This window comes from Aulonocara sp. 'chitande type north' Nkhata Bay, linkage group LG23 (assembly GCF_057382095.1).
Source record: "Aulonocara sp. 'chitande type north' Nkhata Bay isolate Kocher_YH1m ecotype deep benthic linkage group LG23, A_spYH_male_GT1.1, whole genome shotgun sequence".
Classification (NCBI taxonomy): Eukaryota; Metazoa; Chordata; class Actinopteri; order Cichliformes; family Cichlidae; genus Aulonocara; species Aulonocara sp. 'chitande type north' Nkhata Bay.
The window spans coordinates 21,994,128-22,064,920 of NC_141365.1; the positions used below are offsets into that span (position 1 = coordinate 21,994,128).

Here is a 70,793-nt window from a genome sequence, read left to right on the forward strand (position 1 = left end):
TTATTTTAAGGTCTACATTTATAAGGGATATTGGACGATAGCTTGAGGGATATACAGGGTCTTTGCCTGGTTTTAGCAGGAGATTAATGTTTGCAGAATTCATATTTGATGGAAGTCTGCCCTTTTCTTTAATTTCCAACAACGTTCTGTAGAAAACTGGTGCTAGAATCGACCAGAATTCTTTGTAGAATTCTGCAGGAAAGCCATCTGGACCTGGAGCCTTATTATTGTGCATACTTATCAGGGCTTCCTGGAGTTCACCTGGTGTCAGTGGTGAATCCAGTGCCATTGCTTGAGTGTCCAATAATTTTTGAAGAGTTATGTTGTCCAAAAACTGATCAATTTCTTTTTTAGATGGGTTTATTTGTGGTGAATACAGCGTTTTATAGAAATCCCTGAAAATGTTGTTTATTTGTATCGGATCATATATTGTGTTCCCAGATGAATCTTGAACAGCACATATAGTTGTTTTTTCTTTATTTATTTTTAGCTGGTTTGCTAGAAACTGACCGGATTTATTACCATGTTCATAATTTTGTAGGCGTAGTCTTTGTACTAAGAATTTTGTTTTTTTATCAATTATCTCATTTAATTCTAGTTTTGTTTTGCGTATTTTGTTCAATGTTTCCTGATCTTGGTGGGACGCGTAGGCTTCTTCTAGTGATTTGATGTTTTTTTCTAATTCCTGAATATTTTTGTTTTCTTTTTTCTTTTTATGTGATGAGAAAGAAATTATTTTACCTCTCATCACAGCTTTCCCTGCTTCCCATAGAACAGAAGCTGATGTTTCGGGAGTGTCATTATAGTTCAAATATGAAGTCCACTCTTTTTTAAAATATTTAATAAAGTCTTCATCTTTAAGTAGTGATATATTAAATCTCCAGTTTTTTCTTGGCGTAGTATTATTCTTGTGCATTAGTGTTAAAGATACAGGACCATGATCGCTGACAGCTATAGGATGAATCTCAGTGTCTGAAATGTCGTTCAGCAGTGAGCTGCTGACCAAAAAATAATCCAGACGAGAGTAGGAGTGATGGACATGTGAGAAAAAAGTATATTCCTTACTGGTGGGGTGAAGGGAGCGCCATGCATCGCAAAGACCAAAGTCGCTCATATACTGTTTGATTATATTTGTGGACTGCCAATTACGCTGAGTTCCCGCTGTATTGAGCCTATCCATGTCTTCATTTAGTCCAAGGTTGAGGTCACCTCCAAGAACAAGTGTGCCATCTAAGTGTTCAGAGAGTGCACTGAAAAAACCGTGAAAGAATGAGGGATCATCAACATTTGGACCATATACACTTGCAATACATAGCTTTTTATCACGTATAGATAGTTTAATGATTAAGAATCTGCCCTCTGGATCTATAACTGTATCGAGTACTGTGAAATTAATATTTTTATGTATTAAAATTGCTACTCCCCTTTGTCTAGAATTATAACAAGCTGAGAACACATTAGGAAACTCAGGTGTTTTAAGTTGTACTTGCATCTTATGCCATCAGCTTGTCCTAGGTCACAGTTTCCTTCCACATATAGCTTTGCAAAAACTGCATAAAAAGCACTTGCAGCAACAAAAACATAATATTCCAGAAACACGCTTTGCCGATCCGATCAGCTGTTTGTAACACTTCCTACGTCCATCAGCGCGAACTATCGCATGTCCGGCATGACCTGCCCGGAACCGGAAGTGACGTCATTTTGCGGAAATGTAGTTTTTTACCATCATGGCCTTATGAGCCTATACTTGTGTTTTTAAAAGTTATGTTTGACTTTATGACTTTCTGTGTCGTTTCTGGGATGCTGAGGACTCATATTGCACTGCTGGAAATAGTTTATTTTGATGCATATGCTGTTATTTTGCAAATTTGCACTATAATATATTTTTTCATTTTTCCTGCAGTATATGAAAATTGGTGTATCTCAAAAATAAAACTATGAAGACACTTAAAATAAATTTCCTTTGGTGGGAAACTAGTTTGTGCAACTTTTTTGTATTTACAGTTTTGAGGGATAAGCCTCTTAAATTTCTCTAACTAGAAATTTATGTTAAAAAATCAAAAACGATTTTCTATTTTTTTGTAGTTTATTGCACTTTTTTGCAATTTATGTAATTACTATGCACTTAATGCAGACATATTATTAAAATTTGGGCTATAATGTTTGTATTGATGTATAGCAACTTGAAATGCTCCAAAAAATGGCTCCACAGCACGTAAAAATATACTATAAGCTCTGGCGGACTTGGTTCTATGGTAGGTCTTAAAGGGTTAATCTACAGTTGATTAAAAACATTGAAATCCCACTTAGAGATTAGCTTGCTCCCTGCAGACTCTTTAAAATGAGTGCTATCATCTTCCATCTATCATCAGTGTAAAGACAGTGATCTGTGGACACAGTGGATTCAAAACTTTATTTAAAACTGTAACTCTTGTTCAGTGATACTTTAACGTGCAGACTAGAGGAGGATCCAGGGACTGAACACCAACCACAGCAGCCTCATGTTCCACAATCGTCTTTGACTCATGCGTCTGCTGACATGTTTGAAAATGTTGTCCAGATGTGTTGAATTGGCTGAAAACAATGAACTGAATCTTACACTCAAAATGACACATTGTCAGCGAATGTATCTGCACACATTTCCTTCTTAAAATTTGATTAAGGAAACAGCTCAAATTAAACTACAGTGTTTTCTTTAATATGCAGTGACACCAGTGTAAATTCAAAGTGTCAGATTACAATATAAACAGATCATTTTGGAGGTTAAGTTGATTAACAGGAAAGTTGTGTTTTTTTAGTTTTATCTATTTATTTTAAACAATAAAACTCTGATCAGACATTTCCAGATAATCAAAAACAGATCAGTTCAGTTTTTGGACAAGTCCTGTGTCAGCTCCTTTCTGGGTCTTTCTTTCCTTTTTACAGTTTCACTTCATTTTCTTGAACTTGGGATCACATTACTGCCTCAGTCTGAAGCTCTGTAACACAGTAAGGAATCTTTCATTTTTTACCTGCAGAAACAGCAAAAAATTTGCTTCATAGTTCAAACTAACAGAGAAAAATCTGGAATTGGGAAGGTGTGAACAAAGGAAGCTGACCAACAATCCATCTGACATCTTGTGTGTGAGTGTGAACAGAAAGTCAGAATATGAACTCATACTATGGTCAAGATATTAGAGGTATTAAGTAATTTATTTTGAAACAGTTACTAAAATGTTATATTCTGTAACTTTCTCCTGTATGTTTCTAGTGCTGTCTTGAAGTATGTTTTTCAGTACTTCCTCATTTCACAGTTACTTCACCTACTTACAAATTCAGTTAATGTGTTCAATATTTATGTTTGAATGCTTAAATGTTCTTAAATGCCAAGTTCTTCCCCACTTTTAACTCTGCTGATCCTCTATGAATTATGGATCAGCTGAAATGTTTGAAAATGTTCAGATGTGTTGACCTGACTGAATATTAATGAGCTGAAGCTTCCAGTCAGAGTGAATCAGTGTGTCAGTGAATGCATCATGTGTGCTTCATGGCTCCATCTAGTGGACTGATAGTAGAAGTAGAGCCGCTGATGGCAGCTTCCTCTGCCTCACACTGCTGTCTGACTGCATTCAGCTGACACTGAGAGGAAGCAGAAAAGAAGCAGCTGATATTTGGACAGCACACATGATGGAAAGGAGGATTTCAGTTGATGTGCACATGCATGATTTGTGTTTCCTCGGAAGGTGAAGGTAGAAAGTGTGTGTGAGCTGACAGATAAAATTATTTCATGACGAGAGCCAGGCGTCAGGACTGCCAAAATGAAATAAATAAATATATCATTAAATAATTAATTAAATGTGTCAATAATTAATTAAATGTGTCAATAATTAATTAAAATGTGAAATACATAAATAATTAATTAAATGTGTCAATAATTAATTAATTACATGTGTCAATAATTAATTAAAATGTGAAATACATAAATAATTAATTAAATGTGTCAATAATTAATTAATTACATGTGTCATAACTATTTATTTAATTAATTAATTCCAATTTTAATTAATTATTGCCACATTTAATTAATTATTTAATGGTGTATTTAATTAATTCATTATGGCAGTCCTGGCGTTCCATAGTAAATGGCTCTAAAAGCTGACATTAGCTAATAATGTCTAATGATCTACCCTATACTATATTAGCTAAACTATTAGCTAAACTGACAAACTTGCTGCTGAAGCTTCAAGGCCTCTGTGTAAGAGCACGGAAGCATCAGGACATTCAAACCTGTTTTTATTGTACTCCTAAATTAAAACTAGGTTTAATTCAAAAACACGGTGTCACACTGCAGTATAAACAGATCCTTTTGGAGTGTACATTCAATAACAGGGCAGTGAGAATGATTTCTGCAAAACCTTTAACAAACATTTCTAGAATTAAATCCCATACTGGCCAGTCTCTGATTTCCCTGATTGTGAAGCTGCTCTCAAACGCATCTTTGGGTGTTTACAAAACTTTCCGTTTTCTTTTTTTTTCTTTGAAGGTTGTGGCGCAGATGATCGGTTCCGTTTAAAGCTGCGTGTGAAGGTAATGTTTTCATTGCTAACATGACCTGTGTGCAGCTTACAAACAACAGACGTTAACGGACTCACAGCTAGAACTGGGAGCTCGGGACGAAGGAGGCTTACAGTAATTGTTTATCCGCAATTTAGTAGTTTACGTTTGTTTGCGCAGAGTCCCGGTGTTCCAGATCTACTGGCGTTTAGATCAACTGGCGTTGGTCGAACAGATGTGTGGCAGTCTTGCGTTTCAGTAGCTACTACCGACAAACCAGCAAAAAAACGCCAAATGTGTCATCTGTGACACTTGTGAGGTTGTCTCAAACACACTCCGTCAGTCTTGATGCTGTTGAACAACAAAATGTATAAAAATGTGGCGAGTTTATCTGGTGATATCCTCATGCGCGACGCGATCGCGAAAACAGCAAACAAGTAACACCACGCCGATGTTGTTCACAGGACAGCAAGAGTAAACGATCGGGAGACTGTTGTCGTCGTTATCGTTCCCCTCGCACGGTTTATTTCTCCGAATTCAGCGTTTTTGCTTCACAACTAAAGCGAGCAGTTTACTTTGTGCACTAACATGGAGTCGAGTCAACCAGCGCCACCTCTGGCCAAGTGCCACAGCCTACAGCCAGATCAACCTGTGACACACATCTGCACCACGTTTGAATTCGTGTCATGCACATTTGTACCTTTCAATTGTGTCTGTTTGTGCGTCATGCAAATAAACCTTTGAAAAGAATGAAATGATATCATATATTCCTTATTGGCCTACATTTGTACAAAATTCCAAATTATATACACAAAGTCATAGACATCACCACTCCAATTGGTCATCATGATTTTGATATTCTCTTTTTCCATAACAATGAAATACACCTTGGACAAATATGACACATCAATATTTCATTAGTGTTGTCACATCAAATCCTGTAAGCATCGTCTGTCTGTGTCTTTTCCCTGGAAATTAATATTTCCAGCCAATTTAGGCAATCCATCAACATGGCTGGAGTTATATACAGTCTGTATAAGTGTGGTTCATCTAATGAACATTTGTAAGGAGACGGCAGTTACTTTGAATTCACAGCAGTTACACAGTGATTAGTAATAAACAGAGCCAGTGAGAGTGAGTGGATTTAAGAAAGTCAGTGACTCAGGTGTGTCGCTTGGTTTGTCATCTGTTTGTGAGACTGGAGGAGACGTAGAAATCCTTTGTTTTAAATCTTAGTTAGGAAGATTCCTGTTTGAAAACAAGCACTTTCTGTGAGGAATGCAAGAAGTACATCTGCAGAAAGCACATTTTGTCCAGCATGTGGACAAAATTGAAAATGTTGAGCATTGAAAAACTGAGAACGTTGGGCAAGTTCAAAAGAAATGTGTTTGTAAGAACGAAAAACCAAATTGTTCCTAAAATAGTTATGGAAAGTCACTGTTGTATGTCTGTGTTCTACATGTTTATCTAATGGAAAATAAAGTTGCTGTTGTTTTATTGCAGTTTTTGGATAATTCTGAGTGGATTTACACAGTACGGGTCAAAATGACCCGCAACAAAATCAATGTCAATTGTTTGTTCTTCAACATAATACAAGGGTTAATTTCCAAAACTTGCTTATGATCTTCAATTTGTAGCAGATCCACTATCACACAGCAGCTGGAGCAGTCTCCAATGGAGGTCAGTCCACTACTACCATAGCCTACTACTAGATTAACTTGTGACACATCTGCACCTGCTGCTATGATCACATTGAGTAGAGGCTAAGTGGCTGCACTAACCCCTGGTACATCCAAATCTGCCCACAAACATGTTGACAGATGCAATGCCAGCAATGTGGATTGTCAACACTAAAAACAATCAGTAAGCAAAGACAACAGGGATCACTTTTTTCTGTTTATTTAGCACCCACAACATTTGTCCACAACACTGTGTGGTACCACTTTCCACAGAAGGTGCATTCAATCTGCAAGATTGAATGAGATTGTCAGGGTCATTGTCTGACTGTTTATTACTAATCACCTGCAGTACATTCACAGTAACTGCCATCTCCTTACAAATGTTTATTAGATTAACCACACTTATACAGACTGTATATAACAACCAACTCTGAAATGTTCGTTTGCAGAGGGAAGACACAGACAGACTATGCTAACGACATGTGATGTTACAACACTAATGAAATATTGATGTGTCATATTTGTCCAAGGTGTATTTCATTGTTATGGAAAAAGAGAATATCAAAATCATGATGACCAATTGGAGTGGTGATGTCTATGACTTTGTGTATATAATTTGGGATTTTGAACAAATGTAGGCCAATAAGGAATATATGATATCATTTCATTCTTTTCAAAGGTTTATTTGCATGACGCACAAACAGAGACAATTGAAAGGTACAAATGTGCATGACACTGATTCAAACGTGGTGCAGATGTGTGTCACAGGTTGATCTGGCTGTAGGCTGTGGCACTTGGCCAGAGGTGGCGCTGGTTGACCCGACTCCATGTTAGTGCACAAAGTAAACTGCTCGCTTTAGTTGTGAAGCAAAAACGCTGAATTCGGAGAAATAAACCGTGCGCGGGGAACGATAACGACGACAAGGTTCTCCCGATCGTTTACTCTTGCTGTCCTGTGAACAACATCGGCGTGGTGTTACTTGTTTGCTGTTTTTGCGATCGCGTCGCGCATGAGGATATCACCAGGTAAACTCGCCACATTTTTAAACATTTTGTTGTTCAACAGCATCAAGACTGACGGAGTGTGTTTGAGACAACCTCACAAGTGTCACAGATGACACATTTGGCGTTTTTTTGCTGGTTTGTCGGTAGTAGCTACTGAAACGCAAGACTGCCACACATCTGTTCGACCAACGCCAGTTGATCTAAACGCCAGTAGATCTGGAACACCGGAAGAGCAGCATCTGTATCGTCTTTTAATTTTCATTTGCACTTTAGAGGCAGGTTACATTTGCAATTGTAAATCAAAGTTTTCAATGTTGTGTTGTGTAAATGAACTAACAGCTGTATTCTTTTATTTGTACCTGTAATGGTGATTCATTGGCATTAAGTATATACACAGAAGAAAGTACTTCGAAGAAACGGGGGTTGCACGCATGTCTCGGCACGAGCAGGAAATAGAGAGAGGATTGTGGTAGCTAAGGTCTAGCTTAGCTACCACGATGTGCAGCAATTCTTTGGTTCTTCTGGTCTTCTTTCCCTTTTGAATTTTCAGTTTCTGCAATTTTGTGTTCAGGGCTCTGTGGGAGGGGGTTGTGGTAGTACTGGTAATACTTGTTTTGTTTACACTGATAAAAGTAAATGTACTGTATTTGTATGACAGGATGTATGAAAACTACCATCAGCTTGTGCAAAACTGTACTATAGCTGGTACATATGGTTAAGAACAAAAATTATTCTTAATCGTTTTTTAGTAAAATATGTTATTTGGTTAATTTTTAGGGTTATTTTCAAGGACCAGTTAACTCCGAGATTTCAACTTTTGTTTTCTCTAAACTCTAGTCTGTGTTTTACCCAAGTGTCAAACTTATTATTTTAGTTTCCACACATAAGAGGATATAATCAGATGTGGATGTGAATTCAGCAGCATGGATCAGTGTGAGGACAGAGAGGAGGGAGTCCCTCCCTCTAAAACCACTCTGTGTGGGGAACATGAGAGCCAGACCACAGCTCAGAGGTGAGATGACCATCTCTAACTGTCCATGACTCTTCTCCATGTCACAGCTCAGCACTCACATCACTGCTCCATCATTATTCACAGGAACCAACCTGGAGCTGAACCCAGCTGTGTGTCCTTAAAGAGTGACTGGTCAAAAGCGAATATTTTAGATTTTCAAAAAGCAGCATCAAATAATGCAGAGTAAGTGCTTCTCATTGTTTAGATTGGACTGAAAAACATCCCAGGGGACAAATTGTAATTCAGTTAAATTAAACTATAATTAATCAATTGAAGAAACTGTTAACTTTTTTTTTCTCTTTTTCTGTCGGGCTCCATTGCAGACCAGATTTTTCTGGAGCTGAACCCAGCTGTGTGTCCTTAAAAAGTGACTCGTCAATGTATATCCCTGTAGGTTTTAAGGAAGGACACCATTCGGCTGCAGAAAGGTAATATGTATCTAAATGTTGGAACTGACTTTATTTATTTAAACAGTTTGACTGAATAGTCGCTGACATGTTTAATGTCAGGTCAGATCTGTTTCACACACATTTCTATATTCATGTTTAAAGTGGTGTGCGATGGAGTTTGTTTTAAAAACACAGCAGTTAAAGTGTAAGGAACCAATGCTGTAGCAGAAGATGGTGGTCAAACTACAATATTCAGTTTAATATTTCAAAGTTCAACAATACTATGTACAATATAAACAAGTCATAATGAGGAGTTATAAAGTCTGATGGACACATACAGGAATGATTTCCTGTAGCATTCACTGGTGGAATGAGCTTTTTCCTGAATGTGCTTTCCAACATGAAATGGAAAGGATGTGAAAGATTGTCAATCACTCCCATTTGTGTCATCCTTTGTGAAATGCCTGCCAGAGAGTCAAGCTCCACACCCACGTTAGTGACCTTATGGATTAGTTTATTGTCTTTTGCTATCCACTAACCCCCGTCTACAGCCCCAGCACACAGCAGAATAGAGACTGGCACTGACCACAACAGACTCATAAGAAATCCTGAGCATCACCTAGCAAATGTCAAAGGACCTCAGTAATCTCAGAAAATAGAATGAAGAGTGTTTCTGTGTTTTTTTTTTTTTTTTAATGAAGTCCAGTTTATTGTCAGTCTGAACATGGCACTTGCCATCTTCCAATGACTGCACACAGACCCAATAGAAATAGTTCTCATTGGTTCTTCTGTTCCTCCTCATGTCCACACCCCAGTATTTAGTCTTTGCATTGAGTTGCAGATGGTTCTGCTCAGATCACACAAGTAAGTTACCCAGCTTCAAAAACAGTTTTAATGCTGACGTCTTTCAAACAAAATACAAAAGCAACACAGTGCTGGCAACAGGAATGCAAAAAATCTGAGTCACAGGGAAACCAGAAACCAAAGGAACACACAGCATGATGGGGGGGGGGGGGGGCACAACAAACGAGGGTTTAAAGGTTTAAATACATAAGAGAAGATGAGGCCATATTGGAGACACTTGGGAAGAAACATACAACTAAATCTGAAAGAAGACAGATTGCCAAAATAAAACAGGAAGTAACAGTATACAGAACACAGAAATGCAGACTTTACACAGGGAATGAAAAGTAAACTAAAACAAACAATACAAATAAGCTAGGATAATAAATTGAACCCAGATAACTTTAACCACTTTAAAGATCGCCTGAGGAAATAAAACCAATAACAACAACAACAACAACAACAACAACAACAACAACAACAACAAGGAAACATTTCAAAAATGTACAAAACTTAAAAATACCACAAACTCACCAAGATAAATTCAGATTTATCTTGATTGGAAAATGTTTGACAGTAATAGCTAAAACAAATGTAAAAGGGAATTAGATCACGAGGAGACAAAGTTGTATGTTGAAAACATACATTAGACAGAAATATGCCTCTTCAAGACATTTATAACATGTTTAGAACATATTTAGAAGAAATGGTACAATAATTGACTACAAACATAGACATTTTCTGAGAACTGGAAGGTGAGCTGTGAAACCAGTTATACATACAGATAGAGAAGGGCTTTTATTTTAGCTGAAACTAATGGAAAGCTGTCAGGACAAAACTAAGCTTAGCTAACATTTTCAAACAGCTGCAGGCTGAGCTGCTGATTATCAATGGCATTATCAGGACTAGTAAAAATTTACGACTAAAGGGAATCATCTGATTCACTGCTCACATTCAGACCTCACTTCATGAGCGTTTAGCTTGTGGTTGACTCTGTATGAACAGACCTGATGTAAACTAATTCTTCATGATTCCTCCACAGAGTGGACCAGGAAAGCTCAGAGGTTGCCAGAGATCAGTCTGACTGGCAGAATCATGCACATCTGGACTCCATATTTAGGGTCTGTACAGGGTGTGAGGGTTACTCAGACCATGGCTCAGATTGGTGGGTGAATGGGATGTGGGGATGTGCCTGTGAAGGTTCTCAGTCATCCAGGTCATAGTAGTCTGAGGAGCTTGGAAAGAAAAGTGTCTGGATTTCTTTAAGTTGCTTGAAGATGTTTCACTTCTCATCCGAGAAGCTTTTTCAGTTCTAGGGCCAAATGGTGGAGAGTCCCAGATTGAAGCCCTCGAAAGAGTGAACTCTTTCCAGTGTTCACATTTTGGACAGAGTAGACAGATGATTTGAAAGCGGAGTGGAAGAAGTCATCTTTGTCCACTGTGAAAAACCATCTTTGAACAGTGGCGGTTGCATACGACACCAACTGTCTGCCATCTATAATTCAGTTTTGAGATCTCTTCCCATACACCTTAATGCCCACTCACATCCTGGGCCATCTGACCTCAGGAATCATTTGGTAGGGTGGGGCTGGTTTCACAATGAGCTCACCCAAAACTTTGGCTGATTGTGACTACACCCATTTTCACACCTTGACTCATGTGATTAGGTAGAGGATAATTAGGGAGTCCATTGTCCCTCTTGAGGGGATTCTCCCACAGGGCTTAAATCTGGGACTCTTCACCATTTGACCCTAGAACTGAAGGAGCTTCTTGGATGAGAGGTGAAATGTCTTCAAGCAACTTAAAGAAGTACAGACACTTTTTGTCTTTGGTGGCCAGATTGGAGGGCACTATGATAAAATCCAGTGAAGACTTTTGGCACTGGTTTTAAAAACACAGCACACTTTATATGCCTTGTTCTTATACACGCAAGGTGTCTCTGTTCACTTTAGCAAAATCCAGCACCAGTGTTGGGAAGGTTACTTTTAAAATGTATTCCACTACAGATTACAGAATACATGTCTCAAAATGTATTTTGTAACGTATTCCGTTACATTACTCAATGAGAGTAACGTATTCTGAATACTTTGGATTACTTCATATAGTATCATGCTTTTCACAACTACATGAATGTACTATTGCTGTGTGATTTATTACTTTTACTGAAGGTTATTTGCCATATCAATTCCAACTAGACTATATAATAGCTTACTTACAACTGGGCTCGTTAGGCCATCTTTTTGACTGCAGTCGTTATTATTGTATTTATATGCTTCCATCTCCTGTTTCTGGTTGGTGACAACTCGTACTTTTTGACTCTCCTTTTTCTCCCTCCCTCGGGCTCACAGACACGTAAGCGGTATGGCAGTCCATTCTCCCTATAGCACGGACTACACTGCCCATGAGGCTCCATTCTTTAGGGCTATGCCTGTAACACTCACAAAATAAAGAATGTATAGCCTAACATATGAAACAGGAAAAGACCGTTGTGTAATCCATTTATTTCGACAAAGTAACTGTATTCTGAATACCACCTTTTTAAATGGTAACTGTAACGGAATACAGTTACTCATATTTTGCATTTTAAATACAGTGGCTTGCAAAAGTATTCGGCCCCCTTGAACTTTTCCATATTTTGTCACATTACAGCCACAAATATGAATCAATTTTATTGGAATTCCACGTGAAAGACCAATACAAAGTGGTGCACACGTGAGAAGTGGAACGAAAATCATACATGATTCCAAACATTTTTTACAAATAAATAACTGCAAAGTGGGGTGTGTGTAATTATTCAGCCCCCTTTTGTCTGAGTGCAGTCAGTTGCCCATAGACATTGCCTGATGAGTGCTAATGACTAAATAGAGTTCACCCGTGTGTAATCTAATGTCAGTACAAATACAGCTGCTCTGTGACGGCCTCAGAGGTTGTCTAAGAGAATATTGGGAGCAACAACACCATGAAGTCCAAAGAACACACCAGACAGGTCAGGGATAAAGATATTGAGAAATTTAAAGCAGGCTTAGGCTACAAAAAGGTTTCCCAATCCTTGAACATTCCACGGAGCACTGTTCAAGTGATCATTCAAAAATGGAAGGAGTATGGCACAACTGTAAACCTACCAAGACAAGGCTGTCAAAGGAGAGCGCTGATCAGAAATGCAGCCAAGAGGCCCATGGTGACTCTGGACGAGCTGCAGAGATCTACAGCTCAGGTGGGGGAATCTGTCCATAGGACAACTATTAGTCGTGCACTGCACAAAGTTGCCTTTATGGAAGAGTGGCAAGAAGAAAGCCATTGTTAACAGAAAACCATAAGAAGTCCCGTTTGCAGTTTGCCACAAGCCATGTGGGGGACACAGCAAACATGTGGAAGAAGGTCAGATGAGACCAAAATGGAACTTTTTGGCCAAAATGCAAAACACTATGTGTGGTGGAAAACTAACACTGCACATCACTCTGAACACACCATCCCCACTGTCAAATATGGTAGTGGCAGCATCATGCTCTGGGGGTGCTTCTCTTCAGCAGGGACAGGGAAGCTGGTCAGAGTTGATGGGAAGGTGGATGGAGCCAAATACAGGACAATCTTGGAATAAAACCTCTTGGAGTCTGCAAAAGACTTGAGATTGGGGCGGAGGTTCAGGACAACGACCCTAAACATAAAGCCAGGGCAACAATGGAAAGGTTTAAAACAAAACACATCCATGTGTTAGAATGGCCCAATCAAAGTCCAGATCTAAATCCAATCGAGAATCTGTGGCAAGATCTGAAAACTGCTGTTCACAAACACTGTCCATCTAATCTGACTGAGCTGGAGCTGTTTTGCAAAGAAGAATGGGCAAGGATTTCAGTCTCTAGATGTGCAAAGCTGGTAGAGACAGACCCTAAAAGACTGGCAGCTGTAATTGCAGCAAAAGGTGGTTCTACAAAGTATTGACTCAGGGGGCTGAATAATTACGCACACCCCACTTTGCAGTTATTTATTGTATTGATTTTCGTTCCACTTCTCACGTGTGCCAACCACTTTGTATTGGTCTTTCACGTGGAATTCCAATAAAATTGATTCATGTTTGTGGCTGTAATGTGACAAAATGTGGAAAAGTTCAAGGGGGCCGAATACTTTTGCAAGCCACTGTATGTGACACTGGTACATGTATTCTGTTACTCCCCGACACTGTACAGCACTGGCATTAGTGCAGGAAAGTTATTCCACCTCAGTTCACAAAAGAAATTTAATGAATTTATTTAGAGCCCAACATGTCTGAGCTAGAGAAATGTGAAATTCAGCAGTTACTCAGAATATTCTGAGATGTAGTTGTGTTGCTTTAATTGCTTGACTTCACGTCTGGTTATGGATTTGTCCACAACCATACTTAAGATTGTAGGACACTGTGGCAGTGAAGGACCTGACGACAGCAGCATCGCAGCTTTAAACATCTTTCATTGTCTAGTTTTCCAGAGTGCAGCTTTCCAGCTGCTCTGCTTCTGTAGCACACACAACCCCCTTCTCAGGTCCCGACAACATCTTAAACAGGGGAGACATGATTATATGATGGGGTTAGGTGTGTGAGACAGCCTCCAATGACACTATACCCTGAACCCACCCACCCTGCAGCTAGCCACAAACCAGAAACCGCCACAGGCACCAATAAAGCTTATGGAAAAGTTATTACTGTCACGGCTGACACAACACAACCAGTGTCCTGTACACGCACCACAGAGTCCAATTTGCTCACTGTGATGTTTTTCACTGCCCGTCTGTGGTCAGCAGTCCCAACTGAAGCCACAGGAGTGAGTTGAGGAGTTGTGTGATGATGACGGTGGGGGCACCATCTTTTCCGGGATGAAGTGTCGGGTGGTGTAGCAGTGACCAGCGACGGGGAAACTGCCCGTTGGTGCTGGGAATACCAAGTGGCAAGAGTCTTTAGGAAGGCCACAGAATCCTCTTTGCCTGGGCCATCCATGCCAAACAGTTCAAACTTGAAGGTCGCTCTTAAATCCTTAATAATACAAACCAGCTCCCTGACATCCAGGAAGTTCTGAGGAAAAACAGTGGAAGACAGGAAGGCATCCAAGAAGACGACTTGAATGGGTTTCTTTGGAGTGTCCGAGGCGTGGATGACTGCCCGGCAGTAATCCCATAGCTGTGTGAGCAATTTTCTCCTCTGTGAAAGAGCCTGAGTCTGCTGGGTCCAGACTCAGGTTGGTTTGTATTGTCATGGCTGCCGGGTGGTGTTTGTGGAAAAGGATCCAAAATGCAGTCTAAGGCTGTGATGCAAGTGACTGTTTATTTACAGAGTGACATAAACAGAAAATGATGAGCAAAAACCTAGACTGGGGGAAACTAATGACAAACCCAAAATACATGACACACACTGAGTACAGACCGACACCCACTATATATACACACACAAGGTAATTAGGAAATGACACACAGGAGGGAAGCATAGCTGATCCTAATTCACATGATGACAGGGAAACGCAAGCTGAACACAGTGATGTCACATATGGATCTACAAAATAAAACAGGAAGTTCCCAGGCAGTTTAACAGAATACAAAATCAGAATGAAACTAGAACATGAGAAAATAATAATAATCATAATAATAATCACAAAACGCTGGGTCCCTGACCCAGGACCATGACAATTAGTATTTCACTGGTGTGACTTCTGAAAGTCACAGCATTTTTCAACAGCAAAGGAAAGGAAATGGAAACATTTGAGGGTATTTTAATTTGTTGATTTTTAAAAATATTACTTAAGAGATTTCCTACTACTAGGATGTAAAATCAAATTACGAGAAAGAGTAGTGATCATGAAGGGAAATTCTGATTGCATTTTATATGTTGTATAGTTCAAATTATATTATAGTTTTAGTTAGCAACCTGTTGTCTTAGAATGGAGTAGTATATGATGAAACCAACACCCCATTATTTAGGCAGTAATTTAAGTTTGAGAGACACCAAAATATGATATTTGTATTGGAAACATTCTGGCTGAAGTCCAGTGTATCCAACATTGATCTGATGTTTCACTTCATGATTTCACACTGATTGAATCATTCATATTCTATTCTATTCCAGCTGCTGGAGGAAAACATTGTTAATTTTGTAAAGAATGAGCTGAAGAAGATTCTGAACATTCTGGGTCCAGATTACCCAGAATGCTTAGAAAGTCATGGGGAGGATGAAGAGTTGTTGAAGGCTGAGAATGAAAAGCAGATGAACAGCAGCAGAGAAGCATTTGTGAAGCTCACTCTGCACTTCTTGAGGATGATGAAGCAAGCGCAGCTGGCTGATCATCTGGAGAGCAGTAAGAGGGTTACTCTAAATATTTAAAATGGTAGTAGAATAACATTACTTTTGCGATCTCATATTATATATCTACTTCTGAAAGCAGAACTTGTTGATGTTTTTATTTTAAGGCTATATCCTGTCTGTGTTCTTTAAGAAATTCCCAGCATATGCCGGAATAAACTTAAATGTGCTTTAAAGAAGAAGGTCCAGTGTGTGTTTGAGGGGATCGCTAAAGCAGGAAACCCAACCCTGCTGAATCAGATCTACACAGAGCTCTACATCACAGAGGGAGAGACTGCAGAAGTCAATGAACATGAGGTCAGACAGATTGAAACAGCATTCAGGAAACCAGACAGACCAGAAACATCAATAACACAAGAAGACATCTTTAATGCCTCACCTGGAAGAGATGAACCAATAAGAACAGTGCTGACAAAGGGAGTGGCTGGCATTGGGAAAACAGTCTTAACACAGAAGTTCACTCTGGACTGGGCTGAAGGCAAAGCCAACCAGGACATCCAGTTCATATTTCCATTCACTTTCAGAGAGCTGAATGTGCTGAAAGAGAAAAAGTTCAGCTTGGTGGAACTTGTTCATCACTTCTTTATTGAAACCAAACAAGCAGGAATCTCCAGCTTTGAAGACTTCCAGGTTGTGTTCATCTTTGATGGTCTGGATGAGTGTCGACTTCCTCTGGACTTCCGCAAAACTAGAATCCTAACTGATCCTAAAAAGTCCACCTCAGTGGATGTGCTGTTGATTAACCTCATCAAGGGGAAACTGCTTCCTTCTTCTCGCCTCTGGATAACCACACGACCTGCAGCAGCCAGTCAGATCCCTGCTGAGTGTATTGACATGGTGACAGAGGTCAGAGGGTTCACTGACCCACAGAAGGAGGAGTACTTCAGGAAGAGATTCAGTGATAAGAAACTAGCTAGCAAAATAATCTCCCACATCGAGACATCACGAAGCCTCCACATCATGTGCCACATCCCAGTCTTCTGCTGGATCACGGCTACAGTTCTGGAGGATGTTCTAAAAACCATAGAGGGAGGAGAGCTGCCCAAGACCCTGACTGAGATGTACATCCACTTCCTGGTGGTTCAGGCCAAAGTGAAGAAGGTCAAGTATGACGAAGGAGTTGAGACAGATCCACACTGGAGTCCAGAGAGCAGGAAGATGATTGAGTCTCTGGGAAAACTAGCTATTGATCAGCTGCAGAAAGACAACCTGATCTTCTATGAATCAGACCTGACAGAGTGTGGCATCGATATCAGAGCAGCCTCAGTGTACTCAGGAGTGTTCACACAGATCTTTAAAGAGGAGAGAGGACTGTACCAGGACAAGGTGTTCTGCTTTGTCCATCTGAGTGTTCAGGAGTTTCTGGCTGCTCTTCATGTCCATCTGACCTTCATCAACTCTGGAGTCAATCTGCTGGAAGAACAACAAAAAAACACCCAGACAGAGAATCACTTCTATCAGTGCGCTGTGAACAAGGCCTTGCAAAGCACTTCAGGACACCTGGATTTATTTCTGCGTTTCCTCCTGGGTCTTTCAGTGCAGACAAATCAGAATCTCCTACAAGGTCTCCTGAAACAGACAAGAATTAGTCCCCAGACAAATCAGGAAACAATTAATTACATCAAGAAGAAGCTCAGTGAGAGTCTGTCTGCAGAGCAAAAGATTAACCTGTTCCACTGTTTACATGAACTGAATGATCGTTCTCTAGTGGAGGAGATCCAAAGGTCCCTGAATTCAGGAAGTCTCTCTACGAATGAATTGTCTCCTGCTCAAGGGTCAGCTCTGGTTTTTATCCTACTGTCATCTGATGACCTGGATGTATTTGACCTGAAGAAATACTCTGCTTCAGAGCAGGCTCTTCTGAGGCTGCTGCCCGTTGTCAAAGCTTCTGAAAAAGCTCTGTAAGTTTTAAACTCTTTTGCTTTAAATACACTGCTATATATTCACTAGCAAAGAAAAAACAATATCTCAAGATTCTTTTGATGTCTCACCAGACTTAGTGGCTGCAACCTCTCAGAGAGAAGCTGTGAAGCTCTTTGCTCAATACTCAGCTCCCAGTCCTCTAGTCTGAGAGATCTGGACCTGAGTAACAATGACTTGAAGGATTCAGGAGTGGAAGTGCTGTGCCGAGGACTGGAATCTCCACATTGTGAACTGGAAACACTCCGGTCAGGGTTCTAAAATGTTTTAATTATGGTGATTTAAAATCTGGTTTGCATTGAGTCAGGCTATGAGGGAATGTGTCTACTGGAATTTATCAAAGTATTTATTATTATTACGTCTGTAAAGTAGAACCTTCAGTGTTTTTATTATTATTATTATTATTATTATTATTATTATTATTATTATTATTATTATTATTAATAATAATAATATTATTATTATTATTATTATTATTAATAATAATAATAATAATAATAATAATAATAATAATAATAATAACAATTTATTTTCATTTGTTTTATTATTTTATTTTCACTACTTTGCTTTGGCTTAAAATATTTCAAGGATTAGATGTTTTGTGGGTAAATTTGCTCCAATTTTTTTTATAAATAATCTTGTAAATTAACTTAGTGTCTTTATCTGGTCAACATTCTAGTCTTTGCATAAATTTATTTATGACCAAATGCCTGCAAACTAATAACAGTCCCACTAGCCTTAGTTCTACTTTATGTAGGTTTTGCTAACTGTAGACTTTAGTTTTTAAGTGCTAAATCCTACTTCATTACAAAATAATGTTAGTCAACTGCATCACACTTCTCTATGAGTATGTCATGTTTCTGCAGCCTGTCAGGATGTATGATCACAGAAGAAGGTTGCTCTTTGCTGACAAAAGCTCTGAGCTCCCCTTCCTCACGTCTTAAAGAGCTGAACCTGAGCTACAATCATCCTGGAGATGCAGGAGTGACTCTGCTTGAGAAATTGAGTCAGGAAACTCTCAGGTATGGAGAGACTTGTTTGTAGCCAAAGATTATGTCTAATAGAGGAGATTTTTTTTCTTTGCTAAATCTCTCTCTCTCTCTCTCTCTCTCTCTCTCTCTCTCTCTCTCTCTCTCTATATATATATATATATATATATATATATCCTTTAATTATACTTTAAGTGTTTAAGTAATTGGTTAGTCTGTATTGTTCTTCACAATCCGTATTGCTCTCTTTCCTTTGTTTTGCTTAACTCCTGTTTCTCTGATTGGTGTTTCCTTTCTTTCTCCACAGTCAGTCTTGTTCTCATGACTGCTTCTCCCAGTGCCATACCTTTGAGTCTTAGTGTTTGTGTTCATAGTTATCATACTTCCTGTTTTATTTTGACTGTTTATTTTTGTTTCACCTGCTCTGTTGTTCCAGCTGTGTTCTCCCCTGTTTTCCATCCGCTATCCTCTGTGTACTTATGTCCTCTGTCTTCCTCTGCTTGGTGTCACGTTGGCCCCATTGCTCTGTATTTCCATGTCCTTCTTGTTTCCCTCTTTTGATTTTATCTCCTAAACTCAGAAAAAGAGCACTATTGAACACTAACTTTATTTTGGCAGATATCAGAAAGCAAAAGTTCATTACACGCAGTGAGAAAAAAGTAAATGTGGAAAATATTATAGGCGGGAGTTTTCTTCTAACATGTGATACTAATAAATGGGACATGTGGATTATTTCTACTGACTGAAGCACCTCCCTAAAAGTAATGAGTCGGGGAACTAAAGGGTCATACAAATTTATCTTTACATGAAATGCTCTTCAATACACAAATGGATTAAAGTGTATATCTGAAAATCTTGGCTCTTCCTTTATCAGTGTCTAACAGTATGAGAGCGATGTAATGTCCATGTGTGCATGCTGAAAGAGACTGTGCTGGTCTGACCCCCCTCCTCCTTTCAGGGTCATTCTGGAGCCTGCTGGAGTCCGATGGTTGACACCAGGTCTGAGGAAGTGTAAGTGTGTTTTTAATGTGATTCATGAAAGCAAAGCAGCACACATTCAACCATCTTCAAACTGTCACATCACTCATTCACATCTGTCACCATCAAATTGTCAATCAATGAACAGATGATGGATCAATAATTCCAGCTGGACTTTGTTTGTTCTCTCCATCAGATTCCTGTCAACTCACAATCGACACAAACACAGTAAACAGAAAACTCAAACTGTCTGATAACAACAGGAGGGTGACACGTGTGGAGGAGGATCAGTCATATCCTGATCATCCAGACAGATTTGATGGTGATTGTCAGCTTCTATGTAAAGATGGTCTCATCAGTTGCTGTTATTGGGAGGTTGAGTGGAAAGGAGAGGTTTATATATCGGTGAGTTACAGAAGAATTTCAAAAAACGGAGACAGCCATGCCTTTGTCTTTGGAAGGAATGATCAGTCCTGGTCTCTGTTCTGCTCTGATGTTAAGGGTTACTCTGTCTTACACAGTAACACAGAAATATATCTGCAATCCTCCTCCTCTGTCTCTAACAGAGTAGCAGTGCATGTGGATCATCCTGCTGGCACTCTGTCCTTCTACCGAGTTTCCTCTGACACTCTGATTCACCTCCACACCTTCAACACCACATTCACTGAACCTCTTTATCCTGGATTTACAGTCTGGTTTCCTGGTTCCTCAGTGTGTCTGTGCCGAGTTGAGTGTACAGAGTGTCCTCCTGTTAGAGAAACACTTTGACTGTTAAACAGATAGTTCAGTCTGTACATGTCTGTCTCTTTCAATCAGAAACACAGTTTCAGATAATCAGTCAGTTATAAATATTCTAAATGATTCCTTGTAAACATCTTCCTCTTCAGCCCTTTAAAGGTGGAAGCTACAATTATTTCAGGATCCACATGGTTTTTTTTCTGTTTTTTTACACTCAAAGCTTCACATTGAATATTGGTATATTGTTATTGGTAGGTTTACGACACCAACTGTCTGCCATCTATAATCCAGTTTTGAGCCCACTCAAATCCTGGGCCATCTGACCTCAGGAAATGTGTTTTGAGTTATGTTCAAAAAAGATCTGGAATTAAAACAGGACTACAATAGTTAATTCACAGTAAATTCAGGACTACTTTAGGCCACCATTTCCCACCAATTTACTCAGAACCAGAATCTTTTTTTTTCAAATTGTAAAACATCAAATCAGACTAAATGTTTATTTTTTTGATTGAAAAATATAAAAAAACATATTTGTTAAATTTAAGAGTAAAGAGAGAAATTGTATGTATTTCGTAATTGCAAATGGCACCAAATTGTATTCAAAATTGAGCCACACTCACGGAGGTCCACAATTCTTTTCCTGGTGTTTTGGTTCATGTGGCTCTGTGTTTTGGGGGTGCCTTATATGGATCCACAGGTGTGCCACCAATTTAATCACATGGCCTCTACTAACCTATCAGAAGCTTCTTAAACTCTTATTAACTCTTATTAATTAACAATAAACTTAGTGTATATGTACTCCTAAAGTTGATGAAAGTGATAAAAAATAGACAGCTCTCTCTTTTTATTCTGACATTTAACTAATTCAAAAGATGCTTCAATATTTATTTATCTAAAACAAAACAAGTTAACTCTAAATTGATGTTTAACAGTAAATAAAAAGTTCTTGTTTTTCCCTAAAGTGTATGTAAATATCTGGTTTCAACTGTGAACATACTGCTGTGTATTGAAATTCCTCTTGTTTTGCATAGAAATATAGAAATATTGAAAAACATACAAAGCATAATATATAAAATAACATCTACCTGAGTTTTTTCTTTGAAAGGAGCTCCTTATGGCCATTGTTGTGTTCATCAGTACATAACTGAAACCGATTTAGAGGGCTTTATTTAGCCATAGAGGGTAACAACTGAAAATATGAAATAAACACACATTTAAGCTAAGACCAGTGTTGGGTGTAATGTGTTACTAAGTAACGCGTTACTGTAATTAAATTACTTTTCCACTGAAAAAGCAGAGTAACTAATTACTGTTCATTTTTAGGTATTTTAATTACAGTTACTTACAATGTACTTGCGTTACATTGTAAAATAATTAAACTCGCTGAATATCATTATTTAATTTCAATAATTTGTCTTCTAAACGTAGAAGTAAACTCTGCCGCTTTAACATCGCTGTAGTGCAGCTGCACGTCATTTTGCACCAGTTTGCTGCATAGTCGTATTCTAAAGCGGAAGATGTCGGACTTGGCTGAAGCAAGTGGCTGTTTTATGAAATGGAAATATTCCCGTCTCTTCACTTTTCTGAAACAAGCAGACAAGAATATTACAGTAATATGTAAGCTATGTGCTGGGGAGAAAAAACTATCGGCCGCTGTTAATAGCATGAGTAATCTACTGAAGCGCCTGACACGAGAGCATAGACGAACACTTCTGAGTGATCCTTGTTCATCATCCATGGATAACAACGCGGTTGATTTTACTTAAGCACGAAAGGCGTCTGAAGGTGAGCTTAAAAAAATGATTGCAGGCTAAATTGTGGAAGAGATGCTACCGCTGCGTACTGTAGAGTCTCTGTCTTTATAAAAAGTTATTTATTATTTAAAGAGTTTAATGTCTATTGTTTGCCCACTCATTGTATATAGCTATTTTAAGAAGTATTTAGTTAAATTACTTATTTAGTAATTAAGTTACTTTTCTGACACAGTAATTAGATAAGTATTTTAAATACAATATTGACTAAGTAATTAGTAATTAGTAATTAGTAATTAATTACTTTTTTAAAGTAACTTACCCAACACTGGCTAAGACTCTCTAAAAAAAACAGCATTGTTGTTCGGCTTTTCATTTCGCCATTTGTTGGTTCACTCGAAGAGCAAGTAGCGGGGGTCTAAGTGTTAATATGGGTCAAGTAACCAGTTTGATATCAATCTTTTGTGATACACCATCATATTTACATTGTAAAAGTACAAATGATTTGCTTTGGTACTTGGTCAAACTTAAGCTCTCCTCTGTCTGCCTGGCTGCACTTCTCCTACAGCAAACTCGCAGGCAGCAGCTTCTCCCCCCTCCCTCACATGCGTAAGTGCTGTGCTCAGTCACCTAGTGCCTGAGCTCGGATCATACCAAAATTAGGGGGAATTTACGACTGTGCGCTATGTGCTTCGAATATTGTGTGTATAGGTTTTGTTTTATACAGTTGTCAGTCAGGCATCTAACTATGAAACAAATTACACTCCAAAAGGCTTCTGAAAAAATGACCCGGGCTTAAGCCCAGCAAGCCACCCTCCCGCTCCACCGATGGCTTCATTAAATATACTTCTTTATTTTCTGTGATATATAATTGATTTGATGGGTAATTGTGATGTTAAATATTTAGATACGGTTAACTTTGGAGTTATGTTGGGAAAATATCACATACCTGTAATGAACTCCTTGTGTTTATGTAACATTTGGTCTTTATTTAGTTCAAGCCACTGAAAACTGTGGAAACAGTAAATAAAAGTCTGAATGACATTCATGTTTTAAATCTTTGCTTTTCATTTCTGCCATTGTTAAAGAAGCTATACTCTTCTGTTCCCATCTCATTTCAAAGCATTACTTGTGTTCATAAGATAAACTACATGATGTCAGTGTAGCCAGATGGGCTACTCTCCATCCCTGGCTCACTCACTCGCTCTCTTTCTCCCTCTTCCTCTCTCTTCCTCTCTCTCTCACTGCTAGTCAGGTTGTGTTGAGTGGAAACACACCTATAGTTTAATTGCATTCTTGGCGTTCTCGACAAAATACACACTTAAAGTAGAAATTTTAATTGAAATTAAATGTTAGTAGTACACTTATCATGAACAACCAAAACCAGTGACAAGTGAACTCAATTGCAGAATCCAAACACGAACCACAGAGAATGGAAATATTTATTTTCACACTTAGAGGATTTATGTTGAAGCAGGGAAATGCAGGGGGCTTCAGTAATTACACAGAAAAAGGAGAGGAGCAGTCTAAGAGGGGAGAGATCACAAAATAATTGACTTGTGACCTAGGATGTCCTGTTGCAATGTGCACTCATGGACATCATTAATTTTGAACACAGTGTTCATTATGGACAAATTTTGATTTGCACAGAAGTCCAGTAATAGAATCAAATGTCCCAGTAGTTACCAGATGGAACCTACCTGAGCACAATGACAATCAGAACTCATTCTACAAGCTGAAGATGCAGGGAAGAAACATCTGCCTGCTACCTCCTACCAACAAAACTCAAACATTAGAATAAACTAGCTCACTGGCCATTATGGTGTCTTAATTTGATATTTTTGCTCTCTCTTGGCTGACTAAACCATGTAAGTGGCCTACAAGGGCCACGATAGCAAAGATGTACTAGCGATGTAGCAAGGACAGGCACTTGAATTAGGAGGCCTACAAAAACCAGAATTCAGTTGACAGCAATCTGTAATCTATTGACATCTCGTGGTGAGAGTTCACAGACTGTACAATAAAAAAATTTGATGAGCAACAAAAGCTCCTTTAAAGCCCAAATGGGCAAAAGATGGCCTGATGCCCAGAAATGGCTCAGGGACTATTTCAATCCAACTAAATACAATTCCAAATAACACGGAAAATTATATCATAGCACCTGTTAGAGCTTCCACATTTGCTATATTCACAGTTCAGTAATATGGAACCTGTTTGAGTAGCAAAAGCTTCACTGAATAAAGCTGCTACTTAAATTCTGGCTTTAATAAAATTTTAACACTTTTAAAGTATTTGTATTTTACTTCAGAATCAGCAATACCCACTTCAGCTACAGTAGCAGTTAAGTTACAGAAAGCTTGATCTGGATTAAATATGAATCACATGTATTTCCAGAAATCTTTCCCTGACTGCACACAATAAGGCAGTCAAAAGGCTGTTTTGTGTCAGTGCTGAAATTGCAGCTCTATTGTCCACTAGAGACAGGCTCCATAAGTGAGTCAGTCCTTTGGGATTACTTCACTAAAATGTGCAGAATTACAGCAGAAGAAAACACGTTTATAACTTGATACAAAAGCAGTCTTGGTCTTTAACGCTAACTTCTCCCTCCGTAATAGCTGTAAGGTGGGTGAATCTTTTTGCAACTCACCTGCTTGGATTTTATTAAAGGTTAAAGTTGGGGCTGTGGTCGATTCAATTAACAGGTGTGCTGACAGTACTCAGGATCATGAACTAAATATTTTTAGGGATTTTGACTGTTGAAGATGTAACATTAGTCTGTTGGAATGCATAGCAAGCATTTTGTCCACCATTGTCTGCCAGTTTCTAAGTCACACACACGAAGGTAAACTCCTCTGAATCTTGAGATGTAGCTGTGCTCTCCGGTTGCTCTGGAACCATGAGACTTTCTGCATCTATCTGAATCTGATCAACATTTCTACGCCAGACTGAGTTGGCTCCAACATTTATGATGTATGTCAGCGGTCTGGTCCATGACAGAATCATGCCAGACTGCCATTTCTGACTTGGGTCTCTGTAGTCTCTGGCAAGTGTTAAATATTAACACTTCACCGAGTTCTTTTGATTCCTCATAGCCATCAGATGGAAGACAACACACTGCTCAGTAGACCATTTCACACTTTTATTACTTCCGGAAGGGAGATGCGTCCTGTATGACACGCTGCAGCGAATCTCGAATTGGCGGTGTCCACTTAACAGTTTTGTTACAGGGTGTCCCACTCTAGTCTAAACAACAGTGCTACACAAGCATTCAGTAGCCACGTTGCATAGCGTACTCATAGGTTATTGTCTATTAGCTGCAAAACATCTTTACTCAGCTCCAGGGAGGCTGCGACCTTGCCCTACTCCCTTCTAGTAAATTTCCACTGGCAGATGGTTCCTTGTTATTAACTTCTGCATACAAGCGTGCATGAGAGTCTCCTGCAAACTTACTTATAAGACAATGACACGCTGTAAGAGCCTTTATTGTTCAGGGCCGTGTCTTCTTTAGTGTTCTGAACTATGCGTTTATATGACATTTGTTAATAATATAAAGCAAACCATTGAGGCACTTCAACTAATTTCATTTTCACATTTCACACAAGAACTTTTTGTCCAACATTGAAGAATCTGGTTTTTTTTCTTGTTGTTTCCACCATGGAAGACTGTTTACCTTGGACATCCTTGCGAATGTCTGGTTTCAGCAAATCTAGACGCGATCTCAGATTCTGTCCCATGAAGAGCAGTGCAGGTGTGTGTCCAGTTGTTGCATCGGTGGTATTCCTGTAAGCCAGTAAGAAATTGCAGATTTTCTGTTGTAGCGGCTTACCCTTTGTCCGACTGGCTTTCATTGACTGCTTGAAGGACTGGATGAACCATTCAGCGTGTCCATTTGTTGCAGGATGATGGAGGGCTGAAGTGATATATCGTACTCCGTTACTCCTAAGGAAACACTGGAACTCCTCTCCAGTAAACTGACAACCATTTTCACTTATGAGCTGTTGTGGCAGACCTGTGCGTGCAAACACTGACCGAAGTCTATTGATCGTGCTGGCAGCTGTTGCTTGCTTTACGGGGATGATTTCTGGCCACTATGAGTGAGCATCAACCACAACCAGGAACATTTGGTCCATAAATGGGCCAGCATATTCTATATCAGGGGTCAGCAACCTTTAACACCCAAAGAGCCATTTGGACCCGGTTTCCACACAAATGAAAAAGTGGGGCCACAAATACTTTTTGACATTTAAAATGAAGATAACACTGTAGATACTATTTTTTACCTTTATGATTTGTGTAAACAACTAAAGTGTGTTGCTTATGAAATCCATGAAGTGCTACAGAGAAAATTACATTTTATTCATGTAATTAACACATTCTCAACTCTTAAAGAAACAAACCAAAAGGAAAGACACCCAGTTGAAGGTCTCTTAACCCTGTACTGCATGACTTTTTATTTTTTGGGGAAATATTAATATTTCACCCTATTTTGGGGGAGATTTAAGGTCCGTAATAATATATCAATCATAAAATATGACACCTCCCCAAAATGATATTGGTTTGTTGCTTAAAGGCAACATGGTGCGATAAGGGTAATCAAACACCAAGTTATTCTATAATAAGTTTTATTAGTACAACAAAAATGAACAAATAAACAATCTAAACATTTCACAGAACAATAAAACACCAAATACATCCAACATTTGACCCTAACCCCATGCATACACACACACACACACACACACACACACACAATTACTTTACTTGATTCAGGGATCCACTCCTTAACTTCACTGTCACTCCCTAAAAGCTCACTGTCCTCTGTCTTTATCTTACCTCCAAATGGAGAATTTTTTTTTTTTTTTTTTTTTTTTGAAGGGCCAGTGTGAGACATGAAAATGTGGTTTGTTGCCTCAGGGCAACGCTATGCAGTAGAGGGTTAAATGAATTTAAAAGCTGAACTTAAATGATCCATTTAGCAGATCCATAAAATGTACATTTGTCCAACAACACCTGACATTTTCTCGGTGCCTTTAAGCGTCCCTCACGAAGAAGAAGAAGAATTGATGTTACTCACGTCCTCTCTGCAGCTCACTAGCTAGGCAGGAGAGTTAGCATCCACATGGAGGGTTAGTTGGTTTTTTCGTATCTTTTTTCGCATCTTTTGGCCACTTTCACAAGGATTTCCCCCTCTCTGTCGCCCACTGCACATCCGGGATCCGTTTTAACCTCGCCGCCAGTCTGTTATGTTCTCTCTTATAACTTAACTGGCAAGGTTAAAAAATTGAACAGCTTTGTTCAAGGTTAAAAAATTGAACAGCTTTGTTCAATGAAACCATCACAGGAGATGATAAAAGTTCATATTTTTAATCATTTCATGTTAAAACAACAGAACAGTTTATCAATCCTAGTTTTTGATATTTAACCCCAGGTGAATAAAAATAATGAAATATTAACATTTGTACAGTTTATGCTTTAATGTCTGTGCCTTTAAAAACTGAGAAAAGTAAAGGAGAGTTTGTGTGTGGGGTGATGGAGCACCTCTTCAACCTGAGCCTGAGGTTGGGAAGAGTCCCACAGCTCTGGAAAACCTCCTGTGTTGTACCAGTGCCAAAGACTTCACGCCCCAAGGACCTCAACAGCTACAGGCCGGTGGCTCTGACATCCCACCTGATGAAGACCCTGGAGCGGTTGGTCCTGGCTCAGCTTCGGCGCCTAACAAGCTCATCACTGGACCCACTTCAGTTTGCCTACCAGCCTGGCATTGGAGCGGATGATGCCGTCATTCACCTCCTACATCGTTCCCTCGCTCACCTGGAGACCGCTGGAAGCACTGTGAGAATCATGTTCTTTGATTTCTCCAGTGCCTTCAACACTATTCTTCCCTCGGTTCTGAAGGACAAGCTGGAGAACTCTGGAGTGGACCATCACCTCACTACCTGGATTTTGGACTACCTCACCGACCGACCACAGTATGTGAGGACTCAGGGCTGTGTGTCGGACAGGGTCGTCTGCAGTACGGGGGCCCCACAGGGAACGGTTCTGGCTCCGTTCCTCTTCACCATCTACACTGCAGACTTCTCCCACAATTCCACCCAGTGCTTCCTGCAGAAGTTCTCTGATGACTCTGCAATAGTCGGCCTCATCACTGATGGGGACGACAAGGAGTACAGAGGACTGACTCAAGACTTTGTGGACTGGTGCCAGCAGAACTACCTCCAGATCAACGCCAGTAAAACCAAGGAGCTGGTGGTAGACTTCCGCAGGCACAAGCATTCTCCACTGCAACCACTGAACATCCAAGGTATGGACATTGAGGCTGTGGACAGCTACAGGTACCTTGGTGTTCATCTGAACAACAGACTGGACTGGACTCATAACTCAGACGCCCTCTACAGGAAAGGGCAGAGCAGGCTGTACCTGCTGCGGAGACTCAGGTCGTTTGGGGTGGAGGGCCCACTCCTGAAGACCTTCTATGACTCTGTGGTGGCTTCTGCTATCTTTTATGGTGTGGTCTGCTGGGGCGGCAGCATCTCTGCTGGGGACAGGAAGAGACTGAACAGGGTGATCCGAAGGGCCAGCTCTGTTCTAGGATGCCCTCTGGACCCAGTGGAGGTGGTGAGTGACAGGAGAATGGCGGCTAAGCTGTCATCCCTGTTGGACAACGTCTCCCACCCCATGCAGGAGACTGTGACAGCACTGAGCAGCTCCTTCAGTGGGAGACTGCGGCACCCACGGTGTGGGACGGAGAGATTTCGCAGGTCTTTCCTCCCCACTGCTGTCAGACTCCACAACAAAGACTTTAACTGAACAAACACACACATCCACACATGTGCAATAACACTAAGTGCAATAATCTTTTCTGGCATCGTTGTATTTTTACTCAGTTGTATATAGCATTCGTATTCTATTTTTATCTTATTGTATATTTTTATTCTATTTTATTCTACTGTATATAGTATATTATTTTATTCTATTCTGTACAGCTGTGTACTGTATTTATTCTTATTGTATTCTAATTTTTGCGTCATAACTTTTGCACTGTCCACTTCCTGCTGTGACAAAACAAATTTCCCACGTGTGGGACTAATAAAGGTTATCTTATCTTATCTTATCTTATCTTATCTTATCTTACTTCCTCAAAGAAATCTTTTTCTTCAACTTGAAAACAGTTCAATAAAAATCAACTGAAAGGTGAGCTCACTAGTTTGTTTTGAAGCTTCTGACCATATCTCATGGTTTTTTATCAACAGGTGCAGTTTGTTCAGTTCTGTTTTTAGGACTTCTTCTCTGTGCTGTTAAAATGTTGAGAATAATGTAATTAATATAGTTTCTGGATCGAAAAAGTTCAGACTGACTGATTGACAGGACAGATGATCAGAGGTGCAGAGTTTTTACCATTATCATTGACACCGGGACAGAAGAATGGGTAGAGTTTCTCAGTGAAGGAGCAGCCAGTAAAGGAGTAGATAAGAGCTGCATCATCTACATCATGAAAGGAGACCAGACCCTCTTCATAATCCACAAACACTCCCACCTTCTCAGGACAAAACTGAGGAGAGAGACGGACCTGGGAGTCCTCAAAAGCTACACATACATTTCCATTTACTACTGCTACAGTCCAGTAACCATCCTCAGGACTGAGTGTGATTTCTTCCTTTCTGTTGACTGACTCTCTGACCATTCCTAAAATCCAGTCTCTCTTTTCTTTAACCCAAACCTCAAAGTAAAATCTGCCTGAAGAGAGACTCTGCTTTCCTAAAACACAAACACCTTTAGAAAATCTCTCTGGGTTGTCTGGAAGATTCTTCTTCTCATCACCACAGTGTACTTGTCTTTCATCATCAGACAGGATGAGTTTCCGATGTGCTGTATCAGGATCAAGAGTCATATCCACTGCATACTGCTGGACCCTCTTCAGCTCAGCCTCAAACAGCTTCTTCATTTCTTTACTGAGAGTCTCCTTCAGCTGATCCACAGCTCTCACCACAGTGCCCTCATATGATGGTGGATGGATAATGACCTCTGTCCAGTCCTTGGTGGCTGGAGCAGCTTTCAGGAATGAGAATCTTTGGAGAAGGCGGAGGTGATCTTTAGAGCGTGAGAGCTGCTCCACCTCAGAGCTTCTCTTCATCAGCTCAGAGATTTCCTGTTCCAGATCTTTGATGAAACCTTCAGCCTGTTTCTCTGTTGTTTCCTGTTTATCTTCAATCTCCTTTATGAGCTCGTTGAGGCTTTTCCTGAGAGACTTCGTTAGAGCAGTGAAGACCTGAACACCTTCTGCTTTCTCTCTGTCTGCAGCATCTTTACTCATCTTCACTGACTCTTTGATCTCCTGAATCTTTAGTTGTCTCTTCGTGATCATCTGTTGAATTTCAGTCTCAGTCTTCCCCCAGTTTTGCCTTCTTTCCTTCATATTCTTCTCTCAAAGGAACAAACTCATGAGTCCTGTGGTCTATAACAGAGCAGAGCATGCAGATACATGTCTGATCAGTCTTACAGAACAGCTCCAGAGGTTTATCATGCTTCATACACATCCTGCCTTCCAGGTTCTCCTCAGGATCAATCAGCTGATGTCTTTTCAGACGTGAAGCTGTCAGATGAGGCTCCAGGTGAGTCTGACAGTAGGAGGCCAGACACACCAGGCAGGACTTCAGGGCCTTCAGTTTGGTTTCAGTGCAGATGTCACAGGGAACTTCTCCTGGTTTGGCAGCTTGTTGCTCTGAGCTGCTGCTGCTGACTTTCTGCTGAGCTTCATGTCTGAACTGAGAAACCATCTCAGAGATGAAAGTGTTGATGTACAGCTCAGGTCTGGTCTCAAACACCTTTTTACATGTGGGGCACTGACAGGTTTCACTAATATCCCAGTGTTGACTGATGCAGTTTTTGCAGAAGTTGTGTCCACATGGTGTGGAGATTGGATCAGTTAAGATATCCAGACAGATGGAGCACTGAAACTGATCATGAGATAGAAGACAGCTGGCAGCAGACATGTCTGCACTCTGAAAGAGAAAAGAAACTGATTTTATTTAAAATTCAGTTTTCATTCTATTTAATGTGGATCCATTCTGCTTTTCCTTCTTTCCTGCCACATATGTCCTGTTCCAGGCTGCCTGTGGAGAATCAGTTTCAAGATTTTTTTTCTGTTCTCCTAGTTCTGTTTGATGACAATCCCAGCCATGCGTGTCAGGCTGGATCATGAATATAGGGAACAGGGAACAGAGGTGATGAGAATTACCTCTGTTCCCTCTGTGTTGGATATAGGGAGAGAAATGCAGAATAACAGTTGAGGATATCGTAAAGAGGATGGAAATGGCTGTAGTGAAAACATACTTAAGGTAGAGGATTGGAGACAAAGAAAGTCAGCATGAAATGAATAAAGTGAATCGAAGATTTGCACTGAAACATGAATGTGATCAACTAGACTCACCACTGCTTGTAGAGACTCTGCTGTGTTGTTGAAGACAACCTGATGGACTCTGTTAAATCCCACCTCTCTCTGCAGGTGTGTCAGGCACCCTTGTAGTAAGCTTTTCAGACCTTGAGATTAGGGATGAAAGTCTTGATGCATGCTCAGTCATCCAGGTAAGTAAATCCCAAAAGGTGGATTCTGTTCATCTGGACGTAGGGTTTTCAGTGGGAGAAACGTTTCATGACTCATCCAAGTCATGAAACGTTTCTCCCACTGAAAACCCTACGTCCAGATGAACAGAATCCACCTTTTGGGAGTTAGGGATGAAAGGTTTTAACTCTAAACTTTTTTTCTCTGTCCAACAAATGTAGTCTGATCAGTCCTGCTGTTAAATAAACTCTTATTTCATCCTTTTGTAAAACCAAACAAACACACCAGCTTCAGCAGCATAAAATTTACATATACTGACAAAGAAAGAAAGATCCACATTTGGCTTGGACTTTTAAATTGTGTGATCACGATTATCTGTACTCACCAGTATTGGACAAAATCTCTGCTGTGCTGTTGAGAATGGCTGTATGAACTCAGTTTCATGTTCCTTTAAAGGGAAACAGATAGTATAACAGATTGTATCAGTATTTAACTGAAAGTCTGCTGTGACACAAACATTTACTTTCATCCAGTAAATGTTGGAATGTCACCTATTCAGATTTTTGTCCCATCTCATTCTCGTCAGACTGGATTCCAGGATTCCTCAAACACAGGAGGACTGGACTTTATGGACTTAATGTTAAAAATCAGCAAAAAGAAAATCAGAACCTCAACCCATTTTTACCCTTTCCTCTTTTGGTTGATGAATGCTTCAGTGACCAAAGAACAAAAAATGTTTGTCACTTTTCGCAGCTCAAGATTGAGAGTTACTCTTATTTAAAATGAGAGGACTATTTTTTTTAATGATCATCTCTACTCACCAGTGTTGGACAGAAGCTCTACTCTGTTGTTGAAGAAGGCTGGATAATCCAGTTCAAGTATCTTTGAAAGAGAGAGAAATATTTCATAGTTCTCACTTTAGGTTTCACTTCTTCCTAAAACGCTTGTCCTTCGGGTTTTGCTCCACACCTACAAGACTGTAAAATGATCTACAGTGTCCACCAAATCCATCGACCTGAGCTGAAATATGACTCACAAACTGCTGAATTGATTTGTTGCATCTATTGTAACTACATAGCTGGTGGAGAGTTCAATTATACAGTGTTATTTAGGATTATTGAAAAAAGTTGGACCTGTTCAAGCTTATCTTTTCAAGTTTTTGTGGACCTCGGGTGACTCCCAAAAACCTCTCTGAATGATGCTAAAACTGATCACATTGACTTCAATTCTGTGCTTCAGTGTAGTTTTAAAGTACTTGTAATTTACTTCAGAATCAGCATATCGGGACCTTTCACATTCTCTAATACAATCTAGGATGTGCTACTGCTTGACAGCTTGCTCTACCTTTTTCAAAAAGAGTGTGACCAAAATGTATAAATTTGACCCAAATCAATCACAAAGAGTGTGTTGCAATCAAAAACCACCTTGTGATTTTTTTTTTTGTTGCTAGCAGATAGGAGAAGTTTGTATCGAAGACATTAACTTGTCTGTAAACAGTCACCATTTACTCTCTGAGCTGTAGTGAAACACTAGTGAAAAAGTGTGACAGGGCTGTTCAATATAACGATATATATTGGATGACGATATAAAAACATTTATCGTTTCATTTTACGCTATCGTTTGTTTCGTGGTGTCGCAAAATAAACTGTTTATGGCAATATTTTTTCATTATTTTGATGGTCACTGTAGTGGCTAAATTAACTTCTTAAAGTTCTCTCTTTCTCTTACATTTAATATAACCACACTACAGACGGACAAGCATTTGTTTTTATGCGTTGTCGTTAGCAACAACGACGGTAAAACCACCGTGTTTCCGCTTGTTACACATAAACCTTTCACAATAAAGCTCAAGATCCTGTTGAGACTTTTCAAAATAAACTGAATCACGTGAAAGATGCAGAGTGTTTACAGGTGAGAAGCAAAAAAGAGCCGTCAGGTGCTAAAAAATAAACCTTAGACTCAAATGTTAGAACAGGCTTTTCCCTGCAGCACGCCATGTAATAAATACAAAGAAAGCGGCGGCCGTTACAACTTATGTCTAAAAATGTATAGTTTCATGCATCAGTTAAAACACTCGACTCCAGGTACGCGACGCCCAGCTGGAAACACTTCACGCAAGTCGAGCTGCCCGAGATTCACAGAATTTACAGAAAATGTTACATTTTTGTGATTTATATTGTTATCGGACGATAGATGTCTTAATATCGGGATATGAGATTTTGGTCATATCGCACAGCCCTAAAGTGTGATGCTCTTACTTTGAAGGCAAACCTTCTACACCTCTTTCCTCATGACAACTGGTTGTCAGATAGTTGCAGACTAGTCTCTAGGCCTGTGTATCTGAGGTTTCATTCTCTTGAGCCTATGGTGTCATAGACTCCAAAAAAGGAGACAAGTTAACGTTATGTGGTTAGCGGTCATGTCACTGCAATCTCAGCTATCGTCATCTTGTGGCCTTTAAATAGAGTGCATGTTTAAGGCACTTAAACCGTGGCTTTTTTCAGGCCCAGAAGATGAGTCTTTAACTTCCCTTAAGTACAGTGGCAGTGGATGTGGGTTGGAGATGCAATGAGCTTGAACCTGCAGGCGACCATCTTCACTGACCACACCATCTGTGACGGAGGACTCATCTCTCCTGGTGTCCTGCAAGAAAACAATCATATTTTTTGGAACATGAACTTAATTGCTTTCTTAAAACATTTTTTTCTGCATTTGGTATAAAACAGACTCCAATTTAGACAATCTCAGGCTCCCTCCCCACCGGAGAGGTGACATTCATGTCATGAAAGCATCATTTTAAAAAGGGCTATGCAAACATGGCCAATGACTTTCATTCTAATGATGTGCAAAATGATTTGGGAACAAAACAAATTTTGCTGTTAGAAAACTTGCAGACTTCACTATATATCCCCTCTAAACTAAGTTTGGGGGATGTGATCTTTCAAGAAATGCAGACCAAACTGTTGTTGTTTGTTTACTTACACAGCATGTCTTGTAGAATTAACTGGAGTCACCAGCAACAGCGTAGTGTAGTCATATCTCAAGTCTAATAACAGAAGACGGGAAAAGATCAGTAAAGAAACAACCAAACCAAAGCACAAATAAAACAATAAGTAAAACAGGCTGATCTAAAGTATGATTAAAGTTCAGCCTGATTAATATAAATGTCACTGACAGTTGCTAATATATTGGAAAACCAAAATACTTACCACTGAGTTGATGTCTTTCTGTCCAACAACAGGAGTGCTGGTCCCGAACCTCAAAGACAGTAAGAAGCAAGCAGAGGGAGAAAAAACAGAACATTTTTCAGAAACTGATTTGATCCTTAATGGCTGTGCAATCATTGTAACATAGAGTTTGCTTATGTTGTTAAATAAAGGCTAGATTTGACATTAATAGATGCCACAGATGTTCAAAAGCTGCCACAAAGCATGAAAAAAAAAATGGACGTCCCCGAAAACGTCTGAGCAATTTTGCAAATATGTGATGTCTTGATAAATCGAGCAGATATTTGAACTTTACACAGCTACATTCTCGCCTGAAAATATCTTAAAAGTTTATTTTGTGACCCAGAAAAAGTAATAAGTTTTTTAGCCACGCTCCTCCGCCATTCCCGCGCTTACAAGTACGCACAGGCTCCCAACCGTGGCCGACAAATGCGATCCTCCTTTTCCCCAGACTACCCTTTCTGAGTCACAAAATAACCTTTTACGATATTTTCAGCCGAGAATGTAGCTGTGTAATGCTTAAATATCTACTTAATTTATCAAAATATCACATATTTGCAAAAGTGCTTCCACGTTTTCGGAGAGCTCTGTTATCCACCAGCGCCATAGCTGACCGGGAGGTCAAGGCTCGATAGAGTCTGGGAGCACAGCTATCTCCTGGCTTATTGTTTTCAACCCCCTGTGGTCTTTTGCTACTCAGGTTAAACATGATATATATATAATTCGTTAGTTAGTTAGTTACACTCAACAAAAATATAAACGCAACACCTTTGTTACTGCTCCCATTCCCCATGGGATGGACGTAGAGACCTAAAATTCAATCCAGATACACAATATAACCATCCCTCCCAAACAGTGGTCACAAATCAGTCCAAATGTGTGGTAGTGGGCACATCTGCTATATTGAGATAATCCATCCCACCTCACAGGTGTGCCACATCAGGATGCTGATCTGACATCATGAGTAGTGCACAGGTGTACCTCAGACTGCCCACAACAAAAGGCCACCCTGGAATGTGCAGTTTTGTCTCACAGCAAAATGCCACAGATGCCACAAGCAATGAGGGAGCGTGCAATTGGCATGCTGACAGCAGGAATGTCAACCAGATCTGTCGCCCGTGCATTGAATGTTCATTTCTCAACCATAAGCCGTCTCCACAGGCGTTTCAGAGAATATGGTAGCACATCCAACCGGCCTCACAACCGCAGACCTCGTGTAACCACACCAGCCCAGGACCTCCACATCCAGCAGGTTCACCTCCAAAATCGTCTGAGACCAGCCACCCAGACAGCTGCTGGAACAATTGGTTTGCACAATCAAACAATTTCTGCACAAACTGTCAGAAACCGTCTCAGGGACGCTCAACTGCATGCCCGTCGTCCTCATCGGGGTCTTGACCTGACTCCAGCTCGTTGCCGTAACAGACTTGTGTGGGCAAATGCTCACATTCGATGGCGTCTGGCACGTTGGAGAGGTGTGCGCTTCACAGATGAATCATGGTTCACATTGTTCAGGGCAGATGGCAGCTGAGAATGTCCCAGTTCTTGCATGGCCAGCATACTCACTGGACATGTCACCCATTGAGCATGTTCGGGATGTGCTTGACCGGCGTATACGACAGCGTGTACCAGTTCCCACGAATATCCAACAACCTCGCACAGCCATTGAAGTGGAGTGGACCAACATTCCACAGGCCACAATTGACAATCTGATAGACTCCATGCGACGATGTGTTGCACTGCATGATGTGTTGCACTGCATGAGGCAAATGGTGGTCACACCAGATACTGACCGGTTCTGGGTCCCCAGACCCCCAATAGCGCAAAAAACTGCACATTCCAGGGTGGCCTTTTGTTGTGGGCAGTCTGAGGTACACCTGTGCACTACTCATGATGTCAGATCAGCATCCTGATGTGGCACACCTGTGAGGTGGGATGGATTATCTCAATATAGCAGATGTGCCCACTACCACACATTTGGACTGATTTGTGACCACTGTTTGGGAGGGATGGTTATATTGTGTATCTGGAATGAATTTTAGGTCTCTACGTCCATCCCATGGGGAATGGGAGCAGTAACAAAGGTGTTGCGTTTATATTTTTGTTGAGTGTAGTTAGTTATGGCTATGGATTGAAAACACCCCACCCCTAACGGCTGCACTGTCATGATCCTGGGTCCTTTTGACCCAGCGTTTTGTGTTTTCTCTTCGCGATTTTGGTTCTGTTCTCTAATTGGTGTTTACCCTGTTCCCCCCCGTGTGTTCCTGTTTTATTGTGAAGGTCTGCGTCTTATGTGAGTGTTTTCAGTTTGCCTCCCTGGTCTCGTCATGTTAATCACTCCCAGCTGTGTCTCCCACCTGTGTGTAATCTCCCTGTGTTCTCTGAGTGTATTTAAGTTGTATTTTCTGTCTTGGTAATCGCTGGTTCGTCTGTGTTGTTTCCCCTCGGTCTCCCTGCGTCTCCCCGTATGTATTTCTCCGGACCTCCCTGCATCCTCATTCTGGTTTGGGTTCAGCTCAGCTCGGTTAGCTCCCCCGCAGCGCCTCTCAGCTCGGTTAGCTCCCCCGCAGCCAGTGCTCCTCTCAGCTCAGTCTCCTGTGCCTCCTTCAGTTCAGTCTCCTGTGCCTCCTTCAGTTCAGTCTCCTGTGCCTCCTTCAGTTCAGTCTCCAGTGTCCCCTTCAGTTCAGTCTCCAGTGTCCCCTTCAGTTCAGTCTCCAGTGTCCCCTTCAGTTCAGTCTCCAGTGCCACCCTCAGTTCAGTCTCCAGTGCCACCCTCAGTTCAGTCTCCAGTGCCACCCTCAGTTCAGTCTCCAGTAGCTCCAGTGCCGCCTGTAGCGCAGGCCCCAGTAGCTCCAGTGCCGCCTGTAGCGCAGGCCCCAGTAGCTCCAGTGCCGCCTGTAGCGCAGGCCCCAGCGGCTCCAGTGCCGCCTGTAGCGCAGGCCCCAGCGGCTCCAGTGCCGCCTGTAGCGCAGGCCCCAGCAGCTCCAGTGCCCCCGCTACCCGTAGCTCTGGCTCCAGTATCACCGGTTTCACTCATTCACTCCATGCAGGGAGAAAGTCTAATTTCACCTCAAGGTGCTTTTCATGGTTCAGCCGCCATTGGCACAGTTTGCCGCTCCGGGGCTTCCCCAGAGGCTAGGTCTCAGTCCCCGGCTGATTCTGGACCCCTGAAGTTTATGCAGCCACCTGAGAACTGCACCATGTCCGCGTTGTCTGGGCAGAGCCAGTGCTCAGTGCATCGCCAGTTGCCTTCGTGTTTGCCAGAGGACTCCATGACTGCTGGCTTAGTGGTGACTTCTGCTGGAGGGTCCGTAGGACCGCTCCGGCCTTCGTCTCTAGTCTCCGCTGGGGGGTCCGAGAGATCGCTCCGGCCTTCGTCTCCTGTCTCCGCTGGAGGGTCCGAGGGACCGCTCCGGCCTTCGTCTCCTGCCTCCGCTGGAGGGTCCGAGGAGCCCGTTCAGCCTCCTGCCTCTGCTGGAGGGTCCGAGGGGCCCGTTCAGCCTCCTGCCTCCGCTGGAGGGTCCGAGGGGCCCGTTCAGCCCGTCCAGCCGCCTGCTGTAGCTCCATCATCATCCTCGCCTGCTGCAGCTCCAGGGCCTTCAGCCTCACCTGGTCCAGCCTCTGTGTCTTCAGCCTCGCCTGGTCCAGCCTCCGTGTCTTCAGCCTCGCCTGGCCCAGCCTCCGTGTCTTCAGCCTCGCCTGGCCCGGCCTCCGTGTCTTCAGCCTCGCCTGGCCCGGCCTCCGTGTCTTCAGCCTCGCCTGGCCCGGCCTCTGCCTGTGCTTCGCCTGGTCCGGCCTCTGCCTGTGCTTCGCCTGGTCCGGCCTCTGCCTGTGCTTCGCCTGGCCCGGCCTCTGCCTGTGCTTCGCCTGGTCCGGCCTCTGCCTGTGCTTCGCCTGGTCCGGCCTCTGCCTGTGCTTCGCCTGGTCCGGCTTCAGCCTGTGCTTCACCTGGTCCAGCCTCTGCAGCCTCGCCTGGTCCGGATCGCCATCGCCTGAGTCGCCGCCGTTGCCTTCTGCGCGGTCGGCCCCCTGAACTGCTCCGTCGTCTCCCTCGTCGCCGCCGTTGCCTTCCGCACGGCCGGCCCCATCGCCTGAGTGGCCGCCGTTGCCTTCCGCACGGCCGGCCCCCGGACCGCCATCGCCTGAGTGGCCGCCGTTGCCGTCCGCACGGTCGCCCCCCCGAACTGTGTCCACGTCGCCGCCGTTGCCGTCCGCACGGTCGGCCCCCCGAACTGTGTCCACGTCGCCGCCGTTGCCGTTCGCACGGTCGGCCCCCTGAACTGTTTGGACTCCTGTGCTGTCGGCCCCCTGGCCGGCCCCCTGAACTGTTTTGGACTCCTGTGCTGTCGGCCCCCTGGCCGGCCCCCTGAACTGTTTTGGACTCCTGTGCTGTCGGTCCCCTGAACTCTTCTGCTTTGGACTCTGTTTTTTCCTGTGTTCTGGTGTGCTTCGTTTCTTTTGGTTTTGGACTCGTTTTTTGTTTTTGTCTTTTGGCCTTCTGGTGCTCCGGTTTTGTTTTGCTTCGAGCCCTCCTTCCTGGGCCCCCGCCACCCGCCCTGGTCGGGTTGTTTTCTGTTTTTTCTGGCTGTTTTGTTTCTTGTTGGGCTGTCTGGGGCCAGCCTTTGAGAGGGGGGGGGGGGGGGGGTACTGTCATGATCCTGGGTCCTTTTGACCCAGCGTTTTGTGTTTTCTCTTCGCGATTTTGGTTCTGTTCTCTAATTGGTGTTTACCCTGTTCCCCCCCGTGTGTTCCTGTTATATTGTGAAGGTCTGCGTCTTATGTGAGTGTTTTCAGTTTGCCTCCCTGGTCTCGTCATGTTAATCACTCCCAGCTGTGTCTCCCACCTGTGTGTAATCTCCCTGTGTTCTCTGAGTGTATTTAAGTTGTATTTTCTGTCTTGGTAATCGCTGGTTCGTCTGTGTTGTTTCCCCTCGGTCTCCCTGCGTCTCCCCGTATGTATTTCTCCGGACCTCCCTGCATCCTCATTCTGGTTTGTCTTATTAGTTTACCCAGTTTAGGTTTCCGGTTTCATGTTTTGTCGCCACCGCTGTTTGTACTCACACCCCTGTAAATAAACACTCATCTGCACCAGAGCTGCCGCATTTTGGGTCCTATTTCATATTCCACACGGCTTGCCCCGGCAAACCGTGACATGCACCTCCCGAAGAATTTTGTCTGGGCTCTTATCTCCCTTTTTATTTCAAACAATCAACAGAAAATTTCACAGACATATTTTTATGTAAGGTTTTTAAGGCTGTGGTGTTAATTTTTAAGTAACATGAGCCCAGCCGCAGCAGCAACGCTAGGCTAACACTAACTAGCTAGCAAAATTATAAACCTGGTGCTAAACTAAGAGAAGCCACAAAATCAGTTTGAATAAGAGTAAACATTTACTCACCAAGTCAGTGTATCAGGTAAAGATCCACAATAATCTCTTGAGCTGACGCTTCTCCAGGTTTGCTCAACATATTCCATAAAAAATGCTGGCACCATGAACATGCGGACTGATCCGAGAGGGAGAAGGACGGTAGTCACGTGGCATTTTCAAAACACATCTTTCATCCTTCCACACTGAGAAGCAAAACTTCCAGCTTACTTAGTTTTTCTAAGTTAAGATAACTCAAATAAATTGAGTTTATCAGCATTTTTGCATAAAAAGTACTGGTAACTTATTTAAATCGAGTTCTAATAACAAATTGATAAAAATTGAGTTCAGCCTATTTAATATTTTTAATTAAACACAATATTACATTTTACAGTGTACCTTTCTAATGTGATGTTGTTGTCCCTGGCTCTCTTTCTCTGTCTCTCCCTCCTGCTCTGTTCCTGTGCTACTGCGAGTGTAACTACCGCCCCTCCTATGGCGTTATTTTTGTGCCACTATTCTGAGCTATTCTGCCTCGTTTGAGTTTTGGACGAAATGGATTCTGGGATATTGCATTTCGTCATTTCGAGCTGATTGGAGACCAAAACAGCCAATCAAATTCTTTTTGCATCCAAGTCTGTGATTGGCTGGTCTTGTTGCACAAATATAACGGTGTACAGAAAGAGTTGAGCGCGCACAGGCAAAAATGTTGAGAGCGCAAGCAACACATTGCGAGCAAGCGCAAGTGCAAAAACTGAGTGACAGGGGCTGCTATTGTGTGTGTATCAGAATCAGAATCAGAATACTTTATTCATCCCGAGGGAAATTAGGGGTTACAGCAGGCAGCACGCTAATGGCGCATGCGCACTCACAAAGGAACCTTCTGACCAACTTTACACAAACATCACATTGGGCAGACATGTCAGAAGGTAGGCTGATAGGAAAAAAACAACGAAAATACACTACATGAGGTAAGAGGAGGAGAAAAAAAACTCCACTCAGACTGAGCTCCTAGTGGGAGAACAGTTTGATAAAAGAAAAAACACCTCAGCACAAAAGCACATGACTATCAATACACCATAGAAACACGAGACAAGCAACAGGGGCGGGTAAAGGGTAAGAGAGAGCCGGCGTAGACAGCGCATCCGGTCCTGCAGCATCTGTGCTGGTCCAGTTGACTGCTATCATCCCCGGTAGGGCACAAGCATCGAAGGCGTTGGAAAGGGAGGGGGATGAGTGAGTGCTTATCAGTGTAAGTGTGTGTGTGTGTGCGTGTCCATAGTTTAGCTGAGACAGTGTCCTTCGGCCTATCAGGCTAAGTAAACAGTCCTCCAGCCAATCCAGGTGTCCTTCATGGGGCGGGAAGAATAGTCATCACACAGTCGTTATCAGGGAGTTGTTTTGGTGGGCTCCAGCCTTGGGCCTGCAGCTGGGGCCGTGGTGTCCAAATGTTGAATATTGTTGATTTCTCCTTTGTGAGCAGCTCGAATTCTAGCACTCCGAGGCTGGTCTCTCGATCTCCCGTTGAAGAGCTGCGAGCCTCCCCATGATGGTATCAAAATTCTGTTCCGTGGTGTTGTCAGTCTTTTGATTCTGAGACCTCACAACTGCAGTGATCCGTTCCGCGATGTTTTCCAACTGTCGCTCAAGGGTCTCATTTTGAGCAGGCCTCTCTCTGATGTTTCCCCTCATACGCTCAATGGTGTTGTTTTGAGCCTTCACAGCAGCTGTAAGCGTCTCCAAGGTGTTGACCATATTACGTTCGTTGTGAGAGGTCGCACCTCGTCGCTTCGAATCCAGCGGGCAGCCTTGTGGGGGTTTGAACAGCCGGTTCCGCTTTCTTGGAGTAACAAACACTGAAATACATTTTTTGCACGCAGCAATGAATTTTGTTCACTCAAATTTATCTTTTCTTCGCTCAAAATGCAACACTTGCACCTGCAATTTTATTTTACATGCACTCAATTTCTTTTTTATGTGCGCTCAAGTTTTTTTTTACGTGCGCTCAGAATAGTGGCACAAAAATAACGCCATACCCTCCCCCCTCTTCCCAGCGCATAGCACAAGGCTGGGGTGCGGAGTGAAGCGGAAAAAAAGTGAGAGAGAGAGGGTGAGAGAAAGGAAAGAAAAAACAAACCCACGGCTTGTGTCGTTCACGTCAAAGATCCGGCTCTAAGAGCCGTTTCGTTCGCGACCGACACATCAACTGTTCAGAGTATCATGGCTGCTAGGCAACCTGAACAGCGCGACGAAGGCTAGACCGTCCCATTTCACAGTAGTGATGGTAAATTTGATTCTTTTTACTGAATCGAGTTTTAATGAGTCACTCACCAAAGTGAATCTGATTTTTTGAGTCATTTGATTCACTGAGTCAGTCGACCAGAGAGTGCAAAAAATTTTCACTCAAACTTAATTTGTTTCTCTTTTCATGTAAATCCTACTGCTAAGATGAATGATTCTAAAAGAAAACAACTATTTTATAGAGCAAAAAAGAGCAAAAACATTTCTAAAATTAAGCAATTTCCTATCAAAATTGCTTAATAAACATTTATTTTATTTTATTTTTATTTTATCAGTATTTTCCTTAAATGTGTTAAATATCTATTTTCTCATCTAAATGTCCACTGAGCTGTGAGCCAGGGGGCGGTAATGTGCCTTAACATTGGTTGCCAACCAGGAAGAAGAAGAAGCTGTGAGCCAGGAGGGAGGGGGTGAGTGAGTGAGTGATTCGTTCGCTCTATGATTCAGCACAGGAGGGAGGGGGTGAGCGAGTCCTGAGTGATTCGCTTACGATTCAGCACAGGAGGGAGGGGGTTAGTGAGTGAGTGAGTGATTCGTTCGCTTACGATTCAGCACAGGAAGGGAGGGGGTGAGTAGCTCAAATGTGCTGTTAGCATGTAGAGCGATGCTACTGTGAACCGAGGAGCTATTTTCTTGATGTGAGCTTCTACTCAAGGTTTTTTCTTCCAGTTCAGAGCAGAAATATTTTTGTTACGATGCTGGATGTTGTGTTTTTCTCCACAATTTTAATTATAAGCTAGATACATTGCTGCTAACAGCAACAGGGATGAGTCAGTGAGTCAGTTGGGCTTGTGAATCATGATTCATGAGTCAGTAAAGTGATTCTCGAGTATTGAACGATTCGTTCATGATTCACGCATCACTATTTCACAGGCCTCTCACTTCCGCGCTTCGTACTTCAAGCGTGCAGACCCTGAATTGGGACACAGCCATAAAGTGTGAAAATTTGTTTTACCAGTGAGATGTGTCCTGCCTGCATTTCTCTTAACATTTTGATGTGTTTTAATGAGAATCAAATCAAATCAAATCACTTTTATCACAGTGTTCGCTGTGTCGAATCTAGCGTAGAATACGTTTAGATCCTCACACAGAGAGGCCGTGGTCTGCGGTGTGCTGGTTTTCCCTCTAAAGTCTGTGATCGTGTTTAGTCCCTGCCACATACTCCGAGGGTTGTCAAACTGTTGCTCCACCCTGTCCCTGTACTCACGTTTGGCTGCTTTGATCGTCTTCCGGAGTTGGTAATGTGCGTGTTTGTAGTCCGATGTGTTCGCGGAGGCAAAGGCGGTGTTCCGTGCCGCCAGTGCCGCGCGAACATCTCCGTTAATCCAGGGTTTTTGATTTGGGAAGGATTTAACTGTTCTGGATGGGACGACATCTTCCACGCATTTCCTGATAAATCCGCAGACTGAGTCTGTGTACTCATCAATGTCCCTAGCAGCCACGTGAAACATTTCCCAGTCCGCGTGATCAAAACAGTCCCGCAGCGCAGACTCCGATTGGTCCGTCCAACAGTGCACCGCCCTCCGGGTTGGAGCTTCCTGTTTCAGCTTCTGCCTGTAGGCGGGCAGGAGCAGGATGGAGCGGTGATCTGATTGGCCGAATGGGGCGCGGGGGAGGGCTTTGTACGCATCCCGGAAAGAGGTGTAGCAGTGGTCGAGTAGCCGGTCTCCACGAGTGTTAAAATGGATGTGTTGGTGGAGTTTGGGTGAGACTTTCTTCAGGTTTCCCTTATAAAAGTCTCCGGCTGTGATAAACGCTGCCTCTGAGTGTGCGGTTTCCTCGCTGCTGATCGCGCTGTACAGTTCCCTGTGTGCTCGGCCAGTGTCGGCTTGTGGGGGAATGTAAACAGCCGTAATAATCACTGCTGTAAATTCCCTCGGTAGCCAGAATGGCCGGCACTTAATCATCAGGTACTCCAGGTCCGGTGAGCAGAAGGATTTGACCGGGTGCACGTTCGCATAATCATACCAGCTGTTGTTGATCATGAAACATACACCACCGCCTCTGCTTTTCCCAGTAAGATCCTGTGACCGGTCCGCGCGGTGCACAGAGAACCCCGGCAGTTGTATTGCGGAGTCCGGTACCTTGTCCGATAGCCAGGTTTCTGTGAGGCAGATCACGCAGCAGTCCTGCATCTCTCACTGGAATGAGATCCGTGCCCGAAGCTCGCACAGCTTGTTCTCCAGAGACTGCACATTAGCCAGTAATAAACTGGGTAACGGTGGTCTGTTAGTGCTCCGTCTCAGTCAAACCAGAACGCCAGATCTTCTCCCTCTGCGTCGGCGTTTGCGGCCTCCAGGGCCAGAGAACAAAGGCGTCTCAGGTGAGATGAATAGGGGGTCTGCAAACGGAGCGTCCGTGTTGCAAAACTTGAACTCCGGAAAGTTATAAGAAAGACCGTCTTTTATGTCCAGTAAGGTTTGTCGGTCGTACACAAGGAGACATGTGCTACTCGCGAAAAAATAAGGAAAAGTAAAATTAAACACAGAAAAAAGCTGTTGCTTGGGGGAGCTCGCGACGAGGCTGCCATACTTGGCGCCATCTTGTAGAAAATCAGGGAGCATGAAGACTACCTAAAGGAAAAGTGCGTCTGTAAAGAGGAATGTGCTTCAGTACATGAAGCTGTAGTGAAGCAAGGAAGGCCTCTTAAATTTGGGAATGGTTGGATTATAAAAACCTAGACCATGGCACTGAGGGACAACTTCTTCTCCAGAGCTGTGAACTCTGTCACCCTCCTGCATGCACAGACACATCGCATGCATTAAAACACCAAAGACATGACATGTAACTGCATAATGACAATACAAGTTGAATCATAAAAGGTGAGATCCTTTTGAATTGCTTTCACCTGGAAACAATGAAGTTTAATTCGACCAGAATAGGAATGGAAATGAAAATAAAATTAAAAAGTACAGCATGTACTTGGCTGCAAATTAGTGATACACCAGCAGACTAATGATAGCTAGCTAGCTAAATAAATAAATAGATAGACAGACTGTAAATGGCTCTAAAAGCTGACATTAGCTAATAATGTCTAATGATCTACCCTATACTATATTAGCTAAACTGACAAACTTGCTGCTGAAGCTTCAAGGCCTCTGTGTAAGAGCACGGAAGCATCAGGACATTCAAACCTGTTTTTATTGTACTCCTAAATTAAAACTAGGTTTAATTCAAAAACACGGTGTCACACTGCAGTATAAACAGATCCTTTTGGAGTGTACATTCAATAACAGGGCAGTGAGAATGATTTCTGCAAAACCTTTAACAAACATTTCTAGAATTAAATCCCATACTGGCCAGTCTCTGATTTCCCTGATTGTGAAGCTGCTCTCAAACGCATCTTTGGGTGTTTACAAAACTTTCCGTTTTCTTTTTTTTCTTTGAAGGTTGTGGCGCAGATGATCGGTTCCGTTTAAAGCTGCGTGTGAAGGTAATGTTTTCATTGCTAACATGACCTGTGTGCAGCTTACAAACAACAGACGTTAACGGACTCACAGCTAGAACTGGGAGCTCGGGACGAAGGAGGCTTACAGTAATTGTTTATCCGCAATTTAGTAGTTTACGTTTGTTTGCGCAGAGTCCCGGTGTTCCAGATCTACTGGCGTTTAGATCAACTGGCGTTGGTCGAACAGATGTGTGGCAGTCTTGCGTTTCAGTAGCTACTACCGACAAACCAGCAAAAAAACGCCAAATGTGTCATCTGTGACACTTGTGAGGTTGTCTCAAACACACTCCGTCAGTCTTGATGCTGTTGAACAACAAAATGTATAAAAATGTGGCGAGTTTACCTGGTGATATCCTCATGCGCGACGCGATCGCGAAAACAGCAAACAAGTAACACCACGCCGATGTTGTTCACAGGACAGCAAGAGTAAACGATCGGGAGACTGTTGTCGTCGTTATCGTTCCCCTCGCACGGTTTATTTCTCCGAATTCAGCGTTTTTGCTTCACAACTAAAGCGAGCAGTTTACTTTGTGCACTAACATGGAGTCGGGTCAACCAGCGCCACCTCTGGCCAAGTGCCACAGCCTACAGCCAGATCAACTGGTGACACACATCTGCACCACGTTTGAATTCGTGTCATGCACATTTGTACCTTTCAATTGTCTCTGTTTGTGCGTCATGCAAATAAACCTTTGAAAAGAATGAAATGATATCATATATTCCTTATTGGCCTACATTTGTACAAAATTCCAAATTATATACACAAAGTCATAGACATCACCACTCCAATTGGTCATCATGATTTTGATATTCTCTTTTTCCATAACAATGAAATACACCTTGGACAAATATGACACATCAATATTTCATTAGTGTTGTCACATCACATCCTGTAAGCATCGTCTGTCTGTGTCTTTTCCCTGGAAATTAATATTTCCAGCCAATTTAGGCAATCCATCAACATGGCTGGAGTTATATACAGTCTGTATAAGTGTGGTTAATCTAATGAACATTTGTAAGGAGACGGCAGTTACTTTGAATTCACAGCAGTTACACAGTGATTAGTAATAAACATAGCCAGTGAGAGTGAGTGGATTTAAGAAAGTCAGTGACTCAGGTGTGTCGCTTGGTTTGTCATCTGTTTGTGAGACTGGAGGAGACGTAGAAATCCTTTGTTTTAAATCTTAGTTAGGAAGATTCCTGTTTGAAAACAAGCACTTTCTGTGAGGAATGCAAGAAGTACATCTGCAGAAAGCACATTTTGTCCAGCATGTGGACAAAATTGAAAATGTTGAGCATTGAAAAACTGAGAACGTTGGGCAAGTTCAAAAGAAATGTGTTTGTAAGAACGAAAAACCAAATTGTTCCTAAAATAGTTATGGAAAGTCACTGTTGTATGTCTGTGTTCTACATGTTTATCTAATGGAAAATAAAGTTGCTGTTGTTTTATTGCAGTTTTTGGATAATTCTGAGTGGATTTACACAGTACGGGTCAAAATGACCCGCAACAAAATCAATGTCAATTGTTTGTTCTTCAACATAATACAAGGGTTAATTTCCAAAACTTGCTTATGATCTTCAATTTGTAGCAGATCCACTATCACACAGCAGCTGGAGCAGTCTCCAATGGAGGTCAGTCCACTACTACCATAGCCTACTACTAGATTAACTTGTGACACATCTGCACCTGCTGCTATGATCACATTGAGTAGAGGCTAAGTGGCTGCACTAACCCCTGGTACATCCAAATCTGCCCACAAACATGTTGACAGATGCAATGCCAGCAATGTGGATTGTCAACACTAAAAACAATCAGTAAGCAAAGACAACAGGGATCACTTTTTTCTGTTTATTTAGCACCCACAACATTTGTCCACAACACTGTGGTACCACTTTCCACAGAAGGTGCATTCAATCTGCAAGATTGAATGAGATTGTCAGGGTCATTGTCTGACTGTTTATTACTAATCACCTGCAGTACATTCACAGTAACTGCCATCTCCTTACAAATGTTTATTAGATTAACCACACTTATACAGACTGTATATAACAACCAACTCTGAAATGTTCGTTTGCAGAGGGAAGACACAGACAGACTATGCTAACGACATGTGATGTTACAACACTAGTGAAATATTGATGTGTCATATTTGTCCAAGGTGTATTTCATTGTTATGGAAAAAGAGAATATCAAAATCATGATGACCAATTGGAGTGGTGATGTCTATGACTTTGTGTATATAATTTGGGATTTTGAACAAATGTAGGCCAATAAGGAATATATGATATCATTTCATTCTTTTCAAAGGTTTATTTGCATGACGCACAAACAGAGACAATTGAAAGGTACAAATGTGCATGACACTGATTCAAACGTGGTGCAGATGTGTGTCACCAGTTGATCTGGCTGTAGGCTGTGGCACTTGGCCAGAGGTGGCGCTGGTTGACCCGACTCCATGTTAGTGCACAAAGTAAACTGCTCGCTTTAGTTGTGAAGCAAAAACGCTGAATTCGGAGAAATAAACCGTGCGAGGGGAACGATAACGACGACAACAGTCTCCCGATCGTTTACTCTTGCTGTCCTGTGAACAACATCGGCGTGGTGTTACTTGTTTGCTGTTTTCGCGATCGCGTCGCGCATGAGGATATCACCAGGTAAACTCGCCACATTTTTAAACATTTTGTTGTTCAACAGCATCAAGACTGACGGAGTGTGTTTGAGACAACCTCACAAGTGTCACAGATGACACATTTGGCGTTTTTTTGCTGGTTTGTCGGTAGTAGCTACTGAAACGCAAGACTGCCACACATCTGTTCGACCAACGCCAGTTGATCTAAACGCCAGTAGATCTGGAACACCGGAAGAGCAGCATCTGTATCGTCTTTTAATTTTCATTTTCACTTTAGAGGCAGGTTACATTTGCAATTGTAAATCAAAGTTTTCAATGTTGTGCTGTGTAAATGAACTAACAGCTGTATTCTTTTATTTGTACCTGTAATGGTGATTCATTGGCATTAAGTATATACACAGAAGAAAGTACTTCGAAGAAACGGGGGTTGCACTCATGTCTCGGCACGAGCAGGAAATAGAGAGAGGATTGTGGTAGCTAAGGTCTAGCTTAGCTACCACGATGTGCAGCAATTCTTTGGTTCTTCTGGTCTTCTTTCCCTTTTGAATTTTCAGTTTCTGCAATTTTGTGTTCAGGGCTCTGTGGGAGGGGGTGGTGGTAGTACTGGTAATACTTGTTTTGTTTACACTGATAAAAGTAAATGTACTGTATTTGTATGACAGGATGTATGAAAACTACCATCAGCTTGTGCAAAACTGTACTATAGCTGGTACATATGGTTAAGAACAAAAATTATTCTTAATCGTTTTTTAGTAAAATATGTTATTTGGTTAATTTTTAGGGTTATTTTCAAGGACCAGTTAACTCCGAGATTTCAACTTTTGTTTTCTCTAAACTCTAGTCTGTGTTTTACCCAAGTGTCAAACTTATTATTTTAGTTTCCACACATAAGAGGATATAATCAGATGTGGATGTGAATTCAGCAGCATGTATCAGTGTGAGGACAGACAGGAGGGAGTCCCTCCCTCTAAAACCACTCTGTGTGGGGAACATGAGAGCCAGACCAAAGCTCAGAGGTGAGATGACCACCTCTAACTGTCCATGACTCTTCTCCATGTCACAGCTCAGCACTCACATCACTGCTCCATCATTATTCACAGGAACCAACCTGGACCTGAACCTGATCCAAGCTGTGTGTCATTAAAGAGCGACAACTCCAAGGGTTTTATTACTGATTTTAAAGAAGGAAGATGTTCTGCTGTAGAGAGGTAATCTATTTATATATGCTTTGTCAAAATACTTGTCTCCTTCTTGATTCTTTTTTTTTTTTTGTATTTGTCACATGTAAATTTTTCAGATCACCAAACAAATATTATTTTCAGACAAAGATAACCCGAGTAAATATAAAATGCTGTTTTTAAATAGTTATTTTATTTATTCATGGAGAAAAATATTTATCCAAACCTACTTGCTAAATGAAAAAAAGAATTGCCCCTCAGGAAATCATCTGAGCTCACACGGTGGGGCTAGGTTTCACAGCAGGTTCACCCAAAACTTTCACCGATTGTAACCTACACCCGTTTTCACACCTTGGCTCGTGTGATTAGGTAGAGGATCAACAGGGGGTTCATGACTTCCTCAGGGGACACTCCGCTAGGGCTTAAATCTAGGGCTCTCCACCATTTGACCCTAGAACTGAAGAAGCTTCTCAGATGAGAGGTGAAATGTCTTCAAGCAACTTAAATAAGTCCAGAAGCTTTTTTTTCCAGAAGATAAAAAGCACATAGGTAGAAAAAAACACATGGGTGTGAAAGTGGCATGTTGCATGAAGGGTTTTAAGTAGAGTAGAAAAATCACTAGCTCAGGATCTCTACCAGAGTCGTGGGAGCTTTAAGGTCCTGAGCAATATCTTAGTAGTTGCAACAACAGCACTATTCTGGACGGAGATCACAGATGTTGTTCCTGGAATCTGTTGGAGCTAATTGCTCCCACTTTTGTTTGGTCATTGCCCAGAGTGCTGTAATTACTGTTGCCTTTACCTTATAATACATACCTTATAATTATTTATACCTTATAATAATTTTTGTTATTTACTATTACTTACAAAATCTGTATCATTGCTCAACAGATGGGACCAAGAGAGCTCAGAGTCTCCCAGTAGCAAGTCTACCCAGCAGCATCACTTGGACTCCATATTTATGGTCTGTACAACAACTACATTTGCATGTTTTTTATATTCTGCACACAGCCCTCTTCATGCTGCACTCTGTAGACCAGTGAACTGTGTCCAACATGGATCTGATATTTGGCTCCATAATTTCAGTTTGATTCCATGATATTAGTCTGATTTGGTCATTCATATAGTATTCTGTTCCAGTTGCTGGAGGACAACATCACCACTTTTGCCAAGAATGAGCTGAAGAAGATCCAGATGGTTCTCAATCCAGATTACCCAGAATGCCTAAAGAGTCAGAGAGAGGATGATGAAGAGCTGGAGAGTGAGGCTAGAGAGCAGATAAGAACCAGCAGAGAGGCATTTATGAAGATCACACTGAACTTCCTGAGGAGAATGAAGCAGGAGAAGCTGGCTGACTGTCTCCAAAACAGTAAGATGATTTCTTAAAACATGTGAGCTGCTAGATGTAATGAATGTTTACTAGTGTCTCAAGAAAAGGATCAACATGTAGTCACTCTAGAGGACCAACATACTCATGTCTACATTTGTTTTATTCAGAACATGCTGCAGTTTGTCAACGTGCACTTAAATTTAGCCTGAGAGAGAAGTTCCAGTGTGTGTTTGAAGGGACTCCTAAAGCAGGAAACCCAACCCTTCTGAATCAGATCTACACAGAGGTCTACATCACAGAGGGGGAGACTACAGAGGTCAGTCGTGAACATGAGGTCAGACAGATTGAAACAGCATCCATGACACCTGACAGACCAGAAACAACAATCAAACTAGTAGATCTCTTTAAAGCCTCACATGCAAGAAAGCAACCAATCAGAACAGTGCTGACAAAAGGAGTGGCTGGCATTGGGAAAACAGTCTTAACACAGAAGTTCACTCTGGACTGGGCTGAAGACAAAGCGAACCAGGACATCCAGTTCATATTTCCATTCACTTTCAGAGAGCTGAATGTGCTGAGAGAGGAAAAGTTCAGCTTGGTGGAACTTGTTCATCACTTCTTTACTGAAACCACCCAAGCCGGAATCTGCAGCTTTGAAGACTTCCAGGTTGTGTTCATCTTTGATGGTCTGGATGAGTGTCGACTTCCTCTGGACTTCCACAACACTGATGTCCTAAATGATCCTCGAGAGTCCACCTCAGTGGATGTGCTGCTTATAAACCTCATCAGGGGGAAGCTGCTTCCCTCTTCTCACCTCTGGATAACCACACGACCTGCAGCAGCAAGTCAGATCCCTGCTGAGTGTATTGACATGGTGACAGAGGTCAGGGGGTTCACTGACCCACAGAAGGAGGAGTACTTCAGGAAGAGGTTCAGAGATGAGGAACAGGCCAACAGGATCATGTTCCACATCAAGACATCACGAAGCCTCCACATCATGTGCTACATCCCAGTCTTCTGCTGGATCACTGCTACAGTTCTGGAGGATGTGTTGAAAACCAGAGAGGTAGGAGAGCTGCCCAAGAACCTGACTGAGATGTACATTCACTTCTTGGTGATCCAGGCCAAAGTGAAGAAGGTCAAGTATGATGGAGGATCTGAGACAGATCCACACTGGAGTCCAGAGAGCAGGAAGATGATTGAGTCTCTGGGAAAACTGGCTTTTGAACAGCTGCAGAAAGGAAACCTGATCCTTTATGAATCAGACCTGACAGAGTGTGGCATCGATATCAGAGCAGCCTCAGTGTACTCAGGAGTGTTCACACAGATCTTTAGAGAGGAGAGAGGACTGTACCAGAAAAAAGTTTTTTGTTTCCTTCATCTGAGTGTTCAGGAGTTTCTGGCTGCTCTTCATGTCCATCTGATGTTCTTCCATTCTGGAGTCAATCTGCTGGAAGTACAAGAAGCAACATCCAGGTTTTCTGAAACAACAAAAGAAACACGTTTCTACGAGAATGCTGTGAACAAGGCTTTAACGGATCCAAATGGACACTCGGATTTGTTCCTCCGCTTCCTCCTGGGTCTTTCACTGCAAACCAGTCAGACTCTCCTACAAGGCCTGCTCACACAGACAGTAAGTGCCTCACAGACCAATCAGACAATAGTCCAATACATCAAGGAGAAGCTCAGTGAGAATCTGTCTGCAGAGAAAAGCATCAACCTGTTCCACTGTCTGAATGAACTGAATGATCGCTCTCTAGTCAAGGAGATCCAATGGTACCTGAGATCAGGACGTCTCTCTGCAGATAAACTGTCTCCTGCTCAGTGGTCAGCTCTGGTCTTCATCTTACTCTCATCAGAAAAAGATTTGGATGTGTTTGACCTGAAGAAATACTCTGCTTCAGAGAAGGCTTTTCTGAGGCTGCTGCCAGTGATCAAAGCCTCCAACAAAGCTCTGTAAGTAAATATGTGTTCATCCCTTTTTTAACATTAAATTGTAATGATGCAATAGTCAGTATGTCTGTGAAGGTTCTCAGTCATCCAGGTCATCATAGTGTAAGGAGCTTGGAAAGAAAAGCGTTTGGACTTCTTTAAGTTGCTTGAAGACATTTCATCTCTCATCCGAGAAGCTTCTTCAGTCCTAGGGTCAAATGGTGGAGAATCCTTGATGTAAGCCCTGTGTCTTCAAGCAACTTAAAGAAGTCCAGACGCTTTTCTTTCCAAGCTCATTAGATGCAATAGTAATTTTTCTTGTTCAGTATTAATAAATAAGTGATTTCATTTGATCACAAATATGATTTTTTTTTTTCAGACTGAATCTCTGTAACCTCTCAGAGAGCAGCTGTGAAGTCTTGTCCTCAGTTCTCACCTCACAATCCTGCAATCTGAGAGAACTGGACCTGAGCAGCAATGACCTGCAGGATTCAGGATTGAAGCTTCTATCGACAGGACTAGAAAGTCCATATTGTAACCTGCAAAGTCTCAGGTGAGGTCAAATGATATACTTCATTGTTACTGCCTCCTGTTAGAGAAAGCTTAGTTGATCGTTGCTGCATTCTTAGTTAGAATCAATGCTTAAAAAATGAAATAAGTTTTTCTAAATCTAGTAGCTCCTCGTGGTTTTATTTTTCAGATTGACTTCCTGTTACTTAACAGAGAGAAGCTGTGAAGCTCTGTCCTCAGTTTTCCTCTCCCAGTCTTTTCGTCTGAGAGAGCTGGACCTCAGTAACAATGACCTGCAAGATTCCGGTGGAATTCTACTTTCTGCTGGATTGAAAAATCCACACTGTACACTGAAAAGTCTCAGGTCAGGATTTAGACATTACCACTGATTATGTAACCCTCTCGAGTCGATGGACACGCCAGTGCATCGAAATCAAATGACCAATTTAAGATGATATAGCAGCTAAGTTTCCCATTGAAGTGCAGACTTCAAACCACATACCATTTATTTTTAACCTGTAGCACTGTAGACTCACTGTAGGCTCCCCTTGTTAATAATTTAGTTTTATTCATTTATTTGGTAGCACTTTATAATAATGTCACATTGCCATTAGCTTACTAATGTTTGACAATGTAGGAGCAAGTCATTTATGTATCATTGCATCTTCTTAATATGACATTTATAAATACCAATGTTTATTCATCTGTTACTCTTATACCATTGTGTAAGTCAAGTGTGTACTAATGTAATTCCTTATTAGTAGGCTTGAGGAGCTGTCAGTTGAATGATCGTGGCTCAAGAGTTGGGAGTTCGCCTTGTAATCGGAAGGTTGCCGGTTCGAGCCCCGGCTTGGACAGTCTCGGTCATTGTGTCCTTGGGCAAGACACTTCACCCGTTGCCTACTGGTGGTGGTCAGAGGGCCAGAGTGGCGCCAGTGGCAGCCTCGCCTCTGTCAGTGCGCCCCAGGGTAGCTGTGACCACACTGTAGCTTGCTATCACCATTGTGTGAATGGGTGGATGACTGGTTGTGTAAAGCGCTTTGGGGTCCTTAGGGACTAGTAAACCGCTATACAAAATACAGGCCATTTACTAAAACTGTTGATCAAGCATTCTGAGAAAGATTAGAAAGAGGGATCGTGTCTCTATTTTCTACTTGTCAAATTGAGAATTTAATTTAAAAGCTTTCTCCTCACATTCATAGTGTTGAATAATTACTCCCCATCAAATCTTTAAGACCAGTTAGGATTCAGCAAATTTACTTTTACTACTTTTAAGATTAGGCTTCATAATTTCCTTTTTGATAAAGCATATAGTTAGGACTGGATCAGGTGACTCTGAATCTTCTTAGTTAACCAGTTTAGGTTGCTGCGGCTTCCCATGATACAATGAGCAGGTTTCTTGACTGTCCTGATGTTCTGTCTAATGTTGCAGGCTCTTATCTTACATTGTGAAGCAATCTGAGACAACTTTTGTCATCTGTTGGAATTGTCAATTTATAAATAATGCTAAATTTAACTGAATAGATTAAGTGCATTATCTCTGTAAAGCAAAAAAGAAAAAGAAGTATTCAGAGTTTTCATAATTTTATGTTGAGAAACTTTTGAAATTCTTTTGAAATACAATTCTGAAATTCCACAATTTGAAGACACTGGATTTGTGAACCTCTGCTCATTCTTACATCTTAGCAACTGCTTCACTAAGATTCTCTTTTTATACCCAGTAACGATATTGACCTGTTGCCAGATTAGCTGCAAAATCTTCCTTGAGCTGTTTCTTATTAGTACCACTTACTTTTACAACCTTTTGTTGCCCTTGTTCCAACTTTTTTGAGCTGTCTTGCTGTCTTTAATTTCAAAATGAGCTAATATTTTTCATGAAATAGTAAAATGTCTCTTTTGAAACATTTAATATATTTCTGAGTTCTATTTTTAAAAAGTATAGTTTCATGAGTTTTGTAAATCATTGCATTCTGTTTTAATTTAAAACCTTGAATTAATTATATTATGTGTCTGTAGTCTTTCAGGCTGTCTTATTGCACAGAGAGGCTGCATTTCTCTGGCTTCAGCCCTGAGCTCCAACCCTTCCCATCTGAGAGAGCTTGACCTGAGCTACAATCATCCAGGAGAGTCAGGAATGAAGCTGCTTTCAGCTGGACTAAAGGATCCACTCTGGAGACTGGAAACACTCAGGTACAGAAGGAATGCCTGATGCGGGAGGACAGGTGTTTTTACCTTCAGTATCAAAAAAATAAATTGCTGCAGCCTGAATATACAAACATCAAAGAGGTAGACTCTTTAAACAAGATGCTCTTTTATTCAGAAAGTTACTTAAAATAATCAGCTTTGTGATTAAAAAAATTTTTTTTCTGCCTTTCACTATTTGTGTGTGTGTGTGTGTTAGTATATCCTGTTATATTGCACCACACTGTGACATTAATAAAAAGTAGCTCTAAATATATTATTATATATTTTAAAAACATGTCTGTATCTTTTACAATCACACTCCTCAGCCTCCCAGTATTGTTTATGCCAGGGTACTAAAGAGGAGAGTCCATCTGTTAGTTGAACATTGGATTCAGGAAGAGTCCTTATTGTGAAACACTTAACCAACTTTTTATCCTTTCAAGGATATTCGAGGGTGCCCAACCAACTTCATGTGTTTTGTGATAGGGTCCTTAGGGGTGTCTTGTGGGGGGGGGGGGGGTAATTCATGAGTATGGTGTCTGGTCCATTGTTACAGGCCATGTAGCCCTTGGCAACCATAGTGAGAACTTGGTTTATATTTAAAGTCAGTTGGAATAATTTCTGGTGGGCGTTGGACTCAACCAGGGCTATCCTTTGTCACCAATTGAGTTTTTTTCTTTTGGCTTCACCGGTTAGTGAACTTCAGCTTGCACTGGAGCTACTTAGAGTCTTTAAACAAGCGTAAAGTGGTGTGAGTGAGAATCAGCACTTCTAAGCGGAGAAGTTTAAGAATCTTTGGGTCTTGTTTCAAAGTTAGGGTAGGGGGAGTTAAAATAAGACTGACAGATTGGTCTGCCCTAATCAATCTGGTGTGATGAAGAGACAGTTGGGCATAAAAGCAAAGCTGTAGATTTACTGGTCAGTCTATGTTCGTACGCTCACCTACAGACTGGTGTCTTGGATACAAGCGTCAGAAATGAGTTTCTGGCTGGGCTCTCTTTTAGAGTTGGGGTTAGGAATTTGGTCATTAAAGAGAGAATAATAGTAGAGCTGCTACTTTTCCATATCCAAAGGAGCCAGTCGAGGTGGTTTGTGGATCTGAGGCCTGTTGTTAAAAGAAGAGGGGGTGCTACACAATGACAAACATGACCCTATCACAACTCTTTTGAGATGTCACTTCCAACAAAAATGCCATTTTGTTTTTTAAATGGTAGACTCCCAGTGTGAACAGTGAATGTTTTCTTTGTTCTATTGTAATAAGACATATAAGTTTATGAGGTTTGCAAATCACTGCATTACATTTTATGCACTATATGCAGATTGTTCTGCTGGTCCCAACTTTTTTTTTGGAATTTGGGATAAATAAGTCTCTTTGTGGATTAAGACTTTTAAAATTGAAAAAAGTAACATTTCATGTGATTTCAGTGTTACGTTGATGTGTCCTTGTCAAAAGAATGTGCTGGTCTGACCCCCTCCTCCTTTCAGGGTGGAGCCTGCTGGAGTCCGATGGTTGACACCAGGTCTGAGGAAGTGTAAGTGTGTTTTTAATGTGATTCATGAAAACAAAGCAGCACACATTCAACCATCTTCAAACTGTCACATCACTCATTCACATCTCTGATGTCAGGAGTCATTATCAAAGTGTCAATCAATGAACAGATGATGGATCAATAACTGCAGCTGGATTGTGTTTGTTCTCTCCATCAGATTCCTGTCAACTCAGAATTGATACAAACACAGTGAACAAAAACCTCAAACTTTCTGACAACAACAGGAAGGTGACACATGTGGAGGAGGTTCAGTCATATCCTGATCATTCAGACAGATTTGATTACTGGCCTCAGCTGCTTTGCAGTGATGGTCTGACTGGTCGCTGTTACTGGGAGGTCGAGTGGAAAGGACTGGCTTACATATCAGTGAGTTACAGAAGAATCAAAAGGAAAGGAGATAGTAGAGACTGTACCTTTGGATTTAATGAAAAGTCCTGGAGTCTGAGCTGTTGTGATGACGGCCCTCCTTCTGTCAGTCACAATGAGAAAGTAACATTTATCTCCTCCTCCTCTGTGTCTAACAGAGTAGCAGTGTATGTGGACTGTCCTGCTGGCACTCTGTCCTTCTACAGAGTCTCCTCTGACACTCTGATCCACCTCCACACCTTCAACACCACATTCACTGAACCTCTTTATCCTGGATTTAGAGTCTGGCTTTCTGGTTCCTCAGTGTGTCTGTGCTGAGTTGAGTATAAAGAGAAACACTCTGACTGTTGAACAGATAGTTCAGTCTATACATGTCTGTCTCTTTCACTCAGAAAGTGAGACTCTCCTGTTTCATCAGAAGATAAAATTTCTCTTTACTCTGAGTTTAGATTATGATCAACATTCACTGAAGCTCCAATGAAACCAGCATTTTCTTTAACTCTGAAAGAAAAATATCTCTTGATACTCATTACTGGTTAAAAGATTAACTATATTCTCATACTCATGTCAGGCTCTTATTTAATATGTAGACCGTTCCTTCATTTACTTTCTGTGATATATAACTGGTTACATGTATAGCCCTGACGTTAACCTTGGTCTTATGTTGAGTAAACATCACCTACAGACCTGTAAGTAGGAGAGCTGAACCCATTTTCCATATTTTTATTTTGTTTGTAAGTAAGCGTTTTTTGTGTTAATTAAAAGATATTTATGACAATAATTCAATTAAATTTTATTTATATATCCCACCTGTTTTAATGTTGTTGTTTTTTTCTTTTTCAAATAATTGTACTGATAACTGTTTTCAACCACACTGATATAGATTTATATTCACACTGTTAACACTGGCAGTGTTGGGGAGTAACGGATTTACTCGAATGTTACGTATTTAAAATACAAAATATGAGTAACTGTATTCCGTTACAGTTACCGTTTAAAAAGGTGGTATTTAGAATACAGTTACTTTGTTGAAATAAATGGATTACACGGCGGTACTTTCCTGTTTCATATTGTGGCGGGTCAGCACTGTTTGGGTTTTGTTTGAAAGCTACGTTCTGTTGTTCCAGGCGGCAGCGTTGCGGTTGCCATGGTTACAGGGTGACGCTCTCGCTCTGCGTGTTTCCTCGGTGACAGAGCGCCTTTTTGTTGTTGTTGTGCTAAGCTAATAGACAGAATGCAGAATGTAGCTTCATGGGCAGTGTAGTCCGTGCTGCAAGGAGACTGGACCGCCATACACGTTATGTGTCTGTGAGCGCGAGGAGGGAGAAAAAGGAGAGTCGAAAAGTACGAGCTGTCATCGAGCAAAAATGGGAGCTGGAAGCATGTAAATACAATAATAACCACTGCAGCCAAGAAGAGAGCCTGACAAGCCCAGTTGTAAGTAAGCTATTAAGACTCGACTGTACACTGTCATGGTCCTGGGTCGTTGACCCAGCGTTTTGTGTTTTGTGACTATTTCCCTCTGTTCTAGTTATTCTGTGTCCTCCCCCCTTGTGTCCGGTTCGGGTTCTAGATTTCCTGTTTTACTTTGTAGGTCTGTGTCTCGTTATGCCCATTAAGTTCCAGCTGTGTCCCCTCCTGTGTGCCATTTCCTCATTACCTGGTGTGTGTATTTATAGTTGGTGTCTGCCTGTGCTCCTCGTCAGCTCGTCTGCGTTCCTCCGTGTATCACTGCGTTCCTCCGTGTAGCTCTGCATTCTATGGTGTTTCGTTCCTGTCTCTGCGTCTCTCTGCCCCGCACCCCTTTTGTATGGTCTCAGGTTTGTCTTTAGTTTCTCCCAGTTTAGGTTTGTAATTGCTCATGTTGAGTTGCCTGTTTTTGCCACCACCACCACCTTGTAAATAAACATCACTCTGTCATCAGTTCGCTGCATCTTGGGTCCTCCTTTTCCTCCACACCACACGGCTCCCTCCGCCAGCCGTGACAGTACACTGTGTTCGTGTTTTCCTCCGAAACAATAAGTTTCGTTGGAGCAGCCTTTCAACGCCTCTCTCTGTCTCTTGCTAGCAAAGTTGATCCAGACAACAAAGTAAAGCTAGTTTTCGGCTATGAGCCCGACACCGAACGGTATTAGTCAGAGGTCCCTTTACTACGGTTCGGAGCCGCGGACCTTCAGTAATAGTAATAAATCACACAGCAATAGTACATTCACGTAGTTGTAAAATGCATGATAATATATTAAGTAATCCAAAGTATTCAGAATACGTTACTGTCATTGAGTAACGTAACGGAATACGTTACAGAATACATTTTGAGGCATGTATTCTGTATTCTGTAATGGAATACATTTTTTTTTTTTTTTGTGTCCCGTTTGGATCTTTAGCCATCAGAATTGTTGTCTTAAGGCCAAGAAAGATGCCAAGCGGATTTATTTTACCAAGTGGATCATCATGGCCTTGCCATATTGGTCCATTTGATTGACCTTTATTATAATTATGAATTTATTTTATTTTCAGTTGCTACAAATGGGACAGACATGACTGGGGGATAGGACAGGGAGAAAGAATGAAAGAAAGAGAGGGAGAGAAAGAAAACCAAAGGGGAGAAGAGACGGTGAGAAGGGGGGGAAGAAAGGGAAAAAAAACAAAAACAAACAAAACACCTGGGTCACCTGTATGGAGAAAAAAAACAGAAGAGAAAGCAAACAACAAAGAGCAACATAATAAAAAAAAAACAGCACCATCACAATAAACTAGTTAGCAGTAGATATCAGTAGATACTAAATAATAAACGATATTGTGCAGCACGCAAGATAGACAGCGCACAATGTGCTTTGAGGCAGCAGCCAAGAAAGCTGTAGTCCGCGTCTGTGAATACCCATGTGTACACCTGTGTGCATACCTGTGTGGATCAGCATGCTTGCATTCCAAAGGTTTCTCCATGTAACGATCTGCTAGGGAGTGTGGGGGGGCCACAGCCCCGTCCTCCAGGGTATGAAGCAGGTATGGAGGAGATCAAAACTCCAGACATCCAGAGGCCCCCAGAACACAAGAGACCAAGGAAGACCAACAGAGGGGCAGCCGCGCCACTGTCCCAGAAAGAGCTGAGGAGAGTCCCAGATGAGGGCTCACTCAGCAGCCGCGGAGCAGAAGCCAGGGGGAGTTGCAGTGACGCGCCCGTGAGCTCCGCCGGCAGCCAGCTGTGCCTGAGTGACCAAGCCCCAGGCCGAGAGACCGGGGGCACCCCACCTCCGAAGTGGCCCGAGCGAGCCCCAGGAGTGAGCTGGTGTGTACCCGGACGCCCACCCCCAGACACAAAGAACCACCAACGCACCGACACCTGAGGGAGTCCGCCACTGGCAGGGGAAGTGGTGGTGGGTGGAGATAGGCCTCCAAACCTTGGAGGGCCTGAGATGTCCCCAGAGAGGTGGCGTCTGATACCCAACCTGACATATAGACACAGAAATACAGGCACACACAGACACAAACATCCATTCCCACCCTCATGCTCTCATATGCACTTACTCCACACTCAACCAACGTGGAGACAGACATAAAGAGACACTGTACACACGATCACACTCCCCAAGCGTACTCTACAAACCGGGTCTAGGTACCCTTGCCCCTGGAGGGGGGAACCGCACCCAGACCCAGGTGGTGTTACCCTTTTCCCTGCGGTGGGGAGAGGCAGACCGCCCCGACCCCGTAGCAGCAGGGAGGCCCCACACTCCAGACCGCAGTCGGACGGCCAACTCCTCCTCCTAGCCCCCCCGCTCCAGCAGGCCGCAGAGAATGGGGGTGAGAGAAGACTCCAAACCTCCCTCCACCCGCTCATTGTAGTGTTGATGCATGTGTGTTCTAAGGTGCAATTAAAACCCAGGAGGGCATGGAGCTACCTGCCAGAGAGCAGCAGGTAAGTGCATAGTCCCTCCTGCTAGCCCTCAATGTCTACGTGTATTTAAAATTGAGAGGTGGGCAACGACGCCAGGGGTGAGGTGTACACCCTGATGGTAATTTGGAGTCCGTGTATCGTGCCCACCCCCAAGATCCTATATGTATGTGTAATGAGAGTGTGAGTAATGTGAATGTCTAATGCTGGGCTTACACTGTGCGATTTTTGGCCCATTTTGAGCCGATTTTTGAGTCGTGCGACCGTTTTGGCGATCGGCCCGATTTTGGCCTTCATCGTGCGTCGTGCATCGTGTAGTATACGTGGGGTAATGAGAAGCGATTGACACCTCACGACCAGCTCCCGATCATCAATCGCTTGGTCGTGAGGGTGTCACCACAGCTTCACACACTGCGCACGCGCAAACACATAAACGTCGGCGAAAAGACGGAGTAGCATGGCAGCGCAGCGTATTGTATGGACACAAGCGATGGAGGCACAACTGGTTGAACTTTGGCAAGCTCATCCGAGCCTTTTTGATGTGGCTTCAAAAAATTACCATGACCGCAACAAACGTGACAGGAGTTGGGTGGACATTGCTGCCCAATTGCAGCTTCCTGGTAATTTTTTGTCATTAGCAATTTAGCAAAGTTGATGGTGGTAGTGGTGTTTGTGACTGAGTGAAAGAGAGGGAGAGAAAGAGACAGATGTTAAACCCTATAAATCGACTATCAGAAATATTTATTTTTATAATTCATTTCCAAGTAAAAACTCTCTCAAACTGCAGTTTTAACTTTAGTATGAGGAGAGCTTTGAATCTGAACTATTTAAATAAAAAGTACATGTTAATGTAAATTTTTCAGTGAATGAGGTGAAAACCCGGGTTGCATCACTTCGGACGCAGTATGGCAAACTGCTAAAACCGAAACCTAGTGGCAGTGGCCAGAAACCACTAACTCCCAAACAGACCTGGATCTTAAAACATTTGGACTTCTTGAAGGCACATGTTGTCCATAGACAGACTGAGTCCACTCTGAGAGTAAGTTCATAACCAAGTAGTTTAAAAGCATACACAGATACACACACCTTATGACGGGATATTTGTGGTGAATGATGTCAAAGGTAATTCTCAGTTGAAATGTTTTTAGTAAAATAAATGCCACAAAGTATACAGTGTAAAATTAGTGTCTGATGTAACTAATACTGTTTAGATCTTTATCACTTTCCCTTTGTCTGCTTTTGGTACGGTTTCCTACAGCTTGGAACAGAGTCAGAGGATATAGGCGCAACAGAGGAGGGAGATGAGGATCAGTCCACTATGGGAATTGAAGCAGATGTCCTTATGTCTTCAAACACCACTAGCCCAGTTTCAGTGAGCCAGGAAGAGGAAAACACCTCAAACAGTCCACCAATCTCAGAGTCTACAGGTCGGCTTGTTAAAAGACCTAGAGTGCAAAAACATGCACCAAAATCAACAGAGCACAGCATTGAGATGACCAAACTTTCCCTGCTTCAGCAGGTCCAGCAAACGCTATCAGCATCTAATGCAGATTCTGAGGAGCTGTTTGGCCAACAAGTAGCCTCAGAGTTGAGAAACATAAAGGACAGAGCTCTACAGCTGCGACTCAAGAGAAACATCATGAACATGATTTATGACACGAAGGAGGCTGAGCAGGGAGGCCACCATTCTCAATTTGCAGGTTCGCAGGTTAGGCCACCTTGGTATCCCACCCAACCTCATCAGGTCCAGCCCCCCCCAGACTGCCAGGCCCCATCAACCCAGCCAATGTCCTTTCTGAAAATGCTCAACTCTGAGTAACTTAAATAATAAATTTCAAACAGTTATATCTAAGAATATTTTCGAGTTTACTAGTTCCTGCTGTAAACACAGTCCATTGAAATTACAGCTTCATTCAAATGTTTTAAATGTTCCAACAGTTAATTGAAATTGTACATTAGAATTTTCTTGGTGACACTATTACTATGTGTCTTTCGTACCTCAATTTTGTGGAGTGTTGCAGAACTATTTGCACAATTTGATGGAAGATATTTTTGTATTTATGTAATAAAGCAAACCATTTTTGCAATTTCCCAGAGGTAGATTTATTGTTGTCAGTATTTACAAAGGGATTTTTTTTTTATTTAGTAAATTTTGGAAAGTAAACAAGGCAATTTAAACAAAAAAACAAACCAAAAAAAAACCCCTTTCTGTCTTCCTACACCATGTATTCTTGCCATGAAACACTCCCTGCAGGTGAGACAAAGTACTCGCAAAGGACATCTCGTTGTTTCTTTGCTTCCACTGAGGGGTTCCGTGCAAGGCCCATTGAAACTGACTGAAGCTCTCCCTCCCTTCTCCATGCTCCTTCGACCAGCTGGTGGTTGGCATCCTCAGAATCCACATAGCCAGGTGGTACATAGGCGTCAGATCTGTGGTCCCGGAGATAGTTGTGCAGACAAAGACACGCAAAGGTAATGGTGACAATCTTGTCTGGGTCCAGGCAAATTGTTGTTCTGAACACTCTGAAGCGATTCGCCAAAATTCCGAAAGCGTTCTCCACAACGCGACGTGCTCTGGACAGACGGTAGTTGTATATTCTCTGATCGGTGTTAAGGTTTCGAAATGGATATGGTTTCATGAGATCTGGTTGGAGGGGATAAGCATCATCTCCAATTAGCATGTGTGGCATCATAGCATCAGTGCCTGGCAGGGTATCAGCAGGGGGAAAGTTCAGCGTGCCTGTGTCCATTGCTTCTTTCAGGTCTGAATGGGCAAACACTCCTGCATCAGAGACCCTACCTTGTGTCCCTGTGCTTGCATACACAAACTTGTAATTGGCATCAACAACAGCCATAAGAATGATGGAAAACCTGGACTTGTAGTTAAAATACATGCTGCCACTCTTGGGAGGGGGTTGGATGAAGATGTGTTTACCATCTATAGCTCCCAGGCAGTGTGGAAATTGCCACTTGTTTGCAAAGTCTCTGGCAATGGCCTTCCACTCAGACTCGGTTGATGGTGTCTGTGCGACAAGTAGAAAGTGATACAGCAAAAAGAATCTCTGGTGAATTCATGATTTCCTTTCTTAACCATACATTCAAGTCACTGTCACACTATGAGTTCACTTTACTTTTTTATATAGACATGTAACAAAGACTGAACAAATACATTTTGTGACTCAGAATTGTTTTTGGTGAAAACTTGCTGTATAAACTGATAGGACGTTTTTGACAATGTGCAAGTCAATCTTTCAATAGTGTGAGCATGGGTAATGTATTTTCTGTCAAAATTACCTTCAAGTAATCTTCATGCAGTGCACAGGTAAGAGCTGTGCATGTTTCCATGACAATCGTGCTCAGTGTGGTGCTTCCAATCCTATACTGGAAACTTAATGAGTTGAAGGTTTCACCTGTCAAATAGAACAAAGTGTCTTAAATAATGTCAGGTGGATAGTGGACATGGATGCAGCTTCGTAGAGTGACAGATTTTAGGTGACAGATGTAGAATATAATGCAGTAGTAGCAGCTTATGTAGTATGAATTTTCATGTCCACACACTTGCCTGTTGCCAAAAATCGTAGGGTAACTGAAAGCCTTTCCCTGGGGCTGATGGCCTTCCTGAGGTGTGTATCCTTCTTGATGATAGCAGGACTAACCCTCTCCAGTAGATAGTTAAAGTCCTCTACAGACATTCTGAGAAGGTCCCGAAAACCCCTCATATCATCTACCTGTTTACACAGAACAAAGTCAAAGTCAAGAACACACACAATAACAAAGCAACATAATAGTGGTTGAATGTTATTGATAATTAAAGAGTCGGACTGATATTTAACCAATGTTGTATAAAGCAGAAAGATGTCCCAAAAATCACTTTGGTAGATGTTCAAGTCATTCACTAGAATGCTACTCAAGTAAAATGTAAAAGTACTGTAGTTAATGGCCAGTAATCCAATTAAATAAAATACTAATAGGCTAAAATTAAATGTTGCCTACTGGAAGTAGAAGCATCAGATGTCTTCAAACATTTACCCATCATCATGCAGATAAAGTCCTGTAGGTAAGTGCAATTTAGCTGTTGCTGCTTACCTCCAGTTCTCGTTGTAGAATTGACAGACCGTACTGCCCACGTTTTCCAAGCCATTTCCTTGTCCATACACGCAGTCGCTTTTTATTTTTAGATCTTTCTGCACACAGAATGGCACACATTGCTAAGGCAGCGCGTTTCTCTTTGGTGAGCATTTTCAAATTTCCCGGATTACAATCTCCCCAGTTCCGGATTCTTCTTCTTCTTATTGTTTATTGGCGGTTGACTTCCGGGTTCTTCTTCCGGAAACAACATCACGACGTGTTGAGCATGTACGCACAGTGTGAGCACTCAGGTCGCATCAGAGCATCGGGTCGTATAGTGTGAGACCCTGCATCGTGACCTATGAACTTCTAACCCCTGCGAGTCAATCGTACAGTTTGAGCAGGAGCTGAATCGCGCGACTTAAAAAATCGCACAGTGTAAGCCCAGCATAAGTTGTAGGATAAAATTGAGGCAGAGGCAGCCAGAAGGGGACGGGGACGGGGAGTGGCCTCCTCTGCACCCTGGTGACATACCCCTACTCCAAGGTCCTGCATGTGTGGGTGGTTGTGGTGGAGCGGGAAGAGGGAGGCAGCTAGAGATGGGGAGGGAAGGAAGGGAGGGGCAGGTGACCCCCCACTGACCCCAGTAGGCACTCCCATACTCCGCGACCCGCCAGGGAAAGGGGGCCCAGGCCCATCCAGACCGGGGCCCAGTGCAGCAGCGCCCCCCGGCCCCAAAGAGAGCCCGGGACAGTCCACCCAACCCCACCACAGAGAAAACTGCACCCACTCCACCATCCACTCATCTTCCAGACTACATGAGACAATAGACGCCCAGGCTGAGATCTTCCTCCACCTCTCCTGTATCTCCCCCTCCTCCAGAGAGTTCCTGAGGAGAGGAAAGCTCCTGCAAGGTGTGACAATCTCCCCCACCAGTTGAAGAGCCCCCCAGGTGGCTCAACGCACCGGCGGCACCCTGCGCCAGGGATGGGCCCCCATGCACCCACCCGCCCACAACCCCGGCAACACACCAACCAGGACCCAAGGCCCCGAGGCCCGGCCAGGGCCCCAGCCCAGAGACGGAGCGCCCCCAGAACCTCACGCCCATCCCGGACCCACCCAGGGGCAGCCAGGCTACCAGGTCAGTAACCCACGTCCGTCAACACAGACCCTCCCCTAGCCCCGCTGCACGCAGCCACGAGGAAACAGTCACCCGAGAGCCAAAAGAGCCCCCAACCGGACATGACCGCTACCCCGGGTTGAGCCCCCCAAGGAAGATGCCTCTGGGGAACCCCCCGACGCCCTAAGCCTGTCCCTACCCCCACACCAATCACAACAGTGAAGGCGGGACCAAACTATGACCCCCCACCCCCTCTAGGTGATGGAGCTGATCAAAGGAGCCCAGAGCAATTGATCTGATGTGGTGGCAGAGGCTGTATCAAGACTAATGTAATCTAATAGATAATTTCTATATTGGTTAGAATTAAGATTGTTTTTATTTTTCCAGTTCATGAGGACAGTTTTCTTGGCTATGCATAGGGCAGTGAAAACCATATGGGCTATATTCTTTTTAATACATTTTAAAAGTAACCTTCCCAACACTGAACACTGGACTGTTAATACCATGAAAGTACCAGAATCAGTGCCCTCTAGTGGTCACTGTCAGTAACTACAAGTCTCTGTATACAATAGCACTGACATTATGAACTTTATGAGACTCTATGAGAAGTTAATGGAAACAGTCTTGTTTTTCTCTTGTTTCCCTCACTAACATTAGCTGTGTGCAGGTTAGCTTTAACAGAAATAGCAGAAAATAGTCAGTTGATAGTCAGCAGCTGAACTCATCTCAAAAATACTGCATTATGAACTCGTCTCCAGCAGGGACTAAAACTTATTAGTAAAGATATTAAGATACAAATTTGAACTTCTTGATTTCACAAACAGTGTCTGATAGAGGAGGAAGCTGTCCTTCATGCCTGCCCTGTCTGATTACTTTATGCTTTATATTACTTTTGAGTGTTATTTGAACAATCACACATGTTGGAACCTTTTCAATTTCCTTTAATCAGAAATGCTGTTCAAGTATAGACAGTAGATGCTTATATATGATGTCTCAAAGGGGACTAAACAACAAGAGTACCTCCTGTTAAAACTGATACCCAGAAAACCTCAGTTATTTTGGACTGGATAAGTTTTATCTGTGTGGGTTAGAGGGTTAGAGACAGGTCCAGGATATGTTTAGCCTAGCATAGCACAAACACCAGAAAGAGGGGAAGGCTATTATAATAATAATAATAATAAACTTTATTTATAAAGCACACTTAAAAACCAAGGGTATGCCAAGGTGCTTAACAAGTAAAATAGAGTATAGGAGGAGGATTATCCTAGTTTAGAAATAATAAGTGCTCTAAGTGTTAACAGGTCACTCACTGACCTAATTGGCCATTTAGTAAAATGACCTTTGCACTGCTGTTTGCTTCTAACAGTGACCAGTGAAACACTTGCTTGTGCTAAAATATTAAATAGTGAACTGATTGTCTGGACTTTGATAGTCACCTGTGACAGAACAGGCTAGAATTTTTAGGTGCCACAGAGGTATACTTATCTATTTTGCTAATTTAATTCAATTAAAAAGCAAAGAATAGGAAACACTGAATGAAGTGTTGGGAGAACAGGGGTCACAGTGTTAGGACTAATGGATGTTTTTGACTATAAAGCCCATCTGCAAGGACAATACAGGAACACAGAAAGAGGCAGATGTGTTGGAGAGAGACAGAAGTGCTGTACATTGAGAAAAAGACTGGTGTCCTATCTGGACTCAAAACAAATGAAAGAGGAAAAACAAACAGTTGTATTGGATAATGACAGTAGAAACTGACCAAACCAGTTGTTCTGTCATCACATACATGTTTAAATATTTGTGAAGCCTGTGCAGCACGTGGGTATATAAATACGATACATTTGGATTATCACATATAAGTGGTTCTTTCCTCTGAGTATCAGTATTCACTAAACAAACAGCAGTTATCGCAGTCTGGTATTTTTTTAATTAATTATTTATTTTTATTTTGCTCCATGCAGAATATTTGAGGGGGTAGCCGAGAACAAGACAACACTGCACGCCACCACCAAGGTTAACAGTGGGGGTGGAGCAAGGGCTTACCTTAACTAACCCAGGTTTTCTTCTTTCATAAAGACAACAGCAGCCTCATCTTAAGGCTTCCCATTGCTATTCTACAAACCCAAATCCCCAAAGTGAGTTGGTGGTGAGTGAGATACCCTGCCATCCAGATGGTGTCCTGGTGAACTATTATGCTGACGGTGGCACACAAAAGCAAGAAAACAAACCACAAACCATGTGAGAATGTTCAGTGCACTCATTGGTCAGATGTATCTGGGACGTGAGCAACAAAAGTAAATACAGGAAGTACAGTAAGGGGAAATAAGGATGGGGCCAGACACTTTTTTGACATCACTGTAACAACATTAATGAGATAATTGAACTCCATGGCTTTAAAGTTTAGGTAGCTTCACTGTGTTGGCACATGGTATTGAAGAATATAACAGTGGAGGATCAGATGTTTTTGGGTCAGGCTTTCAAATAAATTAAAACTCTGTCTGGGTCTATGGTTAAGCTCAAGTGAAGGATTGCTGCCAACCCCCCTCCTCAGCATATGCTTCAACGACAGTTAATATGACTCAGAATCAGAATCAGAATCAGAATGGGGTTTATTGCCAAATGTTGAGCAGGTTTACAACATTAGGAAATTGCTGCAGTGCTTCAGTGCAAACACGGTGTCATAAATAACACTTAAATAGACATGGAAAAAATAAAAGTAGGGATAAGAATTAAAAGTGCTACGTGGAAAGATATGTGCATGAGATATACATGAGATATATACATGAGAGTAAGAATTAAGAGTGCTACGTTGAAAGATATATACATGAGTGCAGGTGGTGATCAGTGCCAAACATGGAATGATGCCGTGAACACAGCGTAGGGTCATGTGTTAGTGGCGGGGACAGTCATATGGTTATTGTTCATGTGTCCAACAGCAGAGGGGAAGAAACTGTTCTTATGGCGAGAGGTTCTGGTGCGAATGGACCGGAGCCTCCTGCCTGAGGGGAGCAGGTCAAACAGACTGTGTCCAGGGTGAGAAGGGTCAGCTGAGATCCGAGCTGCACGCCGCAATGTCCTGGAGGTGTACAGGTCCTGCAAAGATGGGAGTCTGCAGCCAATCACCTTCTCAGCAGAGCGCACAACACGCTGCAGTCTCTGTTTGTCCCTGATAGTGGCTCCAGCGTACCACACGGTGATGGAGGAGGTGAGGATGGACTCAATGATTGCAGTGTAGAACTGCATCGTCGTCCGTGTTGGCAGGTTAAATTTCTTCAGCTGCCTCAGGAAGTACATCCTCTGCTGGGCTTTCTTGATGACGGAGGTGATGGTGGGCTCCCACTTCAGGTCCTGGGTGATGGTGGTACCCAGGAAGCGGAATGAGTCCACAGAGGTGATGGGGGTGTCAGTCAGGATGATGGGGGGGAGTGGGGCTGTGTGCTTCCTGAAGTCCACAATAATCTCCACTGTCTTCTGGGCATTCAGCACCAGGTTGTTGTGGCTGCACCAGGACACCAGACGTTCAACCTCCCTCCTGTAGGCAGACTCGTCCCCGTCCGAGATGAGTCCAATAACAGTGGTGTCATCTGCAAACTTGATTAGCTTGACAGACTGGTGGGTGGAGGTGCAGCAGTTAGTATACAGGGAGAAGAGCAGAGGAGAAAGAACACAGCCCTGAGGGGAGCCGGTGCTGATGGTCCGGGAGTCCGAGACATTCTTTCCCAGCCTCACGTGCTGCTTCCTGTCCGTCAGGAAGTCAGTGATCCACCGGCAGATGGGATCAGGCACATTCATCTGGGAAAGCTTGTCTCGGAGATGGTCTGGAAGGATGGTGTTGAAGGCAGAGCTGAAGTCCACAAACAGGATCCTGGCGTAGGTTCCTGGGGAGTCCAGATGCTGCAGGATGAAGTGTAGGGCCATGTTGATGGCGTCGTCTACAGACCTGTTGGCTCTATATGCAAACTGCAGGGGGTCCAGGAGGGG

General features: G+C 42.3%; 4 protein-coding genes across 6 annotated transcripts; 3 read left to right on the forward strand and 1 right to left on the reverse strand.

Annotated features, from left to right (window-relative positions):
• The first annotated feature begins 4,468 nt into the window (after positions 1-4,468).
• Positions 4,469-23,194, forward strand: LOC147301703 (protein NLRC3-like). Of its 2 annotated transcripts, none has more exons than XM_086284183.1 (11): positions 4,469-4,668; positions 8,092-8,229; positions 8,314-8,412; positions 8,553-8,657; positions 10,504-10,582; positions 15,547-15,775; positions 15,914-17,681; positions 17,775-17,948; positions 18,567-18,722; positions 19,648-19,700; positions 19,864-23,194. In XM_086284183.1, the coding sequence occupies exons 2-11, from the start codon at positions 8,141-8,143 to the stop codon at positions 20,433-20,435; spliced, it is 3,324 nt and encodes a 1,107-aa protein (XP_086140309.1). In that variant the 5' UTR covers positions 4,469-4,668; positions 8,092-8,140; the 3' UTR covers positions 20,436-23,194. The 2 variants fall into 2 exon arrangements, with proteins under 2 accessions (XP_086140309.1, XP_086140310.1); XM_086284184.1 differs by lacking the exon at positions 4,469-4,668 and adding an exon at positions 7,145-7,238.
• A 2,301-nt stretch (positions 23,195-25,495) lies between these two features.
• On the reverse strand, positions 25,496-46,601 carry LOC147301704 (erythroid membrane-associated protein-like). The gene is made up of 7 exons (XM_086284222.1): positions 46,400-46,601; positions 34,925-34,973; positions 34,698-34,761; positions 32,537-34,358; positions 32,101-32,163; positions 31,584-31,693; positions 25,496-31,155 (listed from the first exon to the last, which is right to left on the reverse strand). Exon 7 carries the CDS (start codon positions 30,567-30,569, stop codon positions 29,502-29,504), a length of 1,068 nt encoding a protein of 355 aa, XP_086140348.1. The 5' UTR covers positions 30,570-31,155; positions 31,584-31,693; positions 32,101-32,163; positions 32,537-34,358; positions 34,698-34,761; positions 34,925-34,973; positions 46,400-46,601; the 3' UTR covers positions 25,496-29,501.
• LOC147301705 (uncharacterized) lies at positions 34,284-47,720 on the forward strand. Its single transcript, XM_086283555.1, has 5 exons — positions 34,284-34,360; positions 37,458-38,276; positions 38,323-38,423; positions 45,998-46,041; positions 47,646-47,720. The coding sequence occupies exons 1-5, from the start codon at positions 34,284-34,286 to the stop codon at positions 47,718-47,720; spliced, it is 1,116 nt and encodes a 371-aa protein (XP_086139681.1).
• On the forward strand, positions 45,997-58,544 carry LOC147301706 (protein NLRC3-like). 2 transcript variants are annotated; one of them, XM_086284176.1, is made up of 11 exons: positions 45,997-46,041; positions 49,565-49,702; positions 49,787-49,894; positions 50,755-50,827; positions 51,004-51,232; positions 51,361-53,149; positions 53,505-53,678; positions 53,826-53,999; positions 55,652-55,825; positions 57,305-57,351; positions 57,527-58,544. In XM_086284176.1, the coding sequence occupies exons 2-11, from the start codon at positions 49,614-49,616 to the stop codon at positions 58,051-58,053; spliced, it is 3,384 nt and encodes a 1,127-aa protein (XP_086140302.1). In that variant the 5' UTR covers positions 45,997-46,041; positions 49,565-49,613; the 3' UTR covers positions 58,054-58,544. The 2 variants fall into 2 exon arrangements, with proteins under 2 accessions (XP_086140302.1, XP_086140303.1); XM_086284177.1 differs by lacking the exon at positions 45,997-46,041 and adding an exon at positions 48,510-48,711.
• Positions 58,545-70,793: the final 12,249 nt, after the last annotated feature.

Excerpts from the sequence above, each read along its gene's own strand:
- LOC147301705 (XM_086283555.1), top strand. The coding sequence starts at position 34,284 with ATGAGCTTGAACCTGCAGGCGACCATCTTCACTGACCACACCATCTGT. Across the intron at positions 38,424-45,997 it reads CCTCCTGCCTCTGCTGGAGG|GTTGTGGCGCAGATGATCGG; the intron begins GTCCGAGGGGCC and ends TTTTCTTTGAAG. Across the intron at positions 46,042-47,645 it reads GTTTAAAGCTGCGTGTGAAG|CAGATCCACTATCACACAGC; the intron begins GTAATGTTTTCA and ends TTCAATTTGTAG.
- LOC147301703 (XM_086284183.1), top strand. The coding sequence starts at position 8,141 with ATGGATCAGTGTGAGGACAGAGAGGAGGGAGTCCCTCCCTCTAAAACC. Across the intron at positions 8,230-8,313 it reads AGCCAGACCACAGCTCAGAG|GAACCAACCTGGAGCTGAAC; the intron begins GTGAGATGACCA and ends CATTATTCACAG. Across the intron at positions 17,949-18,566 it reads TGTGAACTGGAAACACTCCG|CCTGTCAGGATGTATGATCA; the intron begins GTCAGGGTTCTA and ends ATGTTTCTGCAG.
- LOC147301706 (XM_086284176.1), top strand. The coding sequence starts at position 49,614 with ATGTATCAGTGTGAGGACAGACAGGAGGGAGTCCCTCCCTCTAAAACC. Across the intron at positions 50,828-51,003 it reads ACTTGGACTCCATATTTATG|TTGCTGGAGGACAACATCAC; the intron begins GTCTGTACAACA and ends ATTCTGTTCCAG. Across the intron at positions 57,352-57,526 it reads GACACCAGGTCTGAGGAAGT|ATTCCTGTCAACTCAGAATT; the intron begins GTAAGTGTGTTT and ends TCTCTCCATCAG.
- LOC147301704 (XM_086284222.1), bottom strand. The coding sequence starts at position 30,569 with ATGAAGGAAAGAAGGCAAAACTGGGGGAAGACTGAGACTGAAATTCAA.